Source organism: Camelus ferus, chromosome 18, assembly GCF_009834535.1.
Source record: "Camelus ferus isolate YT-003-E chromosome 18, BCGSAC_Cfer_1.0, whole genome shotgun sequence".
Lineage (NCBI taxonomy): Eukaryota > Metazoa > Chordata > Mammalia > Artiodactyla > Camelidae > Camelus > Camelus ferus.
Genome location: NC_045713.1, coordinates 21,474,881 through 21,543,485, shown reverse-complemented (window position 1 = coordinate 21,543,485; position 68,605 = coordinate 21,474,881). Strand labels below are relative to the sequence as shown.

Here is a 68,605-nt window from a genome sequence, read left to right as displayed (position 1 = left end):
CCCCCACATGTGTTCCCGGCCGACGCGGGGTGGGGGACCGGGTGGGAGCCAAGCCCCAGCCTTCACTGGAGCGGCCTGCCCAGTGTCCAGACTGGGGCGGCCAGGCGCCGGCACGCTGCCTGCATGACAGGCCCCTGGGGGCAGGGCTGGGAGGAGTCAGGGCCGAGGAAGGCGGAGGGCAGAGCCCCTCCTGGTGTCCGACCCGCCAGCTGCCGGAAGACGGCCCAGCGAGGTGGGGAGGGGGCTTCCCAGGGAGGGCCCATGGAGGGAGGGCTTTCTGGCTTGTGCCTTGTCTCTGAGCGGAGAGATACCGCTTACCCCAACCTGGCCTGTCCATGGGTTAGTTTATGTCCTCCTCTCTGCCACCTCCAGGGCAATTCCAGGGCTCTCTGCCTTCCATGGACAGGGGGAGCCAAGGCATAGAGAAGGAATGTCCACTGTCTGAGGATGTAGGTGGCCAAGAAGGGGTGTGTCTGTGCTCAGCTTGCCCAAAGGTGCCCAGCGGTTGCCCTTGGCCTTGCCTGGCCCCTGGGGGCCTCCTTCTCAGGCTGGACACTCTTGTGGCCCACTTCCTGCCCCTTTCACCTCTCACCACCTCCAGGAAGCTGCCTGGACTGCTCTGCTCAGAACCAGCCCTGTGTTGCCAGTCCCAGCCACTGCCCAGGCCACGGTGCCAGCATCCACGTCCTAGGTGCGGCCAAGCACTGGCCTGGGGCCTGTTGAGGGGTGGGGGCTGCCTCACCACATGCTGTCCAGGCCGAGCAGGCGGGGCCAGGGCAGGGAGAATAGGCACCTTCATGCTGCAGCCTGGGCTCTGTGTGTGCTGTGCCCTGGCCCAGCTCGGCCCACCCGCTCTCCCCACCCCACTGGTGCCCGCGGTGCCCTCCTCCGCTCGCGCGGCTGGCGGCAGGGCCTCCCCGTGTGGGACCGGGCAGCCACCTGCTGCCCACAGCCGCAGCCACACAATGGGGCCCTTGTGCGCCTGCGGCCAGCGGGTGGCGGGCAGCGCCTCCCGGCCCACCCCAGGCTCAGAGCCCCGTTGTGTGGGGCGGCTGCCCTGGCTGGGCAGCACGGAGCCGGACAGGCGGGCCGCACCCGCCTTGGGCCACAGAGATGCCGGGCCCTGTGCCCCCAGCCCCGGGTGGTTCCTCTTCCAGCACCGTGCTGGGGAGAGGTGGGGTTACCCAGACTGAGTTCCATTCCAGGGCCCCTTCCTGGGTGTCTGGGGTAGCCTGGTGCTGAGCAGCCCCTGTGTGCTGCCATCCACTCCTGGATTTACCTTGGCCCCCAGACCTCCTCTCCTCCAGGCCAAGCAGGGCAGGAGGTGGCAGGAAGTGCTTTGTCGATGCTAAAGCTGCCCCAGGCATTGTCCTGGGGAGGCCCATGGACATGTTCTGTCAGGGAGAGGTCCCCAAAGATCTTGCCAGGTGCTACTCTGGGGGCAGCCACCAGACTGAGGAGGGCTGGCTGTGTCTCCACGTAGGGGTGGTGGGAGGTCAGGCAGCAGCCGGCCCAGGACACGGCGTTCAGGGGTTCAGAGCTAAGTTGCCTCTCGTTGCAGCCGCGTGGACTGTAGGGAGCTTATCTTAGGCACAGAAATGTCCAGCCCCCAGGCTGGAGATCAACAGCCTTGAGCGCCAGCCCTGAAATAAGGTTCTTTTAGGCTCAGGCCCCAGAAGTCCTCCGATTGGACAGTGGCCTCTCTTCCCCTGGCTACCTAGGCTCTGTGGAGTGGGCAAGGGGCTTTATCACAGAGTTGTCTTTTCCACCGTGGATGTGACATGTGACTACAGGGTCAACTTGAGCCACCCCTGAGCTGGACAAAAGAGGGACAGGCCTCTCATCCCCAGAAGCTCAGGGCACAGAGGAAGCCATGTTCCCTGGGAGAGTGAAGGCACAGAGAAGCTGAGCTGAGAAGAGAGACAGGCAGGAGAGCTGAATGCCTGGATCCAGCCATGCCTGAAGCTATAACCCCAACTTCATGATCCAAGAAACTTGTGCTTTTCACTTAAGTCAGGGAAATTGATGTTTCTGTTATTTGCTTCAGAGGCCTTCAGGACACTAGATGGATCCTTAGTGGGGACAGGAGCACAGAGACGAGCTCAGGGCCTGTGACAAGTGAGCCCCATTCCTTTCCCTTCTCCTGGGGAGCCAAGGCTTCAGAGGCCAGGTCTCACCTCAGCTGCCTGTGCCTACACCCACGTGTAGCCCTGAGGAGCATCACTGCCTCTCTCTGGTCTGGAGGACACAGTCGGCCCACCCCACCATGGGGCCACCAAGCAGCCCCTCCTCCTTGGGGACCTGGAGACAAGGTGCCTGCCTCTCAGAGCAACGCATACCGGCAGGGAGATGCTGTGGCTGTGAAGGGCTCTCGTGACAATGTTGCCATTCAGCCAGGCCTATTGGGGGTCTCAGAGCAGTGGCCTGCTCTGCCTCCAGGTCACACATAGTCACTAGCTCCCATGCCTAGGGTGTTGTCCTGTGTCTCCCGGTCACACCAGACTACGGCCTCATGGTCCACCAGAACTGCTCCAGGGATGGCTGGGAGAGGGGGCCACACCTCCCCTCAGGCTCAGGGCCCTACAGTGTCCCTTCCCGTTCCACCTTTCCTCCCTCAGTCCCTGGCTGTGCCCAGAACTCTGCATGTCTCAGAGATAACTTGGTGATACAAATTCCTAGGGTTGTTTCCTGGCAAGGGGAAGTCAGGGGGCTGGATCTTACACTGGGAGCTGTCACAGCCACTCAGGGGGGACTGTCCCTGCCCAGAGGTAGGGGGTGGCCTGAGGTCCCAGCGCCTCACCTGGTGCAGCCCTGTGAGGGCAGCAGTCCCCACCCAGGGAAGAGGATACAGACCCCACGACCCAGGTCTCCTCAGTGGGAGGAGGTAGATCCTTGAACTTGGGGGTACAGGTTCCCTGGTGGAGGGTCTCCGAAGAGCAGCCCTGCCCCGCCCACCTCTTAAGAAACGGTGCCTCCAGCCCCCCAGGAGTGGGAGAGCAGCCCAGTGATCGCCCCCACCATGAGCCTTGCTCCCTCCCAGCTGTTCCAGACGAGCAGCGTGTCCCCGGGGGCCTGTGCAAAGCTGAGGATTTCCTCCGGCCCGGGGGCCCACAGCTGTGCTCACACGTGTGGGAGGAGATGAGGAGTGAGTCGGGGTTGCAGGCGGGTGCTTGCTGGAGCCCCTCCCGGCCCAGCAGCTCTGGGGCCTCGGTGGGGGGAGGCGGGCTGGGGCTGACTCGGGTCCCAGAGCCTCATAGCCTGCGTCTATGGGGCTGAGGAGCTGGTGTGCCCACATCTGAGGCCAAAGCCTGGTACTTGCTGTCTGGGGGACCCCAATGGGTGCCAAGAGGCTACTCCACAGCTGCCTCCTGAAGTTCCCAACCATCTGTGCATGGTTCACTTTGCACTAGGCTCCTCAGACCTGCATTGCGTCTGGATATAGGGAAAGGTGGGGGAGGGTGGGGGACGGCAGGAGGCATTCCCACTGTTGGCACAGGGTCCTAGGGTGGCCGCAGCCCCCTCGGGCTCCCCCCTAGGGCGGCCACCTGCATCAGTGCAACGTGGTGCCTGCTGTCATCAAGTGCCAGAGACAGACTGCAGCAGTCTCAGCAGGGCTGAGGGGGGCGTCCCCATCACATCATCCCAATAACCCCGGCTACTGTGCTCCGGCCCCTGGAAGAGCCGACAGAGGGCTCGTACCTGCCCCCTTAGCCACCCAGGTGCACATCCTGGGGGTCCTTCAGGGGGGCCCCACTCCTATGAGGCCAGCCATCCACTCTGCCGGCCTCAGGATCCAGGTAGGGAGGGGAGGCTGGCCGGGTCCCAGGCCGATTGGTCCTGTACGGGTGGGCTGGGGAGCTGGTCAGGGGCAGACAGCACGGTCACCGCAGGGCTGAGTAAATTAAGGATCCCTCCCTCTCCCCCGAGAAGGAAAGGCTGAGTGAGCCCAGGAGCATAGGCCTGCTCTCTGAGCTCTAGGACCCAATTTTGTTGGCGATTAGCCAAGTCAGTCACAAGACAGGGAGGGGCTCACAGATGGGAGACCCAGAGAGGAGACAGTCCCCTCAGCCTCCTCTCTGCCCCACTGAGGCAGCACACAGGAGGGGCAGGTCTGGACCCCCAGGTGCCCTAAACCTGCTCAGTCAGCAGGTCTTCCTGAAGTTGCCCCTGAACCCCTCCTGCTTCATTCAAACCCCCTCCTCCAGCACAGACACCAGGTCCAGCCCGATGTTGCCAGGGACAGCTAGTGTGGCCCTCTTCCCCACCTGCCAGCTCTGGCCCATTGGATGAATGCTTGGCCTCTCTGGGCCTCAGCTTCCTTGTCTGGGGAAAGGGGCTAATAGTCATTCACGTGTTGAATTGTGGTGTAGAGAACAGAGCTCACATTTGTGCAGCTCTTCCAATACTGTCTGGGCACTGGAACATGCTAAAAGTTTGTTAAATAACCACCACCTCTCAGAGCCACATGCCCTCTCCATGAGGGAAAGGCCACTAACGTCAAGTTTAGCAACAAACTGAGACAAGCCAGTGGCACACAGTCGATACTTAATGAGGGCTCAATCTTCTTAAGGGTCTTTCTGGGGAACACTGGCCCTTGCCAGAGCCAAGAGTCCCCAAGAGGTGACAGCCACCCCTGGAGTCTGCCCTCCAGGGTGGTGAAGTGCCTGAGGGGCTCATGTAAGGCCCAGCTTTGCTCCCGAGCGCCTGGCCCTAGTGTGTAGCCATAGCATGTGGGCTGAGCCTTGGACAGGCGTTTTGGGACCAGGGGTGCCGGTCAAGCCCCATGGAGCTGCTGCTGGCCCGGGGCAGCTGGGTCCAAGACGAGGAATGGTAGAATAATCTAGCTGAAATAAAGCTCTTAATAGCAAAACCACTTCTTTCGAGGGAAAACATGATATTCGGCCAGCCGGCGCAGGCACATGGGGGTCTGGAAAAGAAGAGAAATCTGCGCAGAGCTGCCCCAAACCTGCTGCTAAATTATTAAACTCCTGCATGGGGAGAAGCGATAAAATAAACATCCACTGCTTCAGTCTCTCTCAGAAGTGAAGTGTTCCCGGAGATGGGAAATCCAGACCACGCAGAGAGTCGTTCCGTTGAAATAAAACCATCAGACGTTGGTTTGAAGATGCTGGGGAGAAACAAAGCCCAGATAAATCACCCACTTAAAGCCAGCTAGCCGCCTCGCCCCTGGGATGGGCTGGGCTGGAGGGGCCTGTGCCTGGAGGGGCAGCTGATGGATTGGGTGCTGAGGAGCGGAGGCTGCAGTAACCGACGCGGGATACGCCTGGGGCTCGGAAGGGGCATGGGGACTGTGTCTTCCATGGCCAGTCATGTCTGGCCCAGGCCTCCTTTCCTAGGGGGTCAGGAGAGGACCAGCCTGGGGGAGCTGGTGTGCCCACGCCCTCCTCGTCTTGTCAGGCAGCCCAGAGAGTCAACTGGAGACCTGAGGCCCTGGCCAGTTCACTCCAGTCTGAATGTTTGAAGTTGACCCGGAGTGGCCTGGAGCCCTGTTCCGAGGCCCTGAAAAACCCCAGGCTGCGGGCTGGTTGGGAAAGATTTTTTTTTAATTGAAGTATAGTCAGTTTACAATATAGTGTCAATTTCTGGTGTACAGTGTTATATTTCGAGCATACGTGTACATACATATATTCCTTTTCATATTCTTTTTCATTATAGGTTGCTCCAAGATATTGAATATAGTTCCCTGTGCTATACAGTAGGAACTTGTTGTTTATCTATTTTATATATAATAGTTAGTATCTGCACATCTTCAACTCCCAGTTTAGCTCTCCACCCTCCCATTTCCCCCCCGGTAACCATAAGTTTGTTTTCTATGTCTGTGAGACTGTTCTTTTGTAAATCATCTCATTTGTGTCTTTTTTTTTTTCTAGATTCTACATATAGATATATGGTATTTTTCTTTCTCTGTCTGACTTAACTTCACTCAGTATGATAATCTCCAGGTCCATCCATGTTGCTGCAAGTGGCATTATTTTATTCTTTTTAATGGCTGAGTAGTATTCCATCATGTATATATACACCACAATTTTATCCAGTCATCTGTTGATGGGCATTTAGGTTGTTTTCATGTCTTGGCTATTGTAAATAGTGCTGCTATGAACATTAGAGTGCATGTATCTTTTTGAATCAGAGTTCCCTTTGGATATACGTCCAGGAGTAGGATTGCTGGATCATATGGCAAGTCTATTTTTAGTTTTTTTAAGGAATCTCCATACAGTTTTTCATAATGGCTGCACCAAACTACATGCCCAGCAACAGTGTAGGAGGGTTCCCTTTTCTCCACACCCTCTCCAGCGTTTATCATTTATGGACATTTTAATGATGGCCATTCTGACTGGTGTGAGGTGATGCCTCATTGTAGTTTTGATTTGCATTTCTCTGATAATTAGCAATATTGGGAAGGACCTTTAGAGGTTGCCTGGTTATCCTGATCCCTCTCAGCCAGGTGGCAAGCACTGGCATGCATAGTACCACTTCTCAGATTGATGCCCGTGGCAGATATCACTAATCAAGCCTCACACTCACTCTTGCAGAAATGGCCTCCTGACTTTTGTAGCACATCCTGGCAGCTGTGTATGTGTGTGGGGATTGGGGGGCGGTAGGGGGTGGTCTAGTGGCTCTGGACTGAGAGGTCCACTAACTCGGCCCTCTGTCTGTGTCGGACCTACCTACAGCTGGTGGGCTGTCCCTGTGACAGGAGAAGCAAGCAGTCTTCTCTCCACCCCAGAACTCCCAGTCCTGACTCTGTATCTACCTCAGGGCTGACGCTGCCCTCCTCGATCCGAGGGCTCCAGCTCTGTGCCCCAGGGTCAGTCTTGTTGGGAAGAGGACAGTCCTGGGGAGAAGAAGTGGATGTCAGAGGTGCCACAGTCTCTCCCACTGTGGGGTGAGGGACTGTGACCAGGGCCCTGTGTCTCTGAGGCCTTGCTGCCCAGCCCTCTCTGCAGTCCCACATAGACATTTCTCTTCCCTAGCCCTGTCCAGCATCCTCAGGTCCTGTATGCGGATCTCAAGCTGTCCAGCTGTTTCACTGTCTGCCCTCCAAGTCCCTAATGGCCACTGCCCCGGGATTTGTTGGAGACAAAGACTTAGCCCTGCATGTAACCAGAGGCCTCCAGGGATGTGGGCTGATTGGAAACACATCTCTCCGGGCACATGTGGCAGTCTGACCAGGCACAGTCAGAGGCCACACAGGTGGGCTTCTGATCTCGGAGCCCCAAGATGTCCCGAAGGCTAACCTTCTCCCACAGGTCTGCTCCCGATTTGGGGTCTCTGCCCCACCCTGGCCCCCCAGGATGAGCAATTTCACTGACAATGTAGGTTTAAACCCAATGCACAAGCCCAGTGACACAGTCCATGAGCGAGGGCCCCGGAGCTGAGCCTTCACCTCCAGGGTCAGGAACCACAGCCACAGGCCGTGCCCTGGGTGAGGGTCTTGGCGATGAGGCAGGGACAGGAGGACTGGTGGAGTGTCCAGAGGTGACTGCTGGGCACTGGACACTGGGCACCAGGCACTGGGCACTGAAGGACAGCTGGGTCACAGCCAAGAAAACAGTAAGTCCCTGCCCCTCATCCCTGCCATGTCCATGGATGGGGCCCGTGTTAGTTAGTGTCCTGGGGCTGCTGTACAAATGTTCACATTATGTGAACTTAAAACAGCAGGAAGTTACCCTGTTTCAGTCTGGAGTCTGGAAATCAAAATCAAGATGTGGGCAATCCCTCCCTTTCTCTGGAGGCTCCGGGGAACCTCTTCCTGCTCATCCAGCTCCTGGTAGTCCCAGATGTCCTTGGCTTGTGGCCACGTCCCTCCAGCCTTTGCCTGATCATCACCTGGACTCTGCCCTGTCCTGTCTCCTTATCTCTAAGGACGCTGGTTATGTTATCTGTGCTCACTCAGCCCAGTGCATCCTCATCGCGACTTAATCACACCTGCAAACAGGATCACAGCTGAGGGTCCTGGTGGACGTGAATCTGGGGGGACACTATTCTGACCAGGACAGGCATCAAGTGTACAAGGAGGGGTAGCCATGTGAGGCAGCCTGGCCTGGCTCATGCCCACCCGTGGCACAAGAGCCTTCTCAGAGTCCCAGCCTCTCCTCTGTAAGGTGGGGCCAGCTGCCCTTGGGAGTCCCTCAGCCAGCACTCCCGTGCCGTGTGTCCTAGTTGGAAGCAGCTATCTGTCCTTGGAGGGTGTGCTGGTGGTAGGCCCCAAGGGACAGAGACAAAGTGCTGGGTGGGGCAGAGAGTCAGTGCCTAGCGCTGGTTCAGGGGGCGGAAAAGGGGTTCCCCAGGTTGGCCTCTGGTTTGAAGTCTCAGTCTCTTTTTCCTGTGGCCATGGACGGCCCAGGAAATAGGCAGCCAGGACAGGTGGAGCAGAGCCAGACACCTGCTAGAAGCACCCCAAGGCAGGGGGGAGACCCCTTGACAAATGTTCACAACTGGCCTGGACAGCTCTGGGGACCCCTCTCTTGGAATTAGAGTGGACAGTGGGGAAAGGCTCACAGGTCAGGGGTATTGGGGTCTCGAGGGAAGGGAGCAGCATAGGGCAGGGCCCGGCTGAGTCTGGGCAGGGGTTGTGGGGGTGGGTTCCCTGGGCTACTCACTGCTGCCCACTCAGGTGGCTGGGAGTAATGACACACCCTGCCCCAGGGACCTTCGACGAAGCACCTGTTCCGGTCTGCATGGCTGGCCCTGCAGTGTCGGTGGGTGTGACCACAAGGCAGGGCCCATTCTTGGCTCTGGCCACTGCCCACAGGCTGGCCACAGGGGTCCTGGCCTCTGCTGCCACAGGCCTGAGCACCCTGGATGCCAGTCCCGGCCCAGGGTAACCCCAAAGCTGAGCAGATGAGGATGAGGTGCTCCTGGTACCTCTGGGATCTGCCCTTGGCAGGCTAGGCTGGGCCATGGGGGGCACACCTGCTCCAGGGTGGGGGTGGGGGGCTTCCGGGCCTGCAGCTGTTGGTCCCTAGGACAGACACGGCCTCCCCAGCAACAGCTGGGCCGGAGGCTAGAGAGCCAGGAGAGCCCAGAGCCCAGGCTGCTCCCGCCCAGGGATCGGTTACGGTGGCTGCAGACGCTTGGGGGAGGACAGGGAAAGGCGAAGAAGGGGTGGTGAAGGGGGGCGGGAAGAGAGCACAGGGCTGACCTCAGACCATCCCCCCATCCCCCACCCTCCCCTGGGTGGGAGGCCTCATGTACATGACCACCCAACCCCCAAAGCCCAAGAGTCCTGCTGTTCACAGGGAACTGCCTCTTGGTCTCCCTTGGTCTGGGTCTGATTCTGTGTTCAGTGGCAGACCCCAGCCTCAGATGCAGGAAAACTGCCTCCCATTAACTAACCCCCTGGGCAATGCATAGCAACACCCAGAAGCGGCCCCCATCCCCATCAAGGGTGACGGCCACACACCAGCATCCTGGGGCTGAGTGAATTTGGGGAGGTCAGGAGGCAAGAGGCAAGATGTGCAGCCTTGGTGAGAGACATCCCAGGGGGTGGGGGCCAGGAGGGGGCTTCCCTGTGTGGGCACAGCTGGGCGCATGGCATAGAGCAGGAGTCAGCAGGGCCAGTGTGGTAAAGCGCTGATCACAATCTCGTAAGTCACTTCCATGGGTGCCTGTCTTGCTTCCCACAGTCTGAGATTTAGGGAGTCAGGGCAGCACCCCACCCTGAGCAGGGGGCTTCACCCCAGATGTCAAGCACCGGCCAACAGGCTCCCTACAGGGCTGGACCCTTCTCTCCCAGCCATGCTGGCCCTGCGGTCCCTGTCATGACCGTGGGCCAGGGCCTCCCACTTGCCACTGGACCACAGAGGGACGATGCCTCAGACTCTCCTTCCTTCTGGTCCAGGTAGCGAGGTGGTCAGACTCTTGCTCCAATGTCTCTATTACTTTTTCTGTTGAAAAGTGGGTCTGCAGACCCCCAAGCGTCACTCCAGCAGTGGGGACATGTCTACCCCACCAAAGGCCCAGGGGTCTGCACAACCTGGCCTGCCTGGAGCTCCTGGCATCTCTGGGCACTGGGGCTGTCTGCCTGCCTGCCTGGCTGCAGTCCCTGACAGCCAGTTCAGCGAAGGACAGGCCAACCGTTGAGGCCAAGGACTCCCTGGCCTGGCCAAGCAGGACCGGTTTTCGGGATTTGGGGATTTTGAACCAGCTGCTGTGTGCTGTGACAGGTGTGGCCGGCCCGGCTGAGCAGAGTCCACTGGCTGCCGGGCAGGTTGCCAGCCAGCTGCTGGAGGGTGTGGGGTGGCCAGGCTGGCCCCTTGCCCATACAGCAGAGCCAACAGAGGGTGAATGGGGCTGGGGGCAGCAGGAGGTGCCCGCGTAGTTCACCCCTGTCCCAACCAGAGACTACAACCCAGCTTCTCTGGACCCTGCAGTCAGCCAGGGTGGTTGGCTGGCTCTTGGTCTTAGCCTGAAACCCCAGGTTCTCAGTCCCACGTGGGAAATCCTCACCATCAATCAGGGAATAGGCACTGCATGGACATCCCCTACCCCAATCCTCAGGTCTCAGCTGTGGCTAGACAGCTTCTGTTTTGTGTCTGGAGCGTTCGTGAGCCGCTCGCACCCTCTAGTGGCGAGAGCCAGCTTTGTTCCAAGTGATTCACAGAGGCTGATAGAAGCCCAGAGATCCAGGGAGCCACCAGGTGGCGCTGTACTGCGATCCACTGAAAGCACAGGATCAGAGAGGGGTTCTGAACTCTCTTGGTGGTGGCAGGTTTAGGGGACTGAGGTAGAGGAGGGGACCAAGAAGAGCTGCCTTGAATTGGGATCCTCAAATCAGACAAGGACCTTAATGCCAGCAGGAAGCCTAGGGAAGGTGGAGGGCTTAGGTGTGGGTCCGAGAGCACCCTTGGGCCTTGGGGGCAGCTGTGTGGGGTGTTTGTGGCTCCTGTCCCAGCAAATGGGTATGCCAGTCACCCAGGTGACTAGGCACTAGCTGTCCCTGTGTAGGAATCGTGAGCACTGCATGAGCACTGCAGCCTGGCCATGGACCAGTGGACACAGATCTTCAGGCAGATCCCTGAGGAGGGGGCACAGGAGTGACCTGCCCCCTCCTCTCCTGCTCTGTCCATGCCACCCACACTGTCCTGAGCCTTACAGCATTGATCCCCAAGAGAAGGGATCCCCATGGAGGGCTGTCTGGCAGGGAGAGTCACTGAGGGAAACACTGGGGAGGCACTGGGGAGGGGCCCCAGGGACCCCAGCACAGGCTGCAGGAGGTCTGGGGGACTGACTTAGGCCTGGGGACAGACCCTGGGGAGGCCCAGGGCAAGGATCTCTTGGAAACTTCCAGTGGACTGGACAAGAGCAGTAATTATGACCCTTATGTTGTTGAGTTGGACGTTGAGGCTCAGAGAGGTTGAGTGACCTGTTGAGGCCACACAGCTGACACAGCTGCTAGGAACAGCGCGGGGGTGGTGAGGACTGGGGGTGTTGGGGCAGCAGGAAGGACCTTGGGGACCCCAGGTCTGGTCACCCCTGCTCTCACCTCAGTAAGCACCAGGGCTGGAGAGCCACAGTTGCTCTGCAGCTCCCCCTACCCCATTGCTGCAGAGCCCATGGGATCCAGCAGGTGGCGCCAGAGGCCAGCTGTTGCATCAGGCCGCGTCTGCCTGTGACCCTCCCAGCGTCTTGTCCCTGGGTAGAGCCCAGCATGGGAAGGAAGGGCTAGCCCCATGGTGCAGGGTCCAGGCCTTGGCTCCCGTACCCCTTCTGTGCGAGCATGGGGTTGGTTTCTCTTGGGGAGCATGGAGTCAGAGGGCTGCCTCCTCCCAGGAACCCAAGGGGGAGGGGAGGTGGGTCCTAGCCTCCTTATTACCGTCCTTTCCCCATAAACCTTCCCTTCACTGCACCCCACTGGGGGGTCCTGGCAGGGAGCAAGGTGGTGGGAGGAAAGGGAGAGCTCCATGGGGTCTAGGACAGGTGGAGGAAACATGGCAGGGGAACTGGGGGTCCCAGGAAGAAAACCCTTGGCGGGGAGCAGTGACAGGAGAGGACAAAAAGGCCTGAATGCCCTCAGGAACAATTGAGAAAGGGTGGGGTGGGGGCTGGGGCCCTTGACCCCCTATGTCCATACCTCCTCCCCTCCCCCTTCACTGTCCCACTTTAGCTCAGAACTGGCCCCGCCCTCAGCCCATTTTCCTCCCAGCTGTGTTGAGAGCCTCTAATTTGTCCTTGCCTAATGCCTTAATTTGTCTTTTCAGCCAATTATCACAATGTCAATTTGATGCTCCAAAGACCTACGTGGAAGCACAGGCAGGGCCAGCCAGTTCTCAGTGGTTTTGAACATTTCCTGCTGAGGCCTGAGCCCTGCTGTCCTGGGAGGGGGTTCTCGTCAGGGTGCCCTGGCATTTGGGAGCGGGCACTGCAGGGCTGGGGGGCTTTATGCCTGTATCTCGCCCAGCTGTCACAGCTGTGGGCACAAAGCCTGGGGGTTTCCTGATGTTTCCCCCTCCACCCCTCTCCCTGCCTCCACACCCTCCCTCCCCCAAGTCAGCATCCAGGTTCCAGGTTAGGCCATCACATCTTGCTGGAGGCTTGGCCTGTCTCTTCACTGTGAAACCCTGGTTTTTTCTGCACCTCATTCCCTGTCTGGGTCTGGGGGATTCCGTCAGGCCTTCCCCCCAGCTCTTTTATTCTCTTTTGCCCACAGACAAGCTGCTATGCCAACCATCCCTTGAGGTACTTATAGCTGTAACCACACTTCCCGTCCTGAAGGTTCTGTTTGGTTGTTTCCCAAATCTGCTGTGCCTTTTTTCATGCTATTGTATTGGCTTTTACTTCCTCTTTTGTCTCTTTAATCATTTTATGCTTATTGTAGGATCTCTTTTGAATTGTTCTGCTATTATTATTTCTAGTTCTTAAAGTGCCAATGTGTCTGCTGTCTCCCCCTGTGCTGTGAGCTCATCTTCGTCAGGGATCATATCTTCCCTGGAGCCCCTGCCCTGGGGTGGACACTGGGGACATTTGCCTTTGCTGGACCCTGGGTGGTCTCTGTGCCCCAGAACAGCCCCTGCAGCCCTCATCCCCATCCCACCCCTACCGCTTGGTGTTGGTGGTGGTGCCCTGCTGATGCCAAAGACCTCCGGTGAGAGAGAGGCAGTGGGCACCATGGTACAGACACAAACCTCAGTGTCCGCGTTGGAGTTCAGCCCTGTTGCTTATCAGCTTCATGGTTGTGGGCGGGATGTGTGGAGGTGGTAGCCAGCACCTCCCTCATGGGTGCCGAGAGGACAAAACAGAGTAATCGTTGTCAAAGGCTTAGCTCAGTGAATGCTGGTTCCCCTAGGCACTATTACTCCATTTTTCCAGCAGCCCCTCCTGTCCAGGGCTGGATGGAACAGACTTGAAAGCCAGTCCCCAGTATCTGCCTCATGGCGAGGCCAGAAGGCGGTGAACTGTGGGCCTTCCCAATGAGTTGACGGCTACTGACAGCCACACAGCTCAGCCCACCGGGACGGGGTTGAAAATACTTACGGCTTTTTGTTCAGTGATCGGACAGTGTCCTCGCAGGGCAGGGCAGGGCAGCTTCCCGGTAGCAGCTTCCAGTCTCACTACCTGGGGATTGGAGGGCAGGGTGACCCTTGGCCGGCAACACTGGTGGCCCCTTCTCGGTGGGCAGGATGCCCTCCCCAGCCTGAGTGCCTGAGACAGGAGAGGTTTCCAGAGACAGGGGAGGTTTCCAAAGCCAGGGACAATGTGTGTGGTGGAGTGCACGGGTTTTACAGCCACCTCCATCCTCAGGCCAGTCCTGCATGGCAGGCAGTGGGCAGCCAGCTCGGAGCTCAGGCCACTTCTGGTCGGCCACCCCTAATGAAGTTAGAGGTGGTGGCTCTTAAATGCCTTCAGGAAGCCGCTGAGAGGCCCCCAGTCTCTGGGGAGTCTACCCAGCCACCCAGAAGAGCCCTCCCAGGGCCCCACTGAGGCCCAGAGTGGACTCCTGGTTACTCTCAGCCACTGCCTCTTTGCCTTGGGTCACTGGGGGTGGGTGGGCACAGGTCCTACCCTCCTCCTGGCGTTCCACATGGTCCCTTCATGGAGGTGGAGGAGGGCCCAGCACTAGGCCTGGGGAGGAGTTTGCTGACGAGCAGGACTGCCCAGTGGTCACTGTAGCCAGAGGCCTGGGGCTAAATCCATCCCTGATGCTAGAAGCTGACAGTATGCGTTGAATCATCGAATCACTGTCTCCCCAAAAGATATGTCTCAGCCCTCTCTCCCAGTAACTGCAAGTATGACATTATATGGAAATTGGGTCCTGGCAGAGGTGACCAAGGTACTTGGAGGCTGTATCGGGTGAGGGTGGGCCCCCATCCAGTGACTAGCGCCCTGGTTAGAGGAGGGAAACTTGGACACAGACATGCAGGGAGATGGCTGTGTGACCAGAGGTAGAGATGGGGGTAAAGGAGAACTAAAGAGGTGGGTGACACCAGCGCCAGGACAGTGCAGGGGGCCCCCAGAGCCTGCAGAGGGAGCATGCCCTGCCTGCACCTTGAGTTTGACCTCCAGTCTCCAGACTGAGAATCCGTTTCCATTGTGTTAGCCCTCACATGTGGTCCTTTGTTGCAGCAGTCCTGGAATGTAAGGCCCTGGACTGTGGTCAGTGCTTCGCCCTCAGGGCCTAAGTTGCCTCATCTCGTCCTTTGCCACAGGGGTGACTGACATTTGGGAATGGCACTAGGATCCAGAGCCTAGCAGGTGCCTTGTGAATTCTGGTTTCAGCCCTGGTGGTCCTGCCTCACATGGGTGCCCCCCACACCAGCCTCCTGAGACATCACGAGGCAGCTGGACACTCTGGCCCTGGCCACTGCCACTGGGGCCTTGTCACAGCTCCAATTCTGATTGAATCAGGTCCAATTTAGTCACCATTTAAGGGGCTTTGGCCTCGGCATGGGGAACTAAATGGTGGTTCAGGACTGCTGGGCACAGAACTGGTTCCACGGCCAGGGTTGCCGGCCACCAGGCACCTGCACCATTGGTGGGCACTTCCTGCAGCCCGTCTGTTCTAGGGCCTGGCTCTAGGTCATCTGAGTGGGGCTTGGAGGTGGGACATGTTTGTGGCCTCCCTCGGCCCCTGCGATGTGAACCTCAGTCCACACAGCGGTGTCCCCATGATGTGATCTTCGATGCTGCAGCCATTCCTTCCCTAGGAAGCCTCAGTCTTCTGCTTGGACGAGGTCCGCCCACCTGAGGGAGGTCTGTCTTTACTTAAAGCCACCCAGTGGCAGATGTAAAGCACCCACTGTGTGTGTGACTGAGCAGCTGGGTAGAGCCTCGCCAAGTGGGCCCAGAAAACTTTTCATCACAGTTGGTACCATTAATTTTTATTATTTTTATTGCCGACCTCTTACAGACAAGGAAGCAGCAGAGAGGTGACCACTGCCCTGTATCCACAGCTGGTCAGTGCAGAGCCAGGGTCCCTCAGCTGCCACCTTACCTGGGCCACCCCAGGGAGGCTAGACTGCCTGGTCAGGTGTCAGAGAAAACACAAGGCCCAGATGCACTGGGAGGCTTGGCGGATGTCGTGGCTGGAGTTTGCTGATGGCGTCTGTGATTTGGGGCAATAACAGTTTTTCTCTTGAAAAAAAAATCAGAAGTTCTGGTGATGCCGGGCCTGTGTTCTTGAATGGTTACCATCAGCTGGAGCTGAGAGGGGACCCTGGCTTAGACAGTGGCTCACAGGTGGCCCAGCCCCACCCCTGACACGGGTGCTGTCCCTCATCCAAGTTCCCGGCCAGCCCCTGAGGACGAGGCGTTTGGGAGTGCGGCAATTGCTCCTCTGCTGGGGGCTCAGATGCTCTGATGAGGTGGGGTGGGGATCCATCCCCTAAATCCCAGCACCCTAATTTGCCGCTAAAACAGAGCAATGTGTGTTCTGTGTTTTCATGCTGACTTCTTCATGACTTTGTCTCTGATGGTGAATTCTGCCTCCAAATGCCCTTTGAGTCTCAGATGTAAACTGGACACAAATAGGTTGATGAATCACTAAATTCTAACTTATCAGAAAAGAGCACTCCTTTGGCATCTAATGAGCGAAATGGACATTTTAACTGATGTAAAAGCTGGTTGATGTGAACAAATCAAGGCCAATGCACTCCTTTTGATTTGCATCCAAGTAGGAAATTAAGAGACTCGAATGAACTTTGAATGTGCCAACATCAGAACATGTTAAGTGTGGAAATGCAAAATCCCACAAAACTCTCGTATTTGGGGGGAGGGTGGGGAAGGTGTGCCTCTCCCTGCCTGGGGAATGCAGCCCTTCCTTCCCCAGGGGGAGCTGGGGCCACAGAGGACATCCGACCACAACCAGCAAGGTTTCTGAAGGGAAACCAGAGTCAAGGGGATAAGGCCAAGACGAGGGTCTCCGGGGGTTATCAGGGAGAAAGATAGGGAATCTGTAAGGGTTGATCCTGTCCAGTGTCCTGGGACCACCAAAATCTGGTGACTCGGAGCAACAGAAGTTCATTCTCTTACAGTCAGGAGGCCAGAAGTCCAAGGTCAAGTTGTAGGCAAGGCCATGTTCCCCTCTCAGGCTCCAGGGGAGGATCCTTCCTGCCTCTTTCAGCTTCTGGGACCCTAGGCAATCCTCGGCTGTGGTCACATCCCTCCCGCCTCTGCCTCTGTCTTCACCTGGTGTCTCCTCTGTGTCTGTGTCTCTCTTCTGTTGTCTCTCATAAGGATTTAGGGCCACCCTCATCAAGATGATTTCATCTCAAGATCCTTCATTTAATTACATCTGTAAAGACCTCATTTCCAATTAAGGTCACATTCTGAGGTTCTGGGTGGACATGAATTTTGGGGAGACACTGTTCAGCCTACTATGGGCTCTTTGACACTTGCGAGCCCACGATGGCCACAGAGCTTCAAGGAGGAGGGCTTCCTGGAGGAGGTGGTAGGGCTCTGCTGCCCAGAGAGCTGACATATCTCCCCCTCAGGTTCCAAGACCAGAGTTTTTTGGGCAAGACCTGTTTGGCCATCCAAAACTAGCTGTGACCCCCGATGTTTGCCTGGCTCCGTACCAGGCCTGGTAAGGGTGAGATGGGCCCAGGGCAGTTTCCAAACAATCTTGTTCTGGAAGGGTAGATTCCTGAACTGACCCCTGCCAGGCCATGTGGGCAGTGAGAGTGCACTGTTTGGGGATTTGAGTGTTACGTTTCGGGTCCCTAAGAGGACAGAGGGCTGGGAGCAACCCAGATGTCCTTCAGTGGATGATGGATAAATAAACTGTGGTCCATCCAGACAATGATACATTATTCAGAACTAAAAAGAAGTGAGCTATTGAGCCATGAAAAGACAGGGAGATACCTTAAATGCACTTGACTAAGTGAAAAAAGCCAGTTTAAGATGGCTGCAACTGGATGATTCCAAATACATGGCATGCTGGAAAAGGCAAAATTATGGAGACAGTAAAAGAATCAGTGGTTCCCAAGTGCTGAGGGGGAGGAAAGGATGAACAGGCCGAGCACAGATGATTTTTAGGGCAGTGAAACTATTCTGTATGATTATGTGATGGTGAATACATATCTGTATACTTATCTGAATACATATTTGTCCAAGCCCATAGAATGTACAGCAAAGAGAGTGAGCCCTAATGTAAGCTATGGACGTTAGTTAATAATGATGTGTCAATATTATCAATCATTGTGATGCTCATTGTAAAAAATGTATCACAAATGCAACACCGATAATAGAGGAAATTGTGTGCAGGTGGAGAGCGGTATATGTGAACTCTCTGTACATTTGCTCCCATTTCTGTAAACAAAAACTACCCTAAAAGTGCATTAATTAAAAAAGAAAAAAAGGCAAAGAGCCAGTTCCTGGGTTTCGGGCTGCAACCAGGCCACAACAGGCTGGCCAGAGAGGTTCAGGTGGGAGCCCCCAGTCCCTAGGACTCTCTGTCAGGTACCCTGCCCCCTGGGGCCCCTCCAGGGTGTGTGTGTCACCCTGTCCTGGATCATCACTGCCCCAGGTGCCCCACGTCACTCTCGCAATCCTCTGGGTTGATTGCTTTGTGGCCACTGATGTTACATCACACTTGATGGGAGACCTGCAGGCTGGCTCCACGGTGTCCCTGAGGGCACTGTGGGGAGATTAACTTCAGCCCAGGCTGCAGAGAGGCTCCAGGTGCTGGCCGCCCATTGTGGTTTTTGCAGACACAGTGGTCCTGCCTCCTCTCGGCTCTGGGGTCTGAGGCCATCATTTTGGCCTAGAGGAGTGGTCACTCCTGGCCCAGCATCTCCTTCCAGCTAAACCCAGGCTCTGAGTAAGGCAGTGACTTCATAGCTCTGGTCACTGGGCATTGAGAACACAGTGCAGGGAGGAAGGCACCACAGGTGACTGGTGTCTGCTGGGGCAGGCCTTCCCTGGTTGGGGTCTGCCCACCAGCTTTGTGGGGCACTGGGTTTGCGGGGCCGGTGCAGTGGATGGGGCGTGTGCAGCCTGCTCTGGGGCTGAATCTGTCCCTCTGCTATCTTTGCAGGGCTCACTCTTTTTTGCGGGGAGGAGGTAATTAAGTTTATTTATTTTTAATGGAGACAACGGGGATTGAACCCACGACCTCATGCATGCTAAGTGCAAGCTCTACTACTGAGCTGTATCCACCCCCACCCTGGGCTCGCTCTTGCTAAACACCTCTTCCATGTGCCAAGGTCCTGCGCAGTGCCGGGCAGGGGCCAGGCAGGAGTACGAGTCAGTCTCCTCTCCCTTCTTGGTGGTCCCTCCTGTCTGTGCTCGGTTCCCTCCTCCCTCCCGTCTTCCCTGGATGAACAGACCTGGAGCAAGATGAGAACACAGGGCCTATGTTCAAAAATCGGGGGAGAATTTCTATCAATGGTCCTAACACAGAAGATGTTTTCCTTTCCTCTGCAGTCTCTGCCAATTTGTCTTGGTGTTTTCGTTTGGTTGTTTAATGTTGTTTGAAGTGGGGAACAGTTTTTAAATTTAAATTATGAACGTGAACTCTACCGTTCATCTCCGTATTGTGTGATGTCCATTGTAAGTACAGCTGTAAGACTCTTCAGGGAAACCACCCAAATTGCCAGTTCGTACTTCATGGTGAGTCTGCGCATGTGCATTTGGTTGTTACCAGATTAGTGGAAACAGCCACCCGAGATTCAGGCAGCTCTTCTGATTTTGCTCCTGGATCTTCACGTTCTGCAGCCCTCTGCCTCTGTGACCCCCGAGATGGGACGGAGGTGAGGCCTGGGTGCTTTCTCTTCCCTTTCCTTCTGTGTCATCATTTCAGTGTAGCAGGGTGTCTTGTAGGGAAGAAACATGGGTGAGGAAGGATGTGATGGGGTCCCTGCCTGCGTGGGTTCTCAGGATGATACAGGAAAATGAATGTGGGGCAAGAGGATGGCTATGTTCCAGGCCTCGGTTGAGTCCCTGGGACGTGCCCTGTCGAGTGCGGGTCCTTGACTTCGTGCAGGAAAGAATTCAAGAGCGAGCCACAACTGAGTGAAAATAGGTTTATTCAGAGAGATACCTACTCCATAGACAGAGTGCAGGCTGTTTCAGAAAGCAAGTGAAAGGCCAGGAGGTACGAGGGTCGAGTGCTCAGTAGATACACTCTCCACAGACAGAGTGCTGGAGGTCTTGGAAGGCAAGGGAGCAAGAGGCCACCAGGCGTGGTGTGGCTCATTTTTATGGGCTTGGTAGATTCACATGCTTACAAGAGGGAGGATTGTTCCAACTACTTTTGGGGAAAGGGCTGAGAGTCCCAGGAATTGGGCCCCCACCCACTTTTTGACCTTTATGGTTAGCCTGAGAACTGTTGTGGCCCCTGTGGGAGTACCATTCACCATGTTACTATATTGCAATGAGCGTATAATGAAGCTCAAGGTCTCCTTGAAGTCAAATCTCCCACCATCTTGGGCCTCAAGGCCTGTTGGGAGTTGAATTTTCTGCCACCTCGGTGTTAATTGCCATGTTTTTCTTGAATGGCTGTGCCCTGCCCCCTTCCTTCCTGTCTCAAGGACGCTGGTGCCTTCATTCCGGTTCCAACAGAGGGCAGGGACCCTCCACTGTCAGCTGCCTCCCCCGTCAGCTGCCTCCCCCTCACCTGCGCTCACCCAGGGTACCAGATTGAAAAGGATCCTCCCAAAGTCCATGTGACCTTATTTGCAAATAGGGCCTTTGCAGATGTGATTCAGGATCTCACACTCATCCTGGGTTTGGACCTACATCCAGTGACTGCTGTTGTTATCAGAAGAGGATGTAGAGAGACACGGACAGAGAGGAAGGACAGTGTGAAGATGGAGGCAGAGGTTGGAGTGATGTGGCCACAAGCCAAGGGATGCTGAGGCTGGCCAGAACACCGGAGGCTCAAGGAGACAGGAGCAGAGTCTCCCCTACAGCCTTAGGAGGGAGTGTGACCCTGCTGGCACCTTAATTTCAGACTTTTGGCCTCCAGACTGTGGGAGACCACACCTCTGTTGTGTTAGACCCTTCAGTATGTGGTCCTTTGTTACGGCCACCCCAGGAGACCTTACACTAGCTCTGGTCTTATTGAACTCCATGCATGGTGGGTCCAGAATTGTGTGCTCAGGGCATCATGGGTCCTACATGCACACCGGTCGTGATGGACACACACACTGCATGCATGTCCCCTGCTCCCACACTTGTACCACTGTGCCATCAGATGTCACTTACAAATCACTGTTTCAAAGATCAAATTATTAAGAATTTCAAGATGGCCAGAGCAGAGGGTTCAACCAAGTAAGTGACCACACGAATCAAACAGTATGTAGGGAAAACACCCCTGTTTTTCTCTCCTACACCCTTCTTCTCCCAGAATACTCTCAAAACTTCAGTTCTGACACCAGATGTATCTACACATCAAGTGATTCTCAGACACCTGCTGGGTGTCCTACAATTTGACTCTGGTCTACCTGGAGATCGTGCCAGAACTCACAGGATAAGAGCTCAGTCCCCACAAGACAGCCTCCACTTGCAAGCAAGTCCTGTGCTTCTTACCAACCAACCAGCTGTAGATCCACGGAGAACAGAGGCTGTTTTTCCAGAATTTGCTACGTTTAGCAAGTGTCAGCCACCGCTGGCTGCAGGTATGTCCCATGGAGGCTGGGGCAGCTCTGAGAGGTGGGCGCCCTGTGTGATGGGTCTGGGGGGCAAACTGGACTTTCTCTGACTGGTCTCAAGTTGGGAGTGGGGACCATACAGGATAGCTGCCATCTCCGACCAAGTCCTGACCGTTCTGGGTGGAGGAGGCTTCCAGCCTGGTTGCTGCACGTTGTAGGTCAGGGTCCCCTTGTCACATGTGACTGGCCACTGTCTGTTTGTACATTCAGTCTCCAACCCCTGGAAGGCACTGCCAACCAGGGGCTCCCCATGTCTGAAGCTCCCTCTCCCCACCTTTGGGCATTTCTCATCCGTAACCATGGGGGTTCAGGGTGCTGGAAGGGGACAGCAGCCCAAACCCACCAACATGGCCGGGGCCACAGGGGAGGCTGGTCCATGCAGTCTGCCCCCCTGAACAGGGCTGCTTGGCCTGGCCACATCACCACCTCCCGGCCCCCAGGGCACAGCATCCTCACCCCTCCCACATTCCAGCACTGCCATCTCCTCATCCCTGGGCTCCAAACTACAGGTCATCTCCCCCATATCTCTGCCTACCCCTTTGGTAAGGCAGCTGGGGAAGCCCGTGGCCTTGGCACTGGGCAGGGTTGGATGTCACTCTGCTGTCTACTCCCAGTGACCTCAGGAAAAGGGACAACCTCTGTTCACTATGTCCAGGAAGGCAGTGCTAGAATGTTTGTTCCCGAGGTCCCAGCCCCTAAACACCTCTGGGCTCAGGGCCAACACTTGGTGAGTCTCCACTGATCAGTGATGCTGTCTGTAAATGAGCAACAACAGCCCCCACTTCACATCTGCTAATTTGGGAAGCTCGCCGCCCGCCTCCTCCCCGGAGGCCTGCCTTCACACCCGCCGCTGAGTCAGTGCCAACAGCCGCACCCGATGCCTCATGCCCTTTGGGCAGCTGTTCCTTACACAGGCAGGGTGGCCCTGGAAACGGCCACGCAGCCTGCATGGATGGGCCTCGCCTGCCTTCCCCACCCTGAGCAGGTGGAGCCCACAGCCCCCATAAGCAATGGCCTGAGGAGTTGAAGGACGAGGAGGACCAGTCCCCCTTCTGGGGAGTCTTTGGCAAGAATGGGGCTTCTGAGTCACCCTGGGAGGCCTCTCCTGGGTGATCCAGGCCCTGCCTGAGCCCCTCCATTCCAGGGACAGGAGGGCAGGCATTCTGACCAGGCCCTGGGCTGGATGTCCAGACCCTGGGATCCAAGTCCAGCTTTGCCTTGCATCCAGACAAGCCCCCTAGCCTCTCTGGGCCTGTTTCCCCAACTTCAGATGAAGAGGTAGAACCTGTAGAATTCTGCCTCTCCTGCCCCCTGGGGGCCACAGAGGGGCCCACGTGTGCAGGGCAGCTGTGTCTGGCCCGGACAGGTGCGCCCCCACCCGGTGTCCCCCTTCCTTCACACATCCATGTCTGGTGGTGAGTGCCCTCCGCTTGGTGGTCTAGACTCGTGGGAGCGCACACCTGCCTGGCCCTGACCTGAGGCTCCAGCTCCTTTACTAGGCCTGGGAGGGGCCAGGCTCCCCTCAACAGAGGGTCCTGCCCCTCTCTCAGCCCAGACAGTCGGGGTGCTCTGGGCAGGCACTCTGGGCGGGCACGCGGCCTCACCGGGGCAGGTGAGGGGAGGGCAGCCTTGGAGGCGGTAGGACTCTGAGGGTCCCTGTGATTTCCCAGGAGGGCCGATTTTTCACCCCAGTGCAGATGCCAAGGCTCCCAGGGGGCCTTGCACCCAGATTCCTCGTCCTCCTTCCCTCTTTACCAGGAGCTGGGTCTTGGGGCCCCCTCTGTCCCTGCACCTCCATGGTGCCCAGCACAGCACGGTGCCCATAGAGCCCTACGATGAAGCCCCATCCCCACCCTACCGCCCAACCTGAAAGCTGGGAAGCAGCATCTTAACAAGTGCGGGCCTGAGACCACAGCCGGGAGGGTCAGCCCAGCCGCCTCCAGCTCCCCAGGGGCTCAGCCCCTGTAGAAGGCCCCCTGTCTCCCGCAAGCCCATAGTGGTGTCTACAGGCTGGTGGGTGGCAGATGCTCACTCACCAACATTCACACCTTCTGCAGCCAGGATGGATGTCACAAGGGGATGTGGTCTGGGAGCTGTGGGCGGCTGAGGGATAAACAACCTGAATGGGGCAGGTAGCTGGGGTGTGGCTTCCTGGAGGAGGGGGCATTTGAGCTGACAGGTGGGAAAAAGGAGGCTGAGTGTGCCAGGCAAGGATATGGCTGGGGCAAAGGCTCTGTGGTGGGAGGCAGTAAGGCCCATCTGGGGAGTGGAGGGAGGGCCAGCTTGGGGGGAGGACAGAGGGTGCCTCACAGCCCTCCAGGACCTGCCCCAGCTCTGGGGTGTTGCCAGGTAAACTGGAGTCAGCCTCCCTCGTTTTTGAATAATCATGGGGAGCCTCAGCACTGGTGCCTGAGTACAGGCGGGGGCAGAATGGCTGGTGAGGGGAACGTCGTGTCCAGCAGCCACTGGCCACAGCCTCAGGAAAGTGGGGTTGGCAGACCATGGCAGAGCTGTAGCTTGGGTGGGTCTCTGCAGGGAGGGGTCCAGAAGTCATCCGTGGGGAGCCCATCAGGCATTGTCCTGTTGCCATGGCTCCCGAGTGCTGCTAATCCTCACCCTCCTTGTTGGTACTGGCGTGACCTCTGCACAGTGTCCCCAGGCTTCACCTCACTTGATCCTCCTGGGGCTCAGGACCAGGGCTGAGAGGCTAGTGGATGCCTGCCAGGAGCCAGGGTGACAGAGGAGGGGCAGGCAGCCTTGGGGTGGACAGGCTGCCTCTCTGGGCATCTTCTCTCCTTTCACATCAGAACCCCCAAGAGGGCCCAGGTGAGACTACCCAGGTGTTAGGGTGTTGGGTGTGTCCCAGCCTGATGCTGTAACTGACCAAGCACCTGCCCACCCACGGGCCACGTCCCTGCTGTGTGACCTCCCACTGAGGATGGAGGAGTTTGATGGGGGCCTTGGGGTCTGGATAGCAGGAGTTGAGCCAACACAGCCTATCACCAAACGTGAACCCAGAGGATGCCAGAGGTTGCGGGAGGCTGAGCGGAGGGCCCAGCACATGAGGGTGGGCTGGGAGGAGTTTGGGAGGTCACACAGGGGTTCTGGAAGGATCTACCTGGGGAAGCTGCTGCTGTGTGTGGGCAAGGGGGAGCCTAAGTCTCTCCAGAGAGAGCAGAAAGGCAAAGAGCTGACACGGGGCAGATTCTGGGAAGGGGCCTGGGGCCTAGCTTCCAGCCCCCAGAGCCTGGCCTGAGTCTGGGCAGGGGAGGGGCCCAGAGCAGGAGGTTCAGCCTGGGCGGGGTGAGCAGGAGTTCTAAGTGGGCCCAGGAGTGAGGGGGGCCGGGGGACACTGAGCTGAAGTGGGCAAGGGGGTTTTGGGTCCTGCCTTTGGGCTAGAGGATCCTCCCAGGCTGCTCTGTTCCCGCAGCCCCAGGGGCCCAGGACCAGGTCCTGGCTGGGAAGGATCATGGTGTCTCTGGAAGGGACCAAAGTGGCCGAGGGCCTCAAGACAGAACATCCAGCACCCACCATGTCCCAGTGCAGCGCCCTCTAGTGGCTCATCCCCCCACAGGGTCCCAGGAAAGAGGATGTGGCCCCCCCCATAGCTTCACCAACACGAGCCCTTTGTCTGCATCCTCAGTTTGCCTGACTGCACAATGGGGTGGTTAGACTGGCCGCTGTGGTTGGTTGCTGGGTGGGGAGGGCAGACTGGGGGCTCAGCAAGGACTCGGGGTGCCCACACATTCCCTCTCCCCTCTTCACTGGACGCTAGAGACCTGGGCAGGTGCTCAGGAGTCCACGCTGTTGCTCTGAGATGATGGGTCCACCTCTCATCACCCTCTCTTGCTCATGGCCTGGTTAAAGCCCCAAATCCTGGCCTGCATCACTTGCCTGGCCAGGCCCCGGGGCACCCCAGTCCCAGGCTAGCCAACCTTAGGTTCTGAGCACAGAAGCCCATCCCAGGCCAGCAGCCAGGCTGGGAGCAGGGGTGAGGCTATACCTGGAGCAGAGCAAGCAGCCAGATGGAGGGGATCAGCCTCTGGGAGGGGGCTGGGTAGAGAGCTCCAAGCCCTCCTGGAGGGACCTGAGACCTGAGAGGGCAAGAGGCAAGATGGACCACTCATCTGGGATGAGAGCTGCCTGCTCCCCTGGCATTCCCACCCTGGCCACCTGGCTCAGGTGTGCACACCACGGTGCAGCCATGTGTGCCAGCTTGCTTCCCTGCCTTGCTGGCAGTCCCCGAAGCACAGGCTGAGTCTGGGGTACAACTCGAGAGGTGACCCTGTCATGCAAGAGAGAGGAGTGGGGAGGGTGAGACTAAGAGGGTGTATGCACAGGGTGGACTCAACCCACCAGGACAGGTGGCCTCCCCAAACTGTCCTTCAGAAAAATGGGGCTGGTACTTTTATACTGGCTCCTGTCCCCCACTGGTTGGGGTCCCCCCAGGGGATGAGCCTCCTATACTTCTGGGCTGGCTTCTTGTGGGGGCAACAGAGCCTTCCCTGCACCAAGGAGCCCTGGGCAAATCGTACTGGGAACAGATCCTGCCTGGGGTTGGCTGGGGTCCTCTAGGAGCCAGAGGTCACAGACCCCACTTACAGGGGAGCCACAACCTGACCCAGGGCACTGCCATGGACCTTTGCTGACTCTGACTCGAGACACCCTGAGCTAGTGCATGGGGAGGCCAGAGCTGACTGCTCAGGCTGCAGTGGCCCCTGAGTGTGTTCTCAGGATATGAATCCAGTGCTCTCCATTGTCCTCAGCTCCCAAGTCCCTCCCTCTGGTCACTCTCGGGGTCAGGTCACACCCCTTGCCGCGGAGACTACTTCTGCTGTTCCTTCTCTTTCTCACCTGGAGACTCCTTGCTGGAGTCAGGCCCCTTCTTGGAGAGTCTATCCCAGCCTTCCTGTCCCCACTGCTCTCTTTCTTGTCACCCTGATCCTCTGCATATATTATCTGCAAAATTTAAAAGTGCCTCTGTTAATTTTTTCTTTTTTTTTTTTTTTTTTGGTTTATCACCCCCTCTCCGCCAGTCTTGGAGCTCACGGGATACAGCCTTGTCTGCACAGCGTCTGCATCACCCAGTGCGGGCGTGGTACCTGGGAACACCGGGAACTCTGTGTGTAATGCATCCAGAGGGTGTGCGAGACCACCTTCCCACCTGGCCAGCCAAGCAGGACATGCAGCCCGGGCCTGGCTGGCCACCCTGTCCTGTCTGTTGAGCCCAGAAGGCCTCCCACACCAGCACATGGGGACAACTGGACCTCAGCATGGGCCGTGCCTGCTTCAGTACCAACATCAGGCCCGTTGTGCTGCAGCCACTGTTCCCAGCAGGACGTCAGGAGGGACACCTGCCTCTTTGTGGGCAGCCAGGCCTCCACTGCAGGCCAGGCTGGCAGCTGCCCATCGGATGGCCAGCAGGTCTCCTCAGCCTGTGGATGGAATGGGCTGAGAGGGGCTGTGGGGGAGGGCTGCACCACTAGGGGGTGGTTTTCCACTCCCTGGTTCCATTTTTCCTTGACTTGGCTCCTGGCCTCATGTCCTTGGGGGTAGGGGGAGCTGGGGGATAGCTGGGAGATAGGTGGGGGAGGGGAGCTGGGTGACTTCTAGAGCATGGGAGTCGGAGTCTGGCTGGGAAGGGGGTGCTCTGTGCTCCAGGGAGCCTCCAGCCTCCCCAAGTGGAGCCTGCATGAAGACAGACACTGGCCTCTGGGCTGGGATGTTTGGATCTCTAGGTGCTTTTTCTTGATTAAATCATAAGCCACAATCCTGGTAGAAAATGTAATATCACAGAGAACCACGAAGAAAAGAAAGGGTCCAGGCACACAGCCCCACTGAGTACCCCAATATAACAGGTCAGCATGACACTATCCCCTCGGGCGAGGGGCTTGGTGTCTTGGGGGTCTTGCCATCATCCGGGAGCACCTCATTTCATTCAATTGGGAGCTGAGCTCCCCCAGATGGGGGCAGGGTAGGAGCACTGGGGGCTGCATCCCAGGGAGGGACTGTCCAGCCACCCACCCAGCTCTCCCCGCCTGACAGAGCCCAGGTACTAGACTATGGTTAAAATCAGAAGCTGTCAAGGTGGGGCCTCTGAAGCAACAGCACTAGCATCACCTGGAAACTTGGCAGAAATGCAGATTCTCAGGCCTGCCCACTATCAGAGTCAGCATTCCCGGCCTGAGAGCTGGGAACCTGTGTATTGATGCCTCTATTCAGACGACTCTGATACCTGCTAAGGGGAGACCCCACGGAGTGACCCACCCAACCGGCTGGGCCACCTGCTGCCTCTTGGTCACAGTCTTGACCCCCATGTCTCCCTCGAAGCCCCACCCATCAGAGGCATAGACCTCCTGCGCTTCGTGCCTCCGAGTGAGAACTTCGGATGGATTCTTCGGGTCCCCTCCAACCCCTGCTGGGGTCAGGGCCCCCAAGCTCTGGTTTGCGGACCGAAGAGAATGAGGTGGGGGCGCCGATGTCATTGGAGTTGCCGCCAACTGGACAAGGGCTGAGAGCGAACGTGCGGAGGCCTCAGGAAGAAAGAGGCACAGACGGGGCGTAGGGCTCACGGGGAGTCGAGTGCCCGCCCCCTGCCCCGCCCAGGGCACCCCACCTCCCTCCGACGCGAGCCCCGCCCCGCCTCCCCGCCGGCGCCCCAAGCCCCAGCCTGGAGCCCTGAGTACCAAGGGACAGCAGCGCAGGCACTCGGCGGCTCCCCGCGGGCCGGAGGGCACAGCCCCGCCCGGGTGAGTGCCGCGTCCCTACCCCTTACCCACTCCCGCATCCCTGCCCGCGCCCCTTCCCTCCGCTCTCACCCGGCCCCGCGCAGATCCCCGTTATTCTCTCCGGGAGTCTCACCACACTGCGCGCAGTCCTGCGCCGCCCCGGCCCCGGGGCCCTCCGCGGGTCCCCCACCTGTGGTCGCCCTGTCCCTCCACGCACCCCCTGTGCACCCCTGGGATCCACCTGCGGCTGCCCTGGGTCTATCGTCTTCCCTTTCGTCTGCTCCTCTGTCTCCCCCGCCCCGTTCCCTCCGACCTCCTAGTTCCCGTATCCCTCGCCATCCGCTGGCCTCTGGACCCGATGTGCGAGTCAGGGCAGAAGCCGCAGGGAGACTGGGTCGACCTGCTCTCCCCACTGCGCCTCTCTGGGCCCGACGTCCCCGCGGTGGGCGCTGCAGCTGGGCTTGTCCAGGGGCTGGCAAAGGTGGGCGGCTCGCCCGCGAGGGTTTGCTGGGAGGCTGTGGCTGGGGTGGATTTGGGAAGCAAGCGGGATTGCGAGCGAGCAGGAGTCTCAGGGAGGGGGTGGGGCACGCGGGGTTGGGGGGCGTGGCAAGAGCCGAGGTCTGCCCTTTGGCCTGAGGGGAGGATGCGGGAAGACTGTCCAGGGTTCTGCCAGTAGCACACACAGAGTGCCTGGTCCTAGGGTTCCCAGGGTGTTTCTCCTGGATTGGGGAGGAGATGCGGTGCTGTCCTGCCGGCTAGGAACAGAGGCCCTGCCTCCCCAGGGCTTGGCACCTTGGCCCACTTGCCCCCTCCCCAGAAGGGAGAACACACCCTGGAAATTCACCTGTGTGCCATCTCCCCACCTAGGGTCCAGGTAGGGCCCTAACCTGCCCACCTGCCTGGCCCACTGCCCCTGGTCCTCCAGCCAGCCTGGGGTCCTGGGAGAGGGCAAGGTCCTGGAGCCCCTGTGGCTAACCCTGGGGACAGTGGCCACTTGAGGGGAGGACAGGGGAGGACAAGGAGCCTCCCAGGCAGACAGTAGTTGATGGCACCAATGACAGTGACCCCCATTAGTTCCTAAGAATCACAAGAAAGTGTGCTGGGGGTGGAATGTGGCCTTGGAAACTTCTTGCAGGATGTGCAGACCCGGGTGTGCAGACCCCGATGTGCCCCTGAGGAGGGGCCTCTGCCAGGCCAGCCTCCTTGTTGCTACACAGAGCCCCCCACACCCACCTCAGTTCTCCCCTCGAGGGGAAGGGATACCCCAAGACCAAGGCTGCCTTAAGGACAGATTGGGGCTTATTTAGGGGAAGGATAGGAGTGGGGGTTTCCATGGGCTGTGTGCACGGGTAAGGGTGGGGGAAGGCAGGCCTGGATGGGGCCCTTGGATGGTGCTGGGGCCTGACCTCTTAGTCATGACATCCCTGAATGTCTGCCTCTACCCTGTGCAGATGAGGCATGAGCCCCAGAGCACCAAGATTTGACCTTGGTGGTTTCCACAGCTGCCCTTGGGTGGAGGGGGCCAGTTCCCTCTTGTTGACCTCAAACCAGGCCAGCCTGGAAGGGGTTGGAGAGCCGAGGTACCTCCCCCAGGCATGGAGCCCTCGAGCTCCAAGGCTCCTCCCTTCTCCCAGGCCCAGCGGAGCATCTGGTCCCTTCTCTGCAGAGCCCCAGGCAGGTGACTTTCCTGGCCCTGGGGAGGAGACGCTGGCCACCTAGGCAGGCGGATCGGGAGCAGTGATTGAGCACCTATTGTGTGTCAGGCACCGAATGCAGCCTCTTGCTCACCTGAGCTCATTCCTCTGCTCAGCAACTTTGAAGGGGTCACTTAGCATGGAAATCCAGGGTTCAAAGAAGTGGCGTGACTTGCCCAAGACTACTTGGCGAGTGTGTAGGGGTGGGCTGGGCAGGGACAGGGACAGGGGCCAGCATCTGTTCCTGTGCTGCAGCAGTGGGTGGGCAGTCCCTTCCTGGAAGAGGGGATCTGGGTGAGAAAGCTAGAGTCGGCCTTTGGTCCTTCCACAGACCCTCCCCCACTGAATCCCCCAGCTGCAGAGGAAACAGACCAAGGGGATGATTTCCCCATGAGTGTGTGATTTCTGTAACTAAGAAGATTGCTGCCTCTGAATGAATAATGGCTTGGAATTACGTTCCAAGAGGCGGGTGCAGCCATGTCGACCTAATTTTGTTTACTGCTCTGAAGTTTAACTCAGGAGTTGGGGTGTCCAGGGGATGGTAGGGAGCCCCGACCATCTACTTGGCCCACTCTGGGTTCTGGGCAGTGGGGAGACCTGGCAGCGGCCTCAGAGGAGCCCTGAGCGGTGGAGAGCTTCCTAGAGACAAGGTGCTCATCTGCTTTAGAGTCAAAATCACATTCAGGTGCTCTGAACCCTTCTAACCCCTTCCTTCAGAGGCTCATCATTCTTCACCACCCAGCCCCGTGAAAGCCCCTCTTTGGGCATTTTCTGGGGAGGGTGTAGCCCCTGGGACTCTCCACCTAGATGCCCGTACAACTAACCCGGCTGTCTCCAGACCACTGTCCTAGAATTCATTCCCCACTAGCGCCTCAAGGGGGCTTGAAACCTTATTTTATGTTTTTTATTTTATCTTTTAAAAAATTTATTTTTATTTTTTTTTTTATTTTGTGGGGGAGGATAATTAGGTTTATTCATTTATTTTTAATGGAGGTACTGGGCATTGAACCCAGAATCTCGTGCATGCGAGGCATGCATTCTCCCACAGAGCTCTACCCTTCACCTCTTTTATTTCTTTTTAAAATGTGAAGGGAGCCCCCTCTGTGCCAGGCCCCAATCATCAGACCGATCCTGCCTGAGGGAGCAAGCCTGCCCCAGGAGGCCCTCCTCCCAGCTGGGTGCAGAGGCTGAATGAACACCGGGGAGTATGGGCTCAGCCCTGCCCTGCCTCCACCCCAACCCAGGCTCACCTCTTCCTGAGGGCCCAGAGCTCAGCCCGAGGGACCCAGCTTTGTCTTGAAATGCAGTCATCCCCAAACATCCTACCTTGGCCTTTTTTGGGTCACACACCTCAGATTAGGTCACAATATACAGAGCAGCAAATCCAGTGAAACACAGAAAAAGTTCTCTCTCCCTTCTGGCTGCTGGAGCCCCTGTGGCCTCAGCTACCCCCACCTCTGCTCCTGCTCTTCCAATCCCCCAATTCTCTCTTCAGCTGTATCCAGACGGCAGTTGATCCTGACTTCTGTGGGGCTTTTTTTTTTAACCCAGATGATGATTTTTCACACCCAAGAGTTGTAATTTTCAAAAATAGGCTCTTGTTCATTTCACTTCTTTGACAGAAGCCAAATTCATTTCATAATATTTTTATCCATGCCTTTTGAGGACCTTAAACATTTCAAAGTGTCTAAGCATTTCAGTGTTTATTTACTTTATTTCACCTGAAACAAGTCCACTGATCCACCTTTTTATTGCTGATTTTCTGGGTCTTGTTTCCCAGGGTCAGTTAGCATGAATTTGGACGTCCAGGTGTGTCTGCCCATCCGGAGCGGAGGGCTTCTCTCTATCACTGTCAGCATTGTTTATTCTGCTTCCCACATTGTCTACCAGATTTCAGTTTCCCCTCAACCCAGGGGTCCCCAGTCCAGGCCTGGCAGCTGCTGGAGTATCATCTACGTTGAGGTGGCTCGTGGGCATGGGGTCAGCCGACCCTGGCTGGTCATCACAGCCCTTTCCAGCCCTGCTCAGGCCCTTATCGGGCCCCCTGGAGGCACTTAGACTCCCTGCCAGCCCCCATCCCCTGTGTAGTGCTTTCCGAGAGTTCAGCCCCCATCTTCCCGTCCTCAACTTCTCATCAACGGAGGTGTTTATTTTCTCTTCTGTGTCACCAGTTTTATGAACTATCTCAAACACACAGAAAAGTCCAAAAATGATGTAACAGATCCACGTGTGCCTGTCATCTGGAACCACAGATGCCAAGATTTCCCTCTGCGTCCTGGCTCTTTCTCTACAAACACATCACACAGCTGAAGGCTTTCTCTCCATCCACTCCCCAAGATGATACACTTTCACACTCCCTCCTCCCAGTTTCCCCCACACACATGCATGTCCTCCTGGCCTGTGGCTCAGGCAATAATTCATCTGTGCCTGTCATGGGTTCGCTTGTTCACGGTATGTCAGGGTCTTCATCTGCCTATTCCCACTCCAGGTCCTCTGCCTGGGGCTTCAAACGTGGTGTCCTTGGGGTAGGGGTGATGGACCCACCCCCGAGTGTGTGCCCTCATGCAGCCATGTCCTGGATCATCTCTTTGGCCCAGCGACATCCATGCTATGGGCAGGGGGTAGCCGTTGGGGGCAGGGAAACCAACTCATCGTGGCCACATGGCCAGGGCTCACTGGAGATGGCACAGACATGGCTCACCAGGGTACTGTGTTCTTGAGAGCCTGGTAGATGCTGGCAGAACCTCTGCAGCCTGGGTCTGCCTTTTCAGCCACATGGGAAGCCTGACACCCTCCTAGAGGTTCCAGGAGACCACCTGGAGTCCAGCTCTGGGGTCACCCAGGAGAGCGGGTCTGGCAGGTGTCACTGCACTTCTGGCTAGCATGGGCTAGCCATGTCTGGCTGATGTCTCAGCCTCCTTATCATCCCTCCACCCCACTCCACCACCCTACAGGTCTCTAAGGAGGTGACTCCCACTGTCCTCAGTCCCTTACCTGCAAGTTGGGGGCTATCAGGTCCACTCCCAGGACTCCACAAGGCCTCGGTGAGAGGGTGCTAGCCAGAGGCTCGAGGATGGCTGTGGCTGAGTGGAAAGGGAGGCAGCCAGGGCGGGGAGGGGCGTGGGGGTGGTTGGGTCTCTGGGAGCCATCATGGTATCGACAGACGGTGTCGGCTCATGGGGCTGCCTGCCCATGGCCCCCACAGCTGCTGCCCCGCTGCTCCTTCCTCTCTGGGCTTGTTTTCCAAACAATTTGCTTAATGTGATTCCTGGTCCAGTTGAACATGAGTAATCGTGTTTACCTGACGCCGTGGGGTAATCCTGTGCCACCCAGGGCAGGTGGGGCTGGGCACACGGGAGATGCCCTCCAGGTCAGTCGCTCCGTGTCCTTCATTCTCTTGCAGAGGACGCGTCCAGCGCTCCCGCTCGCCCTGCCCTGCCCTGCCTGCAGCGGCTGCAATGGAACCTCTGTTCCCGGCCTCCCTGCCCACCAGCTGGAACGCCTCCTCGGCAGCCACCAGCAGCGGCAGCAGTGAGAACGGGACGCTGGTGGGGCCAGCGCCCTCACCGGGTGCCCGGGCAGTGGTGGTGCCCGTGCTCTACCTGCTGGTATGCACGGTGGGGTTGGGCGGCAATGCACTGGTCATCTACGTGGTGCTGCGCCACGCCAAGATGAAGACGGTCACCAACATCTACATCCTCAACCTGGCCGTGGCTGATGTGCTCCTTATGCTGGGGCTGCCCTTCCTGGCCACACAGAACGCCATCTCCTACTGGCCCTTTGGCCCTGTGCTGTGCCGCCTGGTCATGACTCTGGATGGCATCAACCAGTTCACAAGCATCTTCTGCCTGACCGTCATGAGCGTGGACCGCTACCTGGCCGTCGTCCACCCCATCCGCTCTGCCCGCTGGCGCCGCCCCCGGGTGGCCAAGCTGGCCAGTGCCGCGGTCTGGACCTTCTCGCTGGTCATGTCGCTGCCGCTGGTGGTCTTCGCGGACATCCAGGAGGGCTGGAACACCTGCAACCTCAGCTGGCCGGAGCCCGTGGGCCTGTGGGGCGCCGTCTTCATCATCTACACGTCTGTGCTGGGCTTCTTTGGGCCGCTGCTGGTCATCTGCCTCTGCTACCTGCTCATCGTGGTGAAGCTGAAGGCGTCAGGTGTGCGCGTGGGCTCCACGCGGCGGCGCTCGGAGCGCAAGGTGACACGCATGGTGGTGGTGGTGGTGCTGGTGTTCGTGGGCTGCTGGCTACCCTTCTTCATTGTCAACATCGTCAACCTGGCCTTCGTGCTGCCCGAGGAGCCCGCCTCTGCTGGCGCCTACTTCTTCGTGGTTGTGTTGTCCTATGCCAACAGCTGCGCCAACCCCCTGCTCTATGGCTTCCTCTCTGACAACTTCCGTCAGAGCTTCCGGAAGGTTCTGTGCCTCCGCAAGGGCTACGGCACAGAGGATGTGGAGGCCACTGAGCCGCGGCCTGGCCACAGTGGCCGGCCACAGGAGGCCACGCTGCCTGCACGCAGCTGCGAGGCCAACGGGCTCATGCAGACCAGCAAACTGTGAGGCCGAGGGCGGGTGGGGCGGGTGGGGCGGGTGTGTGGGGAGGGGCAGACAAGGGCGCAGAAGCCCACAGCCACCTCTTCAGCTTTTAGTCCGGAGAGGGAGGAGGACTGGAGTAGAAGAGGGGAAATATCCAGACAGCAGCGGAGGGGGGCGGGGGGCAGCCTCGCAAGGCAAACAGCAGACTGGAGAGACCGCGTGGGCGTACGCAAACGCCAGGTCCCCAAAGAATTCTGCTTCCCAGTCCGCAGCTAGAGCGGTCCTGTCCATACCCCAGAAACGCCGGCTTCCCCCGCCCCCAGTTCTGAAACAGGTCCTGGAGAAGATGCCCGCCAGCCTTGCTGGGAGAGGCCTGTGGGATCCTGGGTGCCTGGGCCTCCGCGAGGCTGGAAGGAGAACCAGAATGTAGGGGTCAGCTGGCCCACTTGGGCTTCCCAAGTCTGCGCAGAGCCAGACGCTGACCCCAGGAGGGCGCGGGGAACACACAGAGCCGTGTTGGGCAGGAGGAAGGCCAGCACTGCCTGGGCCTCGGCAAGGACCCCAGACAGAGGCCAAGCCCTGGAAACGAGATCACATAATGAGGGCGCTTGTGTTTGACAACCGCTCCCTGAATAAATTAGAGAATAAATGTTTGACTCTTTCCCAGAGCAAATATTGTCCCTGGAGCCGATCGAAGCCAGTGCAAATCAGAGCAAGTGGATCGTCCGTGGCTGGGAAGGGGGTGGGCAAACACCCAGCTGGAAGTGGGCAGCAGGGCGCTTAGACGATAAGGCGGGCAGCGTGTAAACAAGTGGCCAAAAGAAGTGACAGGCGGGGCTGTCCCATCACCTCCTGGGGGTGGCAGGATCAGCATTTGTCCTGGAGGATGTGGGGTGGGGGTGAGGGGTGTCTGCTCCTTCCATGGCTGGTGGGTGAGGGGAGTGGGAGGCTCATTTGGGACCCCTACTCCCATCCCTGGGTGCTTGGGGACCCAGCTGCCTCCCTGGCCCCAGGCTGAGTCTCCTCCACTCCTGGGCTCTGTCCTGGGTAGTTGCGGCCACAGAGCCTGGCAACAGAGTCACCGGGAGCTGGTGACAAAACCCACCCCAGCTGGGCCCTGGGGACCAGCATCCAGGGAGGGGCTGGTTCCCTGGGAGAAACTGAGGCCTGTTCAACCAGCCTTTCCCCAGTGCATGGTCAGGCCACCCCTGGGTTCAGATTCAAAGTGCATCCGCTCAAAATGACTTTGGCGAGCGAGCAGATGGCTCGGAAATATCTGCCCGGGTCAATTTCTCCCAATTGATCTGACATCCCGAGCTCCCTCCCCAGGGCGGTGCCCATGTGGGGACTGCAGACGCCAGCAGCGCCCTTACCAGTTCCTGCCTATGAGGCATGTGAGTGTGTGGGCGTGCTTGTGTGTGTGTGCGTACATGTGTTCTTGAGTGAGAGTCTGTGTGCATGTGCCTGTGTGTGTGAGAGTGCATGTTATGTATCTGCGTGTATAAGTGTGTGTGCCCAGGGCCTGATGGACCCAGTGGGTGGAGGAGCCTGTGGGATGTTCTGGGCGATTCCAGGCAGGCTGTGTACCTTGGGTCTGAGTGGGAGCTGGGGACCAGGCTTGGCCAGTGTGAACAGTCTCCGAAGTCCTGGGCACCCCGAGGGCCTGTTGAGGAGCAGGGACAGGAGAGTCCCAGGAGGAACGTGAGCCCAGAGAACCAATGGACATGGCCCGGTGGGCCTAGGGATGCAGCCTGGCCTGGCTACTGCCCTCCACACCCAGCACAGGTTAGGGACAGCTGTGGGGGCCACAGAGCTACCACACTGCTTGCAGGTCCCAGGTCTGCAGGCCCTGAGTTGGGGGAGCTCAGAACAAACACCCTCGGCGGCGGCGGGTGGGTGACCGACCTGCTTTACCGGCTTTCTCTCCGCATCAGTGGGTTTTATTGGCCACTGGGCTCCAGTGGCTCCCAGAGTGACCCTGCTCAGGAAATCCGGCCTGGGGGGCAGGGTGAGGCAGCATCTGGGATTGGGATGGGGCAGGGTGGGGTACAGGGTAGGAGGAGCAGGTGACTGTGGTGCAGCCCCCACAGGCAGAGCCAGTGTTGCAGCCTACCATCAGGGAAAGTGAGGCTGGCCCACCCTGGGGGCTGAGTGAGGGGTGCCCTGGGTGGGACTCAAAGGAAGGGTCAGGAAGGGCCCACCCTCTTGGGTGTCTGGGGCAGGAGGAGGGCAGACCATGGGTAGACACCAGGTAGAACTTCCCACGGGAACCTGGAGGCTGGGAGTTGTGATTCCCTTTGGGGAAGTCAGGGAGCTGATTAAGATTGAGAAGGTCTTTGTGGGTCACTTTTCAGGGCCCCACAGAACCCTGGATCTCAAGGGCTTGGTGGACTGAGGACCTGGAGGGACCACTGGGTCTGTGACTGCCTCCTCCACTCTGGCTGATGGGGGAAATCAGCCCCCACACCACCACCTCCCCTTCATTGCAGGCAAATGCACTGTTCTGTCCTGTACAGACTGTCTGGTGCCATCCTGACTCCTGAGGGCTAGTCCAGCCACCACAGCTCTGAAGCATGTTTGCTGAATGAATAACTGAATGGCATTGAGTGATGGGGGAAACTGACCACTGGGCAGTGGGGACTGGCCACGATACACTTATGCTCCACACCTACATGGTTCCCCACGCCCCTCCCACATTTCCCCCCCACCACATGCACAAGGAAACAGGCGACCCCTCCACTTGGGCAGTTGGAGGAGGATTTAGTTAAAGGACATTTTGCAGAGCGGTGGGCGAGTGGTGCCTGGTGGGGGGTGTACCACCTGAAGGGTGGGGTCAGAGTTATAAGAACAAGAAGACTGAAGCCCCTCCTGCAGCTGAGGGCAGCAGCTGCCTTGGGGACTGAATGCCCACTCTCCCCTCTCCCTTCTACATGCTGTCAGGCTCCTGTTGCCGACACCTGGAAGGTGGTCTGGTCCTTTGGGGACCATGTTCTGGAGGTCATCAGGCCTGAGTGCAGAGGGGGAGAGGACCGAGGCTCACCTGAGACGGGACTGCGCTGCCTGGGGTCTCTCCTCTTGATGCCTGGCTATGGCCTCCCTCTGTGTGTCCTCTGGAGCTACCTGCTGGGGCCCACGAGCCCTGCCCATGGGTTCCCCAAGGATCAGGGATGATGGTGGTGACCAGACAGCTTGGAAATAAGAATATCTGGTCACTGATGCCCTTGGTGGCGAGGAAGGAGCACTCCGGGCCCACAGCCACCAGGATGATTTTCACCCCTTCCCTCAAAGATGAATCTCCTATCTCCTCTCAAGTCTTCTTTGTCCATCCTGGGGGCTCCTTTAGACAGCATGAGCACCCTCACTCTCCCCAAAGCAGAAGCACTTCCTAGGGTTCTACATTTTGGCTTCAGGACTGATGTAAAGCAATATTTTCTATTTTTACAAAGTCAAACCTGTCATTCTTCTGCTTAGGAAATTCCTACACTTTAAAAAAAATTTTGAGAGGTCTTTCCCATCAGAGGTTAGCTAAGTATTCCTACATATTTTTAATTGTGGTAGAATACACACGACATAATATTTTCCATAACCATTTAAAGTGCACAGCTCAGGGGCGTTAAGTGCATTCACACTGTTATGTGACCATCTCTACCATCACCTCCAGAACCTTTTCATCTTCTCAAATGGAAACTCTGTCCCCATTTTCCCTCCCCAGCACTCTGGCAACCTCCATTCTACTTTCTGTCTCTAGGAATTTGACTCCTTCAGGGCCCTCTTGTAAGTGGGATCAGACAGGATTTGTCATCTTCTGTCTGGCTTATTTCACATAGTATAATGTCCTCGAGGTTGACCCTTAGTGTAACCCGTGTCAGAGAGTCTTGAATAATATCCTAAATTTACAGATAAATCACATTTTCTTATCTATTCATCATCAGGGGGTTGGGGGGTGATGGCTTGTGGGCTTGGGGTTTCTGTGGGGGGCTGAAAACGTCCTGGAACTAGAGAGATTTGTGGGTTGCATCACATTGTGATTGGAATAAACGCCTCTGAATTGTTCACTTAAAAATAATAAATTTTACGGTGTGTGAATTTCACTTGAATTTTTAAAGTGGATGTTTTGTTGGAGTTCCACTAAATGGATAAACTGAGGTGGAAAATCGGCTCCTTGCAGGATTCCGGCTCTTGGGCTGCCCTGTATTCCGGTCTTCTCGAGCTTTCTTCTCCCTGAGCAGGCACGTTCCTGATTCCATCCAAGGCCACTCAGCAGGAGCTTCATGGCTGCTATTCTGACTGGGGCCATTTCTCTCTTATCTCCTAAGTGGTCGAGGCAGCCGACAGGGCACATTGATTTCTGCCTTCACTGTGCCGGGCGCAAGGCTGCGTCTCAGGTGTTCATCACTTTGCAGAGATGATGACTTCACCTCATTCCCTAGCTCTCAGTTGCTGTTTTTAAATAAACCTGGAGGGTGAGTGGGGGACGCAGGAACTGCCATCTCCTCCTGGACCCCCCAGCAGTGTCCCCTGGTATATCTCCCAGAGCGCCTCCACGGGGAGGCCCCCAACCCACCCCTGGTTCTCTGAGGATGTGGGTGGCCTTGGACTTGGAGTTTATCAGACACCTTTCTTAGCCTGACCTGCTTGGCCCTCCTGGGTCAGCAGCTGGGAGCAGGGCTGTCCTGGGAGGCTCAGCTGAGCTGCCCCAGCTCCCCCCAGTCCAGGCACCCTGGACAGTGAGGTGACAGGGAGACCAAAGAGCCACCAGGTCTGCAGGCTTCCCTGGTATGCCTGCTTTCAGCCCTGTAACCTCAGGGCCCCCAGAGAAGCACGGAGGGGCTCTGTAGCCAATGCTGGACAGGGGAGCTGAGGCCACATGGGAGGCTGGGAAGAGCACAGACTTTGACTGGAGCCTTTGGGCAGGGGCTGTCCACCTGGCCTCGCCCAGCCAGGCTGGCCTACAGCAGCACACAGGGGTCTGGGATCCCAGTCAGGGTGCGAGGGGAGACTGGGACCTGGGAGGACAGAGGGAGGATGGGGTCCTTCCAATCCCCCATAGACCCCCACTCCTGTTGGGGCACCACTGTCTCCAGTGGAGCCCTCCCTGCTGCTGCAGCCCCGTTAGTGCTCCGAGGAGGCTCCTGACGCCCTGCTGGTTGCCAAGCGCCCTGGGCGTGACCAGCTATCCCAACCATAAAAGGACACAGACTAAAGGGCCAAAGTGCAGCCTCAGGTTTCTCGGCCCAACTCAGCTTCCCAGGGGGGCCATGTCCTGGGGTGGAATCCCACCGCCCTCCAAGTACAGAGCTGGCCTGAGACCCAGACCCTCATAGCCCTCAAGGGCCAGGCCATGGGTGGGCAGCTGTGGGTAGACATCCGCTGGGCAAGACCCACCTTGGTCCACGGGGGATGCCTCCTGCCCAGGAGGCTGCAGGTCCAGGCCTCAGGGTGGGCTGCTGGCAGAAAGCCCCCTCCCCCTATAGACAAGGGATCCAGCAGCCCCTCCCCAAGTGGGAGCCCCCTCTCCTGCCCCTCCTTTGTCCGGGGACACACTGATGGGGGGGACAGCCCAGCCCATGGTGTGGGGGCAGCTCCCAGGATCACACATGCTCAGGGGTTCTACATACCCTTGCCAGGCCTCAGTTTCCCCACCTTCAAGGGTGTGGCCTCTGTCCCAGGACAGGAAGCCCCAATCTGTGTATCTGGGAGGGTGGTCCCTGCTGTCCATAGGTGGGTGTGGAAAGTTCCTGGCTCCAGCCTTACTCAGGGTTGATGTTCCTGAGGGATAACTGAGTTCCGTGGAGGCAGGGGAGGGTCTCTATGTTCCTAGCGTCTCCTCCCCCTGCATGGAGATGAAGGTGTGTGTGTTTGCAAAATGGATGAAGGGGCCTCTACCCCCTTCTTGCCTCTCCCCATCAGCTGACCATTATCTGGAGAAGTCTGTCCAGGCCATGTGGGGGCCCCAGCCAGTCAGAGATTCATCTCAGGATGGGCTGGGCTCCTGCTAGGAGGGAGCGGGGCAGGGCAGGCTGTGACAAGGAAATAGGACCAGCCAGGCCAGCAGTCTTTGGGCTCGGGACCCCAAGGTGGCTGAAGACCAAAGAATCCCCTATGCCTGTCTAGCCCCCATAAGCCCCGGCCAGTTCAGCCCAGCCAGCCTGCAGCTCCAGCCCCCTCAGTGCAGCCCAGGACCTCGGCCAGCTCTGCGGGTGCTGGTGATTCCAGACGCTGCTCCTGCCAGGGCCCTGGAGGCCTCACTGCCCCAGAATCCTCACTCGGGAGGGAGCAGCCCAAGGAGGAGATGCCAGGGGAGGTCCCAGGAAAGAGGCAGCAGGGGATGGGGACACAGGGGCTAGACAGAAGGTCCCAGAGTGGCCAGAGGGCACATAATAGGAAAGGAACAGACTCATAGTGGACATGAGGGCGGGGCAGCCTGGTGGCTCCAACCATGGGTGGACAGAGGCCTCCTGGGATGTGAGCATGGCCAACCTCCACCTCCATCTGCCCGCAGGGACCAGGCTACCCAGCTCGCTGCTCATCGCCGCCAGGCCCAGCTTCAGCACATCTAAGTACATGGTGATACTGTCAGCATTTGGGGCCCCGCAGGCTCAGGTACACATCAAGATGTGAACTTCCTCCACCTTCCAGCCCGTTCCTGAAAAACAAGGGGATGCTGGGAGCAGAAAATGGGCCCAGCAGAGCTGGCTGCATGTTCACCAGAGGATGAGTCACACCTAGGCTGGGGCCAGCACCCCCCAACTCCACTACTTCCTGTCTTGTGGCCTCTGCTGCCCTCTGACACCCTGGAATTCAGCCTGTTTCCTGCTAGAGTCTAGAGTCGGCTCCAGGCGGGCCAGCCTCTGTGTTTGACCCCCTGGACTCTCCAGTGTCCAGCCTGGTACTCAGTAGGCGCTTTGTGAAGGTCTCCACGGCGGTGTTGCCTAGCACAGCCTTTATAAGCAGAATAGGTAGCTCAAACACAGGGGCAAATTCCACTGCATTAGAAGTGCCCCCCCGCCGCCCCTCATGTGCCCAGAACACAGGTCTGTTTCCCGAACCCTTGGTGTGAACACTCAGTCCGCGTCCGCCCCTACCACGGCAGGCCTGGTTTGTCTTCCTGCTCCTCCCACATGCCTGGCGCTCAGCTCAGCACCCGCAGGCAGCGCTCAGTCACTGCTGGCACTGATCTCAGCTGGGAGGGCTCAGGGGTGAGGGCCACCAAGGGCTGGGCATGGCACAGGGGCGTCTCCGCAGGCTAGAGTTCAGCATCTGGCTTGACCAGGTGGCCGCTGAAGGTGATGTAGAGGTCGCCATGCTCACCGTAGATGGCGTTGTCGCGGTCCCGCTGGAACATGCGCACCCAGACAGTGTCGCCAGTGGCCAGCGACAGCAGCAGGCTCTGGGTCTGCATCACGCTGCGCTCGCTAGGCTGCGCGTACAGCACAGCCGTGGCCTGCCGGTTGCACATGATGTGCAGGTACGTCTCCTTATAATTCCAGGTGTGCACATTGAGGCTCAGGAAGTAGACACCAGGCACAGTGCAGAGGAAGCGGCCGGAGGCCAGGTCAAAGGCACCATCCAGGTTCACCAACTCCGTGTCAAAAGGCACAGCCTGGAGGGCGTCGGAGCTATGCAGCCCCTCCCGCCGGCCCACCGAGAAGGCTGCGTAGGCACGCTGGCATGGGGTGCCTGGTGGCCCCACCTGCCCCTTCTGGCCCTTGCGGCCCTGGAGGCCCTGGGAGCCTGGCGGGCCCTCCTTCCCGCTCCTGCCTGAGCGACCTCTGACCCCTGCCTCGCCCTTCTCACCTGCAGGGGGCAAGGGGAAGCTGCCAGTCAAGGTTTAGGATCCAAGGTCAGATTCTCCAGCCCCTTGGCCTTACCAGTGACCTCACCCTTCCGAGCCCCAGTCTCATCTGTCAGGTGAGTGCTAACCCGCCCTCACACACTGAAGTTGTGGCCCTTCTGGGACAGTGGGGACAGTGGGGTCAAGCAGCTTCCAGAGGAAGGGTCTAAAATGGGCTTTGAAGGACAAGAGGGCTGGGAAGTTGGTAGCCAAATCCAAGTTCAATGTGGCCTCCGGGTGGTGCCCTCTTGGAGCTCAGCCTCACTGCCCTCTCCCAGGAAGATGCTGCTCATGTGGCCTCAGGGACCTCAGCCCCCTTTTCTGCCTCACCCAGGGGCTGGGCCAGCTGCCAGCCAGTGAGCAGGATTAAAGGGAGCCTCAGGCTCCACTCTGTTCACAGCCCCCTCCCCAGGCCACCTTGCTTCCCAATTGTTGGGGTGGCCAGAGGGCTGAGGCCTTCACAAGGCTGCGAGGAGCAAGGAACAGCCACTCGGTGTGTCCCTACTCCAGGCCCCAGCCTTCCCAGAGCCTACCCAAATCAAGGCCTCTTCCCTGTGCTTCTCAGTGTGGGGTGTTCCTGTAGGGACAGGGGTGGGGAGGGGCTGCCTTTCCAGGGACACTCACCTTTGAGGATTGAGATGTTGATGGTCGGCTGCACTCGGGGCAGGCGCACCCACTCGTCTCCATCACTCCTGTGGGCAAACGAGCCGGGAGCAGCTGGGGGCCAGGCTGGGCGGCAGCAGTGCACACACGGCCGGCGGGGCAGCCCCAGGCCCGGCCAGGCCCCTGCAGGCAGCACCAGGAGGAGCAGGAGGGCAGGGGCTGCCATCTGGGCCAGAGTCTGGTAAAGTGGACAGGAGGGGAGGGAGAAAATGGGACAGGAAGACAGGGAGCGGAGGGGGCATGTAGGAAATGCCCCAGCTGTGCTGCCTTGTCTGTGAGAGACAGTAGGGAGACCAGGGAGCTGCCTGGGTGGGGATGGACCATTGGGACCAGAGAGCTGCATCCTGGCTGGCCCTCCTGGACACTCAGGTCCCCACCCCAACAGACATCACTAATGGATCCCCACACATTTTCACCTGGACTGGATGCCTCAGAATCCTCCTCAACATAGCACTTGGGGATCACTGCTGATCCGAGGGGCCAGCACAGGGGACCACTCACACTCGCCCTCCCAGGGCCCCAGCAACTGGCCAAGGCAGCCCCACTCTGTCTGAGCTGGCACATCCAGGCTCCTCTTCAGAGGCTGCTCCCTCCTTGCACCCTGCCTCTCCCCAGGGCCGGGGCCTTCATTCTGGGCTATAGCAGGCACCCTAACTGCCTGCAGTTGGGGAGTCCTGGTCCCCAAAGCCCCCATGACTGGAGACCCAGCACCCAGCAGATGCAGGGGGAGCAGTGAGGGGATGGGGGCTGTGAATCAGCCCTCGAAGGCCCCCACCCACCTGGACCAGGCAGACTCCTTGGAGAGGGGCAGCTAGGCTGCTTCAGGGAAGGGTAGCCTTGCCCCCCGCTGCTCCCCACCTCAGCAGCTGGGCCTGGGGCCCAGGTTGGGTGGGGCCTTGCATGAGGCACAGTTTCTGCCTAGCTAGGCAGAGGGTGGCACCCACATCCTGACCTCCCAGTGGAGGGAGGGCAGCAGGGGAGGCTACCCTGTGTGGCCCCCCACCCAGCAGAGGGGAAGAGGATCTTTAACCCCTACCAGTCCTGAGCCTCCTGCTTCCACCTTCTCTCCCCCGGGAGACCCTGCCTGACACCTGGCCATCCGTGCCAGGTGGAGGCACCACTTTCCAGCTCAACCAGCTACTGCAGGGCCCTGGGTGAGCTCCACATAGACCTGGGCCTAGTTCCCCCGGCAAGTGGGCCCTGTCTACCCTGGTCTCCCCATGGCTATATCCCAGAGGCTCAGCCAGGTTTGGTCTCCAAGGGCAGGCATGTGAGGTCGGGTCCTCACTCTTCCCTGTAGCCTGGTCATGCTGGGCAAAGACCCAGGCCCTCTCCTCCAGGAAGCCCTTGGGGACTGCAGCCCAGGGCGAGGTCCCTCCTCTTATATAGTGGGTCTGAGACCCACTCCCAGGCTGAATTTCCCTGGCAAATGGGAATCTTTCTTTCCACTACCTTTCCCTCAGAGCCCAGCAGACCCTTACCTGCCCCTCTAACCACACTGGACCCTGCAAGACCCCCTTGAATTCCTCCCGTGGAGGGATCCGGCAGGAGTGACTATCTCCTGGGGATCCCACCCCATAGGCAGGGCTGTGTTGCTGAGGCCCCTGGAGTCTGGGGTCCCAGGCATTCTGGCCACCTGGCCCTGCCCAGGGTGGCTGTGAAGACCCTCATCCACCCCCACACACCCTGTTACCATTTCACGATCCGGTGCTGCTGTCTGCCTGGCTGTCTCCGGCGTCACTGCCCCAGCGGCTTGTGAAAGAGCCCTTTCATGCCTTCCCCAAGCGCCCGTGGCTTCCCCCTGGGCCATCCAAGACCAACAGGCCTCAGGCCAGCTTCAGAGCTCCCAGGCAGGAGGCTCACCGGGCCCCACTGCCCGCCACCTGCCGCGACTGTGCAGTCCTGCCATGGGAGCTCCAGGGTCCTCCTGCCACGTGTGGCTCTGGGGACCTGGGGCATCGGGGACCTGGGGCATCTGGGACTGGCTGAGGGTGGCACCATGAGCTGACCACCGTCCTCCAACTGGGGTGCAGCAAGTGGAATCCTTAAGGGGGAGTCGGGGAGGTTGGAGCTGAGTCTGAGTGGAGACTGGTGAGGTGGCTGGAGACCAGAGCAGGGGGAGACGCCTTCCTGTCTCTGAGTGGAACGTGAGGGCTGGGCCTGGCAGGTGGAACCCTGGAGAGCCACGTGTAACCAGGCCCGTGGTGAGCCGGCCCCAGCTGCACCCTCCCAGTGTCACGCTGCCCAGTGGAGTGAGAGGCCTGCTCTGACACCCTGTTGGAGGCCCTCGGCGTTCACCCAGCTTTTGAGTGGATGAGAGTTGTGTCCCTGGGATGCCAACCCCCCCAGCAGGAATGACTCACAGTGTCCTCAGGCAGTGGCGGGTGGGGGCTGTGCCCACACCAGGGCCTGGCCTCATCCTCCTCTGGGCCTGGACAGCTGAACACTAGGCCTGGGGCAGGGTCTGGCACCTCCGCCTCTGAACATGGGGACGTGTGATTCCCTGGGAAGTGTCCGCAGCTATCCCCGTCCCCATCACCACCACCAAGCCAGGCTGCCTGGCTGGGAAAGGCACCAGAGGTGGCCTGGGGAACTGTGGCCGCCTTACCGGGAAGGCAGCTGGGGCCGGTTCACTCGTCTCTGCCAATCTGTGCACAGCCCAGGGGCCAGCTCTCCCGTCAGGCTCCCCTCGCCAGCCCTCCTCACTGATGACCAGGGAGGGGGCAAGGACAGAGGTAGAGGGGGCTCTGCTTTTGGGGGTTCCCATGCCAGGCTAAGGGGAGTGGATTTTATGATGGCTGTGGGCGGAGGACCACACCAGCTGGAGCTAGTTCCCAGACATCCACCCCCTACCCGCCCCCACCCCCTGGAGATGACAGCTCATACTCCAGCAGGGCTCAGCGACCCCTATGCCTTGTCAGCACTGCTGGAATCTGGATTCAAGTGGGTCTGACTCTGTGTGGCCTAGATGCAGGCTTCTGCAGGCACCACCCAGGGCGGGCTAGCCCAGGCTCCTGCGGGAGTCACTGGGCCAAGGAGCGGGCTGGGGGCTCCTCTCTGCCCACCCTACTGTTGTCTCTGGGGCCTCCTGGGGCTCCCAGAGAAAGGCAGACACCAGAGCTCTGCTGCCCCCTGCATCTGAGCCTCAGTTTCTCCACCTGTAAAATGGGCACTAACGGACTAAGAAGCAGCCAGTGTCCCCCATAGTGGATGGAAACACCACAGGCTTCCGCCATGCTGCAGGGCCCTCATGTCCCTCCCCCGGCAGGGGCTGAATCCCTGCTGGTGGGTGTAACCATCTGTCCTGGCTTCAGGCTCCCCAGGGAGACTGATTCTCCAGCGTGACTGACGCAGCCAAAGCCTCAGGAATTTGCTGTGTGGCCTGGAGCCACCTCTCAGATTGCTCCAGGGCCTGGTCATTTGTCTCTACATGAGGACAAAATTTCCCCTCTCACAGGTGGCCATGAGACAATGCAGATAATGAATCCCCGGCTGGTGCAGCGACCCCTGGGGACCGTGCTGTGCCCTCCCAGCCTATGGAGATAATGACCTTCACACAGCACCCCACTTAGCTCCCCATCAGCTGCCACTCTCCAGGGGGCTGGGACGAGGAGGCCCTCAGCGCTGATGGTGACACTGCACAGCCTGCCTCGGCCTCGGGCGATAATGGGGGTCTGACGTGCATGAGGCGGAGTTATTAGCCTTTTTAATGGATGCTTCCCACTTCCTGTTGATGAGCTGCTGCGGGGGGTCGAGGTGTAGGAGGGTGGACAGGTGGTTGAGAGCTTGTCTGTGGGGCTTGAGGGGCACAGAGAGAGGGCCTCATTGCCACCCGCCCCTCCTCAGTGCCCGGCCATCCTGGAGGAGGCCCCGATGCTGTGTGCAGGGGGGCTGCAGTTTTGCCCAGAGCCGTGGACACAAGGCGAGGGCAGGGTGGGGCTGGGTGGGCAGGTGGGGGCTCTGTGGCCCCCCTACACCCTCCTGACTCACTTGCTGAGTGAATGCAGGAAGAAACAGTGGAGCACAGATGCTCCCCGGGAGACATCACTGAGGAGCCACATGGTCCCCTTCTAACTTGGAACATACTCTGTCCCACCCTGGTTGGGCTCCCTAAACTCACTGGAAATTTATGAACTTGAAGTTACTTGAAATGGTTTAATAAATGGGATGAAGGTATAGACAGCAGAGACATCTATGAAACAGTACACCTTGGAACTTAAAAAAAAAAAAGGGAGGGGTTGGACAAGGAGCCTGGCCACAGAGGTGACCAAGGCGGCTGAAGGTGGAGGCCCCCTCCAGCCCTGACCCCGCCTCCTGGCTCAGGGTCTGCCCTGAGTGCCGGCCCTGTGCTGGGTGGGGTGGGAGGCAGAAGTCCGAGGTCCTGTCTGGTGCCCTCAAGGGGCTTGGAGGCACTGCATGGACACCCGCAGCCCTGGGGCCAAGTCCCTCAGGGCAGAGCCGGGCCAGCAGTGTGTCCTGACACCTCTGCTCCAGGCTCGCCTCCTGCTTTCCCGCTAATGGGGGAAGTGCTTGGCCGGCCTCAGGTGACAGCATCAGGGCACGAGGAAGAAAAGGAACAGGGCTTCAGTTATCACTGTGGTGACCAGAGCTGTGATGAGTGATGGGGGGGCCTCGACTGCCCTTGGCTGACCCCTCTCTCCAGGTGGCGACTGGGTGGGCCCCAGGCTCTGACCCCTGGCCTCCCATGGCTGAGATGATGGGATCCACAGGTAAAGCCCACCTGCCCAGGAACAAGCCCCAAGTAGAGAGCTCACGCGTTCTTTATTTGAGTAGGGGGACTGGTCCCTGCGCCCAACTGGATGCCGACACTGTCACTGGTAGCCAGCCAGCTGGAGGACGGTGGGGTAGCGGGCACGGTGAGTCATGCACTTCTGGCGGTCGATGAAAAGGCTGTTGGTCTTGATGGCAATGTCCTTCTCCAGGCTCATGCGCGTGTCCTCCAGGTTGCGCAGGGACTGCTCCGCTTCCAGAAGCTTCTCTCTCAGTGCCGCCAGGGACAAGTTCAGCTCCTCCACCTCACTCACCAGCCTGTGGGGTTGGGAGGGGCCGGTGAGCTGGGACTGAACAGGGATGCCTGGCCAGCTGAGGGGGAAGGTGAGGCCCAAGATTCAAAGACTGGGACCCCTGGTGGGGGGCCCTGGCCAAGACACTAGGCCACAGAAGGGCCACAAAAGGCTGGAAGGGTACACCCAGCAGCCCCAGGGAGGGGGCTGGGCCAGGACGTCACACGAACTTCTATTCCTTCTGGTCTTGGTCCCTCAGCTCCAGGGGCAGGCCCCAATTTCCTGAAGGAATTGAGGGGCAGGAAAGGAGGAATGCCCAAAGGGGGCACTTCTGCTTACAAGGGTGACTGGGCGCTTAATAAATTGGAAAAACGGAAGATGTGACCCCACCTACACCTCAGGCGGGAGACGTGGGTCCACTGCGACATCAGAGGTGTGAAGAGCCGTGAGCAGGGTGGGCAGGGTGCCCATGTGGCCTAGGGGCCTTGGCTTCCCAGACCCGGAAGGCCTCACCAGGGAGGTCACACAGCATGGGGGGAAGTGGGAAGTCCCCCTGACACTCAGTGTTCCCCAAAGAGCATCCAGCGTCCCGTCATGCTGGGGCAGGAGGGGGGATGTGGGAACCCCAAGTGTGTAAGGCGTGCTTGCGTGGGGCCCAACATCTTTCCTCTTCACGTCTGCAAGGCTGTGTGTTGGGGGGGTTAAGGGAGCCCCAGAGGCAGGTGGATGGCATGTGGACAGTGGATGGTGACTGGGCCCAGCCCAGAACAGCCATGGCAGCGGCAGTCACCTAAACTGGGCAGAGTCTCGGCACAGCTCCACGTTGGGCCGCTGTGAACGCTGGTACAGGCGGGTCTGGGACACCTTCAGAGGTGCCTCCTTGTCCCTGATGGCCTGCTTCAGCTCTGCAACGTTGTGCTCCTGGTCCGTGATCTCCTGCAGTGTCTGCACACAAAACAATCTCCATGGGTCTCCGCACACACCCCAAGCCCTGGGCCGTGTCAAGCAGGTGGCCCTGTCTGCTGGCTTGGGGGGAGGTGTGGAGGGAGGGAGGATGTGCATGGCCACCTCCGGCCTCCCATCGGCACCCAGAGGGCTGGGGTGGGACAGCAAAGCCTGTGGGACAGCAGCTCTGGCCTGAGAGCCCCTAGCCCCGGGGTCACCAGCCCCTGAGCCTGGTCAGGGGTTGAAGAGACAAAAGCAGCAAAGGTCACCCTGAGAGCCTTGGGTCAGAGTCCTGCCAGGCCAGGACCAGAACCGGGGACACCCAACTAGGCAGCGGAGCCCTTCCACCTTCTTGCACCTTCATGCCTCCTGCTTGCAACTGGTCAATGACTGATGGCAATGCCACCAACCCCAAATGTCACTTGGTTTCCCAGGGAAGAGCGGCGGCCCTGCTTCTCGGGTCCCTCAGGATGGGCAGGCAGAGGGGGAGCAGGGGCCAGCCCAGGTCGTGACCAGGGCATAGTGGCCAGTGAGGCAGGAGAGGGCTGGGCTATGCTCTCTGAGCCTGGTCTTTCTTTGTGGTTAAGGACCTCGGCCTCTGGGGCTGCCCTAGGCGTGGCTTGGTGGTGGGCTGGGCGTGGACTGACGTGGGTTGGGTGAGGCCAGGGCTGCCCCACCTTTCGTAGATGCTGCTCCAGCTTGTGGCGCGCATCCTCCAGCTCCTCACAGCAGCGCCCGAAGGCCAGGTTCACGGCGTCACACTGTAGCCGCAGGTCCTCGGCCGTGTCCTGCAGGATGCAGTTGATGAGCTCCCGCAGGTTGACTGAGGCCAGACGTTCCCGCTCTGCGCGGTACAGGTTGTCCTGGGTGAACTTGGCCCAGGTCTCAGGCGTGGAGGCACTGCGAGCGGGGAGTGGGCCGGCACCGCAGTTGGTGGGGGTACCTGCCAAAAGCTCTGGTGCCCACCAGAGCCTTCCTCGCGCCCCCTACGCCCAGTGTCCCTTGCGCCCCAGCACAAATGACCAACCCCAGTCCTAGTGTCACCCCTTGCCCCCACGTCCCGCCAAGCTCCCCATGCCTCTCCGTGCGCCCCTCCACGCGCTCCCTGTGCCTCTTGTACCCCCAGCTCTGCCCCGCTATCCCGCGCCCCAAGTTCTCCCAGTGTCTCTCATGCCTCCTGAATCCCTCACTTGGTTCCCGCGCCCTGTGTCCCCAAGGGCTGAGCTGCGATGAGCGGTGGCTGAGCGCCCCCTGCCGGTCGCTTGCGGAGCTGCATGTCAGCGCCCCTGCTTCCGGCCACCTTTGAGTCTGGGTCCTGCTCCCTCCGCAAACCCCAGCCCCTCTAGTGAATTGTGTGTGCTGGGCACTTGCGCAGGGGTCCTGCTCGCCTGTCCATTTTTAGGAGCAGAAGAGCTACACAAGGCCCCCCTGTGGTGAGGGCCTCGGGGAGCCCCTGTCCCCCGCAGGTGTGGGCTAGGTGGAGGGGCGTGAGAACAAGGGCGGGGGACAGGGCGATTGGGAACACTTCCTAGCGGAGGGTCCCTGGAGGGGCTGGGGGCCCACCTCTCCTCGAATGTGGCCGAGTGCGGGTAGAGCTGCACCTCCGTGCTTTGGTTGTGGTAGCGGCAGCAGGTATCATCGATGTTGTAGGCCTCCACCTTGTCAGACCAGTCCATCTCGCAGGTTTCCTTGTGCTCCCTGTTGAGCCTGGGGGAGGCGGGCAGTGCCTGCGTCTGTGTGGGAGGTGGGAGGGGAGCTGGGCCCACCCAGGAGTTGGGCAAGGCAAGGCCTCCCAGCAGCAGGGGTGCCTCATCTGCCCAGGGTGGACCCAGAGATGCTGGCCTGGGTTCTCAATGCCAAGTACTTTCTGCTCCCTCCCACCCTCCCTCCCATCCCTGTGCATAATCTTCCACCCCCCTGCCCAGTACCCCCACCCAGTTCCACGCTCCTGGCTGTGACCCAGGACAATCCTTCACCTCTCAGAGCCACAGGGCAGGGTCACCCTGACTTCCTGCCCATAGCTGGCCTGAGGGGTGGGGTTAGGGGTCATCCCGAGGGCAGCCCTGGAGGCTGCCTAGACCCACCGAATCTGGTTCACCGCCTGCATGATGGTCCTCTTCAGGAGCTCCTGAATGTTCCGGATGAGCTCGGCCTCCTGGGGGAGAAGACCCCCATCCTTGGTGAGGATCTGAGGTCTGCCAGATCCTCACCGCACCTCACCGCCCACAGTCAGCTTCCTAAAGGGAGGGGCTGAGATTTGGGGCAATGCCCCAGGGAACTAGGGCCTCAGCCAGCACCTGACCCCTGCTGGTGGCCTTGGGCCAGATGCCCACCTTGTTGACCCCCAGCCTCTTTCCTGGAAATGGGGGACAAGCCCAGCTTTCTGGCTGGGTTTAATCTGGGGGGTTGAATATCCTCACTGCTGTGAGTCTTTTCTTCTGGGATGATGGGAGGGGCACCTAGAGGTGGTTCCCACTTGCAGGGCACTCAGCACCCCCTGGGTTCTGGGGGCCATCCCTGAAGCCTGCCCAGGACACTGAGGGCACCAGCCTGCCCCTTGGCTCCTGGATAGACAGGCAACAGCCTCCGAGGACTCTGGCAACTGGGAACCGGGAGCTCTCCCAGGGCTGCACCTTGGGGCCTTGGGCTCAGAGAGGCCTTCCCCAAAGGGAAACTCGGTGCTTCTTCCTACTACCTTGACAGTTCCATTTTCTGTGTAGCAACAATGCTTTCCCTTTGATTTGAATTTTCGCCTCCATCCGGCTCTAAACCCTCATGTATCGGAGTCTGACCCATAGGTCTGTCTCCCTGTCCCGGCACTGTTGTCATCCATGTACCGCTGGGGGAGGGGAGGCTGGCTCAGGGCGGAGGGGTTGTTCCTGGAGCCTTGGGAGGTTCTTGAGCAGCTGAATGTGAGGGCGAGTGGCAAGGGGCAGAGGGTCGGCCTGGGGCCGGAGGGGAGTCCAGGAGCGGGAGGGGAGACACTTGAGGTTCTGGCCTGAGTTTGGGGGATGCAGGGATGCAGGGGATGCCTGGGCTCCTGGGCTGGCTGTTTGTCTCCCCGACCTCTCATGAGTTCCCACAGCCTGCAGCCTGTTCACAGGTGAGGCTCTGAATGGCGCAGGAGCTCTGCCCTGCCAGGGGCAGGGGCCTGGCCTGGCTAACTGCCTGATCCTTTTGGAGGCTGCCCCAAGGACAGGTCCTGCCAGGTTCAGAGAGGATAAGGCTCCTTGTGAGATGCCTGTGGCCTCCAACCCACCTTCACCCCATCCACACGTGTGCTCTGGTCTGTGGCTGGATTTCCAACACAGGCATCAGGGATGGGGGGTGGGGCGTGGTGGGCTCAGCCTCTGGGAACTCAGGGTCAGGCTTAATTTGCATGATCCCAGGGTGACCAAAGGGACTGTTCAGCAGGTGCCAGGATCCAGGGATGACTAAGGGACCGCCCAGTGGGTGGTACAGGTGCCACCAGGACCTGACCAAGAGGGTCTCCCCTTGCCCCACCTCAGGCAACTGCTCTTGGGGCTCAGCTCAGTCCCTTCCTGGTTTTCACGGGGGACTGTGGAGGGGTGTCAGGGCTTGGGGGAACCAGCCAGGCACCCCCCCACCTCAGTGGCCTCTGACTATCCCATCCTCAGGCAAACATCCCAACACTCATTCCAGATGTGGCTGCTGCCATGGCCAGGGCCCCGCCTCACCCCCAGGTGTGAGCCTTAAAAGGGGAGGCCCTGGACACTGGGCTGGGACAAGTGGACAAGCACCAAGATCCAGCCCCAGCCCCAGCCCCCAGACGTGCTCAAATCCCCATGCTGGGACCTGCTCCCAGGCCATGGGGCCCCCAACCCATCATGTCGTGGCTGGGTCCAACTTGCAGGGAGCCCAGCCTTGCCCACAACCCGCTGTAAGTCCCAGGCTGTGGGCAGGTCAGACCCACACCCTCCTGGAACCAGGGACAGCACCTCCTTCCTGGGCAGCCTGAGCCCTGACTTGGCTCCCACCCGGGGCTACCCAGCACCTAGTTGGTTCCGGTCCCTGACCAGCCACGTGTCAAGGTGCAGGAGCAGGCATATGGACTTATTAAATTTATTTGTTTCTCAGTGCCTGGGCGTGTGCCTGGGCACATGTGCTACGTGTGCCTGTGTGTCCCTGCGTGTGCAGCCACACAGTGCACGTGCACCAAGGTCTCTGCCAGCCAGGTGGGGGCACACACGTGCCCACCCTTGGCCCAGGGGAGGTAATGGGACCGGAAGGGGTTGAACCTTCAGCAGCTCCATCTCCACGCAGTCGCGCACGAGGTCGGGGTGCTGGCGGCGCTCCCGGCATTGCAGGTTGTCGGTGGCGATGGAGAACGGCACAGCCGTGGCATCCAGGGCACGCTCCAGCCGCTGCTTCTGGGCCAGCAGCAAGTCAGTCTCTGCAACCAGCTCTCCCACCTGGAGCTGCAGCTCCGACTTCCAGTAGTGCATGTCCTGCAGGCGTTCGCCCACCTTCCTCGTGGAGTCCTTCTGTGTGCGCTGTGCCAGCGCTTCTGTCTCGGCTGCCAGCTGCTGGCTTTCGTGGCGCTGCCTCTCTGACTGGTCGCGGTCAGCGAAGGCCTGGTGGTAGCGGGCATAGCAGTTCTGGAACCACTCATCCACCAGGTACTTGGCCGTGCGGAAGCCGGCGGTGGCCAGGCCCGAGGACGTATGGGCGCCTGTATTTCGGGCCACATCGTACAGCTTGCGTGGCAGCTGGCATGCCGGCATCGTCTGCGGGGTGGGCTCCTTCGTCAGGAGTACATCCGTTTGTGCCATGGTGCCACCTGGGCACAGGTTGGGGGGGGGGATGGAGGAGGGCCACTCAGCACAGTCAGCAGGGCAGCTCTGGCCACTCTGTTCCCAAGCAGGATGTGGCTCCTGGTCTCCTGGAGACAGGTATACACCAAGCCTTCCTGTTGCTAAGCAATGGGGCCCCCTCCCCCACCTCACAATGACCTTCTTAAAGGGCCAGGTGGGCCCCAGCCCCACCTGTCCTGGCCATGTCTGGCACCTACCTGGAGGAATTGCACCCAAGGTCAGGCCCTTTGTCTCCTGCTTCTTGTCCCAGTGGATTGCTCCCCTGGGGCACACAGGTGTCTTTGATGGGGAGTTGAATTCAGCCTTCACTGGGTACCTGGAATCAGAAGCCTAAATCTTCCTCACATGGAGGAGGCAGGTCTTGTCCTGGAGACAGTGTCTCCAGGGCCACCCAGAGTTGGGTTCATGTTTCCTAATCTCCAGGGGTACATCTGCAGGTGCCCCATCCTGGGCAGGGAGCGTGAGTGCCTGGGCGATGTCCAACATGGCCAGCAGAGGGCACCATTGGCCACAAAATGGTGTGTCTCGATGGGGAGGGGCAGAGGCTCCTTCGGTTCTCCTGAGTCAGTCCAGCTGGAATCACTCTGGTCTGGATGACCGCTGCTCCTCCTGCCCTGACTCCTCCCATGGGACCCTCCAGTCCTCAGCAGGACATCTGCACCCTGCTCCCAGTACAGCCCCATGGCCCCTGCCCCTTTGCCTCTTTCACCACTGCCTGGTTCCCCGCTCAGGCCTCAGGAGTCCCCGGACCTCACTTGGCTGATGGCATTTACACCACCCACCACACAGCATGTGCTTCATAAACATGGACTTTGGACAGCAGCCAGAGACCTCTTCCATCCCAGAGCCCACCCTTGAGGGCAGGTCAGGGGACCCCTAGGGCTGGCAGTCTGAGGAACACCCTTGAGCTCTCTGTGCCTTGGTTTCCCCAGGTGGCAGCAGACATACAGGGGTGGGTGGGGACCTGTAGCTGGGACCACTGTCCACCTTTTATTAGAACCTACTCTTCACACATCATCTTTCCCCCATGGCCAGAGCAGAGTGGACCTACTGGGGTCTGACCCAGGAAACCAGCCAGAACACTTGGGGCTGGAACCAAGCTCCTTGACCTTGGAGGACTCTGTGGTATGGCAAGTGGGCCGGCAGGGGGCTCTCTTCGCGTGGGGGTCCTGTTCTAACTTGCCCCATGACAGGACATGGTCCCCAAAGCAGGAGCCCCAGGCCAATCTGGCCATGACCTTGGACAGCGGCAGACCCTATGGCCTCCAGCCTTCAGTCCAGAGGTGAGTGGTATTTCTGGGGTGAAGATGCCTTGGGACACCCCTTAGGTTGGAATCCGGCCCTGCCCTTTACCACTGGCCAGACAGAAGCCTCCCCCACCCCATCCTCAGTTTCCCCATCCAGGGAGGGAATGGGGTTATACCGGCCACTGCATGAAGCTGCTGTGGACATGGCCTGAGTAGAGACCAGTAAGTGGCTGGCCTGATGCCCGGTGCTGATAGTGACCAGTACCCCACTGGGCCCCTCCCACCCCACACAGCTCCCCCAGCCTCTCAGGGTCTCTGGGCGTGAATCCCCAGTCAGGCCCATTGCCGGGACCACTGTGAGTGAGGCCTGTGTAGGTGAATGGGTCCAGCCTCGTATCAGGGTGCAGGAGCGGGCGTAAGGACTTATAAAATTTATTTGTTTCCAAATTGCATTTGCATGGAGAAAATTGAGTCTCAGGACACGCCGGGATTGCCCAGTGCCCTTCTCCCTGGCAGCGTTCAGACAGCGACTCAGAGCCTGCAGTGAATCTGCAGGGCCCTGAGGCCCCAACCCCCCTCCAGACTCTGCTTGCCTGCCCCCAGGATGGGGCGCTACCTTTCTCCTAGGGCAGCTCTGCAGGACAACCCCCGCGTGCTCCTCCCTTGAGGTCAGCTCCTCTCATGAACCCTCCCCAGACCTGGGCCTGAGCCTGCAGCCCAGAGCCCAGATGCTTTAGGGTAAATGGAGGCAGGAGGAGGGAGAGGGTGGTGAGGTCATGATACCCCTTCCTGAGAGCTTGCCCATGGGCCTCTACCGGCACCCTCAGGCCTCCTGCTCCTGGCTCTCTTGGGCCCCCAAGCAGCTACTCTCCCTTCGTACAGAGAGCACACTGAGCCCCAGACAGGCAGCCACCGGGAGGCCGCAGGCAGAATTCTCACACAGGCCACCTGCTCAGCATCAGCTCCAGGGCCCAGAAGTGGGAGCAGCAGCTCAGAGAGGATGGGGGGTCCCAGAGGTTTGGGGGAAGCCCTCCTCAGGAAGGGGGCAAGGCCAGGGTCCCCAACTTGGGCCTTCTGACCCCAGGATCCCCTTTTATGACTCAGAGTAAGATAGGTATCTGGGCCCCTAGCAGTTGGGGGTAGGTGTCTAGGTAGCTGGGGGTCCCAGAGGGTGCTCTGCCTCGATAGAGCCCTGGGGTCAGGACCCAAACATGGGGAGGGCAGGGCTGAGGTCATCCTGGCTATAGTTGGGGCTCCTGGTGGTGGAGGCAGGGGCAGGGGGGAGCAGGGGCAGGGGCACATCTCCATTTTGGGTGTCCCTGTGACAAGGATGATTAGGAGAGAGGGCCCACCTGGGGCCTGGAGGATGGTCTGGAGGCCACCCCAAGCTCCCAGCAGGTGTCCTGCAGCACCTGGCTCAGGCCACCCTGGAGGTGACTGCAGAGTGTGATCCCGGCTCTGCAGAAGGATGCCCGGGACTCTGCACAGCCCAGAAAAGGCATCCCCCACCCTGTCCACTTACAGAGGGCTCAGGGCCTGAGGTTCCACCCCACACAGGGCTTACACACAGCTGGGTCACTCTGCAGCGGCTGTGACCTGTGCATGCCACATCACCGCATGACAGTCCCTGGGGTGAGAAAGGGCCCTCCTGCTGGGTCCAGCCCGACCCACCTCACGCTCTAGGCCCCTCCTCACTCTGTCTTGCTCGGGAAGTTGCCAGATGGGGAGACAGGAGCCTGTCACTTATGCTCAGCCTCACAGCCTCCAGCACCCCAAGAGGCCCAGGTGGCCGTGACGGGCCCAAGGTCACTCAGATGCCAGAGGCAGAGCCTCAACAATCTGGCCTCCTCAGACCCCCCCCCCACTGTGCCCTCCCCACTCTCCCACCTGAAATGACAGCTCAAGGTGCCTCTGGCCTCCAACAGACTACTTGCCAGGCGCCGGCAGGAGGCACCTCCCTGCCTGTCTTTCCTGGGGCCAGCGGAACATTTTAATAACGGGAGGATTTGAAGAGGCTCAGACAGCCCTGAGCCCAGCCATCGCTACAATCACAGAGGATGCTGGGGAAGCCAGGATGCAGGGAGGGGCCCTTCCTCCAGGTCCAGCAGCCCAGAGTATGGACAGGAGGCCAAGAGGCAGTTTGAGGAGAGGGGTCTCAGGAGGGCTCCCTGGAGGAAGAGTCCCCTGAGCCGAGGCTTGAAGGGCACCCAGTCCAAATGAGGGCGGGCACCTCCAAGGCTGCCAGGCGGGTGAGGGCATGAGGATAGTCTGATCCCCCAATGCAACTGTGGAGCCCCTTCCCTGGGGAGGCATGAGGCCCTGCAGAGGCACTGGTGCTGCAGGATTGGACGAAGAGATGGAGGATGTGAGTGTGGGCAGGCAGGCCAGATGGGAGCGAGGTTGCAGCCAGAGGCCTGACCCTTGGCCCAGACAGGCTCCGGGCCGTGTCCCTCCACCAGGCAGCCAGGCGGGTGGGAGGGAGTCTGACTGGCTGAGGACTGGCCCATGGCAGTGGGGGGAAGTGGGGACTGTGGACCACGGGCTGCCTTGTCCACACGTCACCCAGGGAGGACATCACACATGGGACTCAGTTCACCTGCTTTAGGGTGGTGGCTACTTCTCCCTTAAGACCCTGCCTAGCCCCTGACAGCTGTTGACACCATGACCTGGTCACACAGAACATCCCCTACCCCACCCAACCAAGGCCTGGCTTTGCTGTGGCGTGGCCGGCAGATCTAGACCACAATCCTGAGGCTGCACAGCCAGGAACCATCATGTGATCGTGCCTCAGTCACCCCATCTGTGAAACAGGGATGTGGGCAGCCTCTCTCTTGTGGTGACGGACAGGGACGGTGTGTGTGCAGCTCCTGGCACAGCTGGCCCCTCTCTGAGTGGCCTGACCCCTGGCTGCATTCCCACCCTGAGCCCCTAACACAGGTCCTTTCTGGGCAAGTCTGTGGCCATCTTAGTGGGGAGGTGGCTGCAGGTGGGAGAGAAGGCCAGGAGGGCCCCGAAACAGGAAGGTGGGGCTCCCCGGTCCTGGATGTCCACCCAGGAGGGGCGGGCAAAGAGCTGATGAATGTCTGAGCAGCCGGGGGCTGGGTGCCAGACATTGTGCTCAACTCCACTGCCCCTAGGGGCCCTCACCTTCCGGAACTAACTGCACACACATCCAAGTTAAACGGGTTTTAGAAGAGGCTTTAAAACTCCAGAATGGAACCAGATAGCATGTAGACCCCAACTTTGGGAGGCAGATGGATGGCTGACTATTGACGGAGTAACAGGAATCACTGGGCACAATATGGACTGGAATGGAGTTACTAAAGCAGCTTCACAAAGAAACCTCTGCCCAAGAAAATGGAATGGGACAGAGCTGAAGACGCAGGAGGAATGAGCCTGGAGGGACCCCCACCAGCAAAGCGGCTTGGGAGTGCCGCCCCTCGGGCCCTGACCCCTCTGTAAAATGCAGGAGAGAGACCCCACGAGAGGTAAGAATAGTGCCTGTAGTAAGCCCTGCAAAAGCGCTGCTATTGTCACTACTTTTTTTTTTATTGTGTATAATACACATAATAGAAAATTCACCATTTTCAAGTGTACAACTTGGTAGCATTAGTACATTCACGAGGTGGCACAACTACCGCCTTCATCTAGTTCCAGAACATTTCTGTCACCCCAAATGGAAGCCCCGTCCCCGTTAGTGCTCGCTCCCCACTCACCTCCCCCAGCCCCTGGGAACTCCCAATCTGCGTTCTGTCTCCTTGGATTTGCCTGTTCTGAACATTTCAAGTAAATGGAATTGTATGATATTTGTCCTCTGGCATCTGCCTCCTTTCACTGAACAAGCTGCTTTCAAGGCTCATCCAGGTCACATGTAGCCTGTGTCAGCGTCTGCTATTCACGGCTGAGTAATACTCCACTGTTGGATAGATGGCACTGTGTTTATCCATCATCAACTGATGGACAGTTGGGTTGTTCCACCTTTTGGCTCTTGTGAATAACACGGCTGTGAACACAGGTTTCAAGGGTTTATTTGAATGCTGTTTTTAATCCTCTGGGTATTTTTTGTTGTTGTTGTTACCCAGGCACCACTTGAAAAGTCTCAAAGACCATGAATTTGAAAACATGGCAAGTGCTTGAGGGGCTTTCAAACTCCACCCTCCTGGTGTCTTGAAAATAATAAAAATCTGGAGGACTGTCAGCCCCCACCACACCCCCATCAAATCAGAGGAAATGATAAAGTTTGAAGCCCAGCATGGGCAGGGCTGTGGAGAAACCCACACGTATTCACCCCGTGGGCTCGGCCAAGCGGGTCAGCTTTTGTGGAAGCAGTTTGGCCGATGACATTGAGAATTGGTCCTGCACCCAACCTGACAATTCCAGCCCTTGAAGTCCAGCCATAGGAAAGGATTGCAAATAAGGGGGAATCTTTAAAAGAAAAAAAAAATTGCTTGTACCAAGCTGCCCAGCAGTGAAATTTACAACCTGAACAAAATGGAAAGAGGTGGTGTATCCACCAATCAGGCCAGGAGAGCCACGGGGAAGATTCAGTTCCAGGGACACAGATGATCAATGCCTGAGTCATGTCCGTGAAGCAGAGGGCACTAAGACATGGGGAGATCTAATCACAGCATGGAGCTACAAGGCTGTGTTTCCTGCGGAGAGTGAGCTCCCCATCTGTGGAGGAGTTCAAGCAGCCATGTGTCAGGATGCGGTAGAGAAGTCTGGGACCAGAACAAGACAGGCTGTCCATGACGCCTGGGAGACCTCAGGTTCCCCATTCCAAGGACACAGCCCAGAGCAGGTAAGGTAAGCTGGGTTTGCCTACAGGAGCTGAACAGAGGCTAGGCAGCTAGGAAAGACCCTGGTCATCCCGAGGAGGAGGCAGCACCAAGTGAGGACTTGCCCTGATCTCCATCAGAGACTAGTCCCTGGGGCCCTCCACCCACTGTCCAATGGGTCTGGACTCCATCCACCAGCCCTGCGGAATAGCAGAGGGTTCGGGGATGGCCAAGCTGCTCATGGAGCAGTCACCGTCCCTGTCAGGTGTCTCCTCACCAATGTACCCGATACTTGGGCAGCTTGTAGCTGGTCCTGTGCACGTGTGTGCCTTGCTCTCTGAGAAACCCAGAGCAGATGGTGGAACATGGGGACCAGCTTGAGATGCAGCACCTCACTCCATTTAAGGAGGAATTTTGCTGCGCTGGGCCCACTGGCTCCGCAGGGCCAGCGTGGGGTGAGGTGGACATCTCTCCCGGGGGCTCTGGGGTAGCTGCTTGTCCCTAGTCATCGAGAGCTTTGCTCTGTCCACTCCACCATGTCCTCTGCAAGGACACGTGGCCATCAGAGACCCAGGTTCTGACGAATGTCCCTTGAGTATGTTGGCCAGTGGAATTTTCAGGGAGCCTTGAGGGTCCAAAGCCATGCTCCCTATTCTCGCCTGCTTCTGCCTGTGCCCGCTGACCCCCTATGCCAGGACCCCAGGGGCCCTGCTCCAGCATCTGTTGGACACTCACCCTGAGTGCTGTTGGGTCCCCATTTACATATGAGGAGACTGAGGCCCAGAGAGGAGCAGTCAGTCCATCAAGGCCACATAGCAGGCATCGTCGAGGACTGGAAGACTCCGGAGCCATCTCCAGAGCAGAGGCTGGGGCATCTCTGGGGACTGCCCTGCTTCTAATTCCTCAGCCTTCCGGGGATGGGGGTCAAGGGGCAGACCCTCCCTGGGCAGGCTGGGGTCCCGACCCTCCCTGAGGGCAGCAGACCAGCTACTGTCCATGCTTGGTGGCTGCACATCACTTCACTTCTGTCTCCAGAGGCAATATTAGAAGAACATTAACAGCAGGAATTTCAAGGCAGATTTTAAATTATGTCTCTTTCCAGGAAGTTTCCCTCGCCAGGCATCTCGTGCTCGCTGACCTCAGGGGCCAAAGGCTGGTTCCACTCCAGATGTCTGTCCCTCTGGGCACGCCCCCACCTGCTTTTGCTTCTCAGTGAGGGAGGGAACCTGCAGGTTCTGAGGTCAGGGGTCTGCCCATGGCCCCATGCACCTGATGGAGGGCACCTGTCCCCTCCACTGGGGCCCAGGACCCAGCCCGCTGCACAGGGAGCCTGGATCCTGGCTGGAGCCAGACCCCAAGTGGTTCCATATTCTCTGTTCAGCAGCAGGCTGTGGCCCCGCATCTGTCCACAGGGGAGGCCCCCAGCAACCCCTTGAAACTAGGTGAAGCCATGTGCCCCACTCTGGTCAATGACATGGAGCAGAAGACCCATGTTACTGACAGGCTGAGTGTTCAAGAGGTGGTGCTGATTCTCTGTCTGCCCTGTGCCTGCTAGGTGGCCGGGGATGCTCCATGTCCCTCAGTAAGGCTGACACGGGGCAGACCCTGGACAGACTCCCAGGGACCTGAAACACCTTTGCTGTGGGAGGCTACCAAGACAACCAGACCCCTGTTACTGCACCAAAACCTGGCCCAGTGAAGACCTGGTTCATCCCAGGCTGCAGCACACCCACCCTCCCCACATCCACACCCATCCTGGAATATCCTCCACCCTACTTACTGTTAGCTCACCCCTCCTCCAGGAAGTCTGCCCTGATTGCCTTCTGCAATCTCTGAACTGACTCAAGGCCCTCCTCCCTCTGCCTTCTGTAGTTCAGAGCACAGGGGCACACAAACCTGGCCTTCACAAAACTTTGTATGAATAAAAGGAACTCAGATCCAGCTAAGGAAATGCAAGAAACCAGCTTGAGGTGTGCACAAAAGAAAGGTGAGAGGCTCCAGAGACAAGGAGAGAAAAAAGAGGCTGGGTGAGCAGCTCTCATGGTCGGGTGCCCAACACCGAGCATGCTCGTGGGTTTGAGTCATCACCTGCCCACTGGCTGAACACCACTGCCATTAAAAAGACAAACTCAACAATAATGAGCAAATGAGACAAAAATTGACCTATCCACTAGGATTTCTGAGGCCCCTGGTGGATATCAGCCAATAGGTTTCAAGGTAGACAAACCAAATGCCACCAGGGATCACATTAAAAGAGGTATATGTTCCCAAATGAGGGAGGTGATCATCCTACTCCACTCTACACTGGACCTAAGCATGCTTGGGAGATTGGAGGACACTGTTCCAGGGATGGGGGTGTTGGCTAAGTGGGGCATGCCCAGGGCAGAGCAGCCAGCGAGGGCAGGGACTGACACCACACCCCTGTGGGGAGGGTCTTCAGAGGCACAAATTTGAGAAGAGAATTCCAGCTAACTGAGCATCAGCAAACCCCCACCCCACAACTCAGCCCCTCAAGCTTTGCAGTTCATGGGCCCACCTTCTAACAGTGCCTTGGGGGTATTCCTTGGGGTTTGACCCCTGTGTGTATCATGCTCACCCTGGTGTCCTTCACTCCCATCACACTGGGGAGCCAGCCATAGACTCTCTTCAGTCCTACTTGGGGGAGGCCCTGTTGGTGCTCCAAGGTGGGGCTCCTAAGCCAGGTCTGGCTGTCTTGGGCATCCTGGGCCTGCCTCCCGCCTCCCAGTCCAAGTGTTTCTGCAAGAACAGCCAAATCCCTGATTTATCAGCTCAGCTTTATCTCCAAAACCTCCTACAATTTCCCAGAGAACAAAATTAAATACAGGATTTAGGAGAGATTTTGCATCTGCCCAAGCAGGGCCAGGAACAGGCTGACATGACGAGGCCGCTGATGCCCGGGGCTGAGGGTGGGCGGGCAGGCAGAGGGTGCCCAGCCTAGCTCCTATCTGGCCCTGGAGCTCAGCGGCCAGGAGCCATGTGCAGGGGTCAGAGGCCCTCTACACCCAAGTTCCCCATCTCTACCGCCCCCCCATCATTTCTGGAGACCCTTTCAGAACCCCATAGAGGCCCCGTCATCGGGGCCCCAATGCCCAGCTGGGGTGGATACACATGTGTTCGTGCTGCGGGCAGGGCAGGGTTTCACGTACCTCCCACGCAGCCCCTTTACAGAAGAGAAAACAGGCTTGGTGAGATCAGGGCACTTCTGGGCCCTCAGGCCCCAGGCAGCAGTGGAGGGTTGGGAGGTGGCCTCAGACATAGCACCTGAGCTGCATGGGTCTCAGAGGCTCCCACCGGGACCTCCCACCTGCCCACCCACAGGGCTGCCCCAACTTGCAGCATCCCCAATAAAACCCTTGGACACTGGGGCTTGGGGAGCTCTCCTGGTTGGCGCTGCCCATGTGCCCTCACACGTCCGTGCAGGGAAGGCAAGGTATGCTGGCTTTGAGGGGAGATGACAAAGGGTCTGTGGCCTGGACCCTGCCCCACGGTCCCTGACCCTCTTCCACTTGTACCCTCTCCCCATAACTGTGCCCGTGAGCATCACGGCTCCTGGTGCGTCCCTCTGGAGAATCACCGAACCTCAGGGTGGTCTTGGTGACCCCTGGGCTTGAAGTTAGGGTCAGAAGGGAGGGCCTTGGGGATGGTCCCTAACTTCCCAGCCTCCTACAGGCTGAACAGGTGGAAGCCAGTGGGCTAGGCAGAGGGAGTCTGAGGGACACAGGGCAGGGCAGGGAGGGAGGGAGTGGGGCTGAGGCTGGAGGTCTCACATCTCCCTGTGCTGTCCCCTCCTCCACCTGCCCAGCCTGACCACCCACCTCCTGTGCTGTCAGCCCAGGCACCTCACCCCCCAGGCTGGTGTTCACCACCAGGCAAGCTCTGCTGGCCTCAGAAGGGCCTCGGGAAATGACTGCACTGAGGGGACCAACAAGTTGATGTCCACGTCTGCATCCTGGAGGCCCTGGTCTAAGGTGGCAGGTCTGGGTGCCACAATGGGTGTGGTGGGGGTGCTGGGCATTGAGCCATGAGCAGGTCCGGGGTCTGCCCAGCCCCCCATCTGTTGGGTGACTTTGTGGGCGTCTCTTGCTGCCTCTGAGCCTGTCCTCCCTGTCATGGAATAACGAGACATGAAGGCCTTCTCGTGGGGGCGAGGATGGACAGGGCAATGCGAGTGGGGCTGGCCCAAGGCGGGTGCTGGGCAGCTTGGGGCCTGGCTAGAGGTCATTCTTAGTGGGGCATTGTAGGGGATTGGTGAGGTCAGGCCCCATCTAGGGGATAGAGGGGCCATTTTGACACTGTTGGTGTTTGGGCCTGAACCCCAGCTCTGCCCTGTGTCCTGGGCCTCAGCATTTGCCGTCCTGGATGCTCTGACACTGGGACCCAGTTCTGCAGGTGTCAGCAGCTCCTCACAACACCCCACCCCCACCATCTTATTTCCTGATTGGACCTTTGCTGCTTCTGCAGCCCCAGGTGGAAAGATGAGAGGGGTCCTGGCGCAGCCTAGGGCCACGTGGCAGTAACACATCCTGGGCCAGCTCTAAGCTGCAGACCATGGGATCCGGGGGACCGGGCCTGGAAGGGGCCTTGGGGGGTCCCCTCTGTTTCACTGCATGGGGGGCTCCTGAGGCCACAGCAGGGATGCCTGCCTCCCTCTCTGGCCTTGGTTGCCTCTCCTGGCCCCCCAGCCTCTCCTGGCCAGCACCTGGAGCAGCTACACTCCTCAGCCCTGGTTCTCCACACCCCCAGTAAGTTGTGGCCCCAGCGACCTTGGGCTGTCCCAGTAGGGTAGCGGGGAGGGCAGCCGCTTCTGATGTTAAGAAGCTCCAGCAACATCCTTTGCAAATGCTCCTGTAGGCAATCGAGCCGATTAGGGGTGTGCAGTCTCCAGATAAGAGCCTGGAGGGTCATTTGGAGGGCAGGCACAGAGGACCGGCAGAGACCGTATTCTCTCCACCCAGCTCCTGCCTCCCACCCACCCCTCCCTCTCGTCCAGCCCCTCTGAAGGCTGTGGTCGAGGGCACGGAGTTGCCCTGACGTCAGGCCTCCTGGGTGAGCCCTCATGCCGTCTGAGCCCTGGGTGACTTTTGGCAAACCCCTAACCTCTCTGTGCCTTGTCTGCAAACTGGAGATGTGGTCTGCTTCCCTGGGTGTGGGGTGTCCATGATGTGGTGTCCATGATGCGGTGTCCAGCATTTTTGGTTATCACAGTGGCAGGAGAAGAGGTTCTCTTGGCGTCTGGAGGGTAGAAGCCGGCGGTGCTGGCCTATTCCACACAGCACCTGGGGACCCCTCTGTGGCTGGGGAGGGAGACCCTGCCTTAGAAGGGGCATCAACTCTTCCTGCTGGAGATCCTGAGAGAAGTTTCTGTTTCTCTCCAAGACAACACTTCACCAGCCCAAAAGAGGAGATGGTGCCCCTGCAACCCACCAGCATCCCTGGCCAAGGGCATCCCAAGTTCATCTGATGGGATGTCAGGCCCGCAGCGGCTCCAGGAGCCCAGGGGCCCCCGAGAGGACGCAAATAGCCCTGAGTGCAGCCCCTCTGGGGGCTCCGCCCAGCACTTAGCCCAAAGAGGTCCTGAAAATAGACAGAGGACGGTGGCTGGACGGCACTCCGTGCCCCCAAGGCCCTCACGGGAGTGGTGGACACGGCGTGGAGCCACTTAGCTGAGAGCCAGGGCCACTCAGAGTCTCTGAGAGGGAGTCAGCAGCCGGTTAAGTGCTTGGAGGAGAAGGGCAAGGCCACCAGCCAGGCTCAGCCTTGAGGGGCAGGTGCAGCCCTTTCCGCCCGCCCACCGGCTCCATTCCTCAAGGCCTCTGATCTCTGTGGCTGCGGGAAGCAGTCTCAGGTGTAAATGTATCTCCTGGGTGTTGCTGTCCCTCCCCAGGCCAGCAGGCAGGCCCAGGAGAACTGGGACACTTGGGTCGCTGGCCTGGGCTGGCCAAGTGGGGCTCCAGAGGTTGATGCAGCCAAAGTGCCCCAACAGGGGTAGGGACCCCAAGAGGCAGGGGTTCGGTCACTGCCCTCTGAGCTGCAGGGGATCCCACAGCTAGGGGGACTGTCCTGGAAGCTGTCATAGAAGGCCATGGCACAGGGACCTTGAGGTCAAAGGGAGGCCCCCCTCCCAGGTCCTGAGTCTGCTGGAGGCCAAAGGGAGGCCCCAAGATGGGCCAGGCCAAGGCCAGAACCCTCTGTGTGTGCTCTCTGCACAGGCACAAGTCTGTTGAGCCCAGGCGTCTCTGGGAGCTGACAGTCCTGAGTCTGGGAAGGAAGGCGGGCAGTAGAATCCCAGTGGGACTCCCCCAGCACTCGGTGACCCTTGCCCACCAATGGCAGTAAGTCACACCAGTTTTCTAAGACCTTACTAGCACCCAGTGTGTACCAGGAACTCCAGGGAGTTAACAACGAAATTAGACGGGCCCTAAACCCACCAGCCCATCAGAGACCAAATTTCTGTCTCCCCGTGTACCTTGTTGCCTGGTTCTGTTGACCACAGAGCCACTAACGTCCACCCTCCTGGGCCTCCAAGAAGGGCAGGGAGGTTCCTGGGAAGTGGGGTCTTCTTTGTGGCTAGGGGTTAGATGCAGATGCGGGCTGCCGGGAAGACGGGGGAGACCTCCCCACCAACCAGGCAGGCCCACGGAGGGAGGGGCACGCTGGACCACGGGGTCGTGGGGAAGCAGCTTCTGTTGGCTCTCCCAGCCCCCGATCAGTGCTGCTCCCCCCTCACCACCCCACGCAGCTCTAAATAGCCATCAGCCAAGCATCGACCGCAGCGCCACTGCCGACACAAAGGCCAGTAAGGAAGCCCTGCCGCCTCCAGTGGGATCAGACCCTCTCCTGCCGAGCTAATGCACTTGCATTATTATAAATCTTGCTTTCCTGAGAAGAGAGGGAAGGGTGCTCTGGGGACTCTGCCTCTGTGAGGGACCTGGCGCCTCATCTGCACAAACACAATTTGCTCACGATTTGCAGAAAGTCCCTTCCTGGTGGGTTCTATGTGCCCCTCACCAGAACAACCCCTGCCAGCCCGCCCCCACCCCCGCCCCAGTCTGCTGCTCAAGCTGACCTTGTGGATACTCAGAGCCCAGGTCATTCTGCCCCCAGGCATTCCCCAGGCTACTCTTCCTCTCATCCCTCTCCATCCTCAGGACCAGCCCCGAGACCCCTCCTCCAGGATGCTCTCCGGGTGCTCAGCTCCTCCAGCGAGCGCCCTCCAGCTAGGCCCCCACGGCTGCCCACACCTCTGCCTCCCACAACAAGTGGCCCCATGAGTACACAGGTTGACCAAACAGAGGGACCCCACCATGCCAAGCCAGTGTCCCTCCTCCAGGTGACGTAACTGCTACCAGAGGGGCCACTGCTGTCTGGATGGTCAGTGCCAGCCCGAGCTCCACCCTGGAGAGAACTGGAAGAGCCACCAACCCAGCCCAGCCCAGCTGGCCAAGCCCCAGCCACCCCACAGCCAGCTGATGGGCAGGCCCATCATCACAGCCAGAGTGAGACCCCAGGCAGAGGCAGTGAGCCTCACCTACTGCCCCAAGAGCTGGCCCTGACGTCCTGGAGGAGCCTGAGGGGCTGTCTTATGTATAGGAGGCTTCTTTTGTATGTTACAAACCAAGAAAATCAGCAAAAGATGTAAAGATCCGTGTATTCCCATTTTACACAAGACATTAACTGTCTGTATTGGAGAGTAACATGATAAACCTTATTTAAGCTTCCAAGGGCTATTGTAACAAAGGACAAAATACTGGAGGCTCAACGCAGAAATTCATCTTCTCCTAGTCTGGGAGCCAAAAGTTCTAAGTCAAGGTGTCTGAGGGCCATGCTCCATCCAGGGTCTCCAGGGGAGGATACTTCCTGCCTCTCCCAGCTTCTGGGGGCTCTCGGTATCCCTTGACTTATGGCTAATATGAGTTCTGAGGATGAGCTCAGACTCTGTGACCGCTGGCCAGCTAGGGTCTGGGGCCAGCAAGGCATGTTAGGGGGACAGGGAGATGGAGTATGGGGAGGAGGGCCTGCAGAATTTGATTCCTGCATGATGGGAGGTTGGCACAGGTGGGCAGTGCAGTTGGGGACCTGATCCTATTTGTTCCATTAACAGATCCGGGGAGGAGAGGCCCCTGTCCCCACCTACTCCTGGCCCTGGCCAGAGAGGGACACAGATGGCCATGGTTTACTCTGGGAATGTGGTCTGTTTCTATGACAACAGGGCCTCCAGGACTTAGTGGAGAACTGTTCACCAGGTCTTGGGAGTAGGGGTGAGGGGTGGGGACCACGCCAGTCCCCCCTCTCTGAGCAAAGGGCAGAAGCTTCTCACCGGGCACACCCCACTTCCTGGCATCTCGGGTGCCCCCATGAGGTGGGGATTGGGACCAAACAGAGCAAAGCTTCCTGGGCTGCCAGTGGGCTCGAGCTCCCAAGTAGAGGGTCTGTCCCTCCTTGACCGTCTAGGGAGACAAGTGCCCCCATTGGGGGACCAGATGCACAATATCCCTGCCACCATGTCCAAAGTGGCACCCTCACACAGTCAGGAGCACAGCATCCTGCCCTGAACCTTGGCTGTGGCAAAATAAAACAGTGATAAACTGTTATTTTTAAAGTCTTTAATGGTGTGTGAGGACCTAATGGGTTTGCCATCAGGTAACTGTCCCAGATCAATATGGAGAGTCAGGGTTTAACGGAGCCACCATCAGGCAGCCCCCAACTTAACCCCACCATCCGTCTGGTGAGCTCAGCCTGGACACTTCAGAAATTTCCAGAGACTCGGTGGCTGGGAAATTGTTTCTGGAAGGACAGAGTTGTGGGGTTGGGAGCAGGAGGGTTTGGCTGCATCCCAGGGTCCCCAGGAGGGCTCAGGGGCTGAGCTGCCCTGAGATCCCTCACAGCCAGGTCAGTGAAACACTGAAACAAACTGCAAACACACAGGCAGGTGGGTACCAGGAAGGCACCGATGAAGACAAGTGCCCATCTGAGAGAGGAAATAGGGCTCCGAGGCTTGTGGGCAGCTCTCGCTGGACCCGCAGCCATATGAGGCTGCCAGATGCTGGGGCTGGTTTACCCTGAGCACAGGTATGAGGCATCGCCTTTTCCTTCACCAGGTCGGGAGGCACAGGCCTGCCCCACAGTCTCCAGGTGGGGCTCGGCTGGAGAGTCTCAGCCTGGAGGGAAACCCTGAGTCCCCTACCCCA

At 58.9% G+C, this 68,605-nt stretch overlaps 3 protein-coding genes across 3 annotated transcripts; 1 reads left to right on the top strand and 2 right to left on the bottom strand.

Moving 5' to 3' along the window:
- Positions 1 to 27,822: 27,822 nt before the first annotated feature.
- SSTR5 (somatostatin receptor 5) lies at positions 27,823 to 34,095 on the top strand. Its single transcript, XM_032459462.1, has 2 exons — positions 27,823 to 27,862; positions 32,939 to 34,095. The coding sequence occupies exon 2, from the start codon at positions 32,994 to 32,996 to the stop codon at positions 34,092 to 34,094; it is 1,101 nt and encodes a 366-aa protein (XP_032315353.1). The 5' UTR covers positions 27,823 to 27,862; positions 32,939 to 32,993; the 3' UTR covers position 34,095.
- A 7,005-nt stretch (positions 34,096 to 41,100) lies between these two features.
- On the bottom strand, positions 41,101 to 42,733 carry C1QTNF8 (C1q and TNF related 8). Its single transcript, XM_006172634.3, has 2 exons — positions 42,529 to 42,733; positions 41,101 to 41,867 (listed from the first exon to the last, which is right to left on the bottom strand). The coding sequence occupies exons 1-2, from the start codon at positions 42,731 to 42,733 to the stop codon at positions 41,317 to 41,319; spliced, it is 756 nt and encodes a 251-aa protein (XP_006172696.1). The 3' UTR covers positions 41,101 to 41,316.
- A 4,597-nt stretch (positions 42,734 to 47,330) lies between these two features.
- On the bottom strand, positions 47,331 to 53,420 carry TEKT4 (tektin 4). The gene is made up of 6 exons (XM_006172635.1): positions 52,796 to 53,420; positions 50,621 to 50,691; positions 50,100 to 50,243; positions 49,214 to 49,436; positions 48,382 to 48,536; positions 47,331 to 47,616 (listed from the first exon to the last, which is right to left on the bottom strand). Exons 1-6 carry the CDS (start codon positions 53,327 to 53,329, stop codon positions 47,400 to 47,402), a joined length of 1,344 nt encoding a protein of 447 aa, XP_006172697.1. The 5' UTR covers positions 53,330 to 53,420; the 3' UTR covers positions 47,331 to 47,399.
- Between the last annotated feature and the right edge of the window lie 15,185 nt (positions 53,421 to 68,605).

Bases quoted from the DNA above. Each gene is read 5' to 3' on its own strand.
- SSTR5 (XM_032459462.1), top strand. From the start codon at position 32,994: ATGGAACCTCTGTTCCCGGCCTCCCTGCCCACCAGCTGGAACGCCTCC.
- TEKT4 (XM_006172635.1), bottom strand. From the start codon at position 53,329: ATGGCACAAACGGATGTACTCCTGACGAAGGAGCCCACCCCGCAGACG. The intron at 50,692-52,795 runs GTTCAACCCCTT...CTTCTCCCCCAG, and splicing joins TGGAGATGGAGCTGCTGAAG to GAGGCCGAGCTCATCCGGAA. The intron at 47,617-48,381 runs GTGACTGCCGCT...CCAACCCCACAG, and splicing joins CGAGACTCTGCCCAGTTTAG to GCTGGTGAGTGAGGTGGAGG.
- C1QTNF8 (XM_006172634.3), bottom strand. From the start codon at position 42,733: ATGGCAGCCCCTGCCCTCCTGCTCCTCCTGGTGCTGCCTGCAGGGGCC. The intron at 41,868-42,528 runs GTGAGTGTCCCT...TGCCCCCTGCAG, and splicing joins CAACATCTCAATCCTCAAAG to GTGAGAAGGGCGAGGCAGGG.